Consider the following 72089-nt stretch of genomic DNA (forward strand, 5'->3'; position numbering starts at 1 on the left):
TCCAATCCAACCTGTGCTACATTGTTACGTCACATTTTACTGAATTCAGTGATTACTGATGAGATCAAATTTCCCTTTTTGCATTAGGATTTCTAGACCTTAGAGATCTGTTGAACTTTAACCCGAAGCTCTCATTTTCCATATGAATAAACTAAGTCCCAGAGAGGTTAAGTGATTTCTCTAAGATCACCCTGGTAAAATATAGTAGAATTCAGGGTGATGGTGTGGATGTCTTGTTGGATAAGACACACACATCATGGAGTTTAGTCTACATGGCAATGAGTGGTGTGTCACATAGGACTGAATCAATTATTCTATTAAGGTCTGTTATAGATTGTATCTGAATATCATTCTATTCTATTATGAAAGGATATTTGATTAATCTGATGGGATGTATTCTTTACAAATTCATTTTGGGGATTAATGAATAGCCTTTTTTCTTCTAAGGAGTGTCTTAAGAAAGTGATGAAGTGTAGGAAGACGAACATGATTCTGACCTTTTGAGTATAGAATATGAATCCTCATATACTATGTATATTACATAGTATATTACATATACTATGTAATATACAGAAGACACTTAAATGATGCTATACTTGAAATGGTAATTACTCTTTGATGATTTTATTCAGTAACAAATACTGTAGAGTGGGTAAAAAGAATATTAATTTCAGCATATCCAATTTGTATTTTCCATGAGCTTTGTTTAATAAGAGATTTTTATAACTATGAAATATCTCTATCTTCTCTGCTCTGGATAGAGTGTAATTTTTCTTGTTAATGAGATAATTAGTCAATTATTTTTTCAGCCATTTATATTATTACTGTCTGAGAATAAAAACCATAATCTAGCAAACTGAGATTATGAATGGGATCTAAATTTTCTGGCTCCATTTAAATTTAGAAGAAATAAATTTTGACTGAACTAATGTCCAATATTCTTCAGTAAGAATGTGCTAAATGGCACCTCCCACCAGTGTAAAAAGTCAATATGCTTTTTACTTTTTAAAAATGATATTCTAAGGCTATTTTTGTTATGATATCATCTTCATTTCTTCATGTATCAATCTCTTTTCTCCACTCTCAAAGAACTATCCTTCATAGCAAAGAATTAAAAAAAGAGAAAATGAAAGTTCAACAAAACTAGCATATCCAAAAAAATCAACATTATACACAGTGTTCTTCTCCCATAGCCCCCAGCCTGTGTAAAGAAAGTAGAGGAGGTGCCTCTTTATTTCTTTTCTTTTAGGTCAAACTTAGTCAATATAATTTTATAGCATTCAGTTTCTATAGTTTAGTGTTGCTGTCCTTTTCATGTGCATTGTTGTAGGTATTATATACAGGATATTGTTTTTCTGGTTCTGTTTACTTAACTTGTAATCAGTTTATATAAATTATGCCTTTTCATAAGTATATGGAAGTCGATGAAGGGGAAGGCCTTCTAAATCTGCCCCTTTGTCAATGAAAAGCTGTTTTCTAAAAGGTCTTTTTAGGTGTTTTGTATAGGCTATTAAAATACTCAGCCATGCACACAAAATAAATGTTGTTTATATTTTAAAGCCCTATATAAACATTAGCTATTATTATTTTAGAAGACATTACAACACTTTTCATATTATTTCTCCCCCCGCCAAGAACAGCTTTATGGGGCAAATATTGACATCATTTTACAGATGAGAAAACAGAGTTAGAAAGGTTAAGTGACTTGCTGAGATACTACAGCTAGGAATCACAGGTTTTCAGACTCTCAAGCCTAATACTTACAGCGTTACACCAGGATGTCTCAATAATGTAATAAGGAAAATCATTAACATTTCGATAGTGCTATAGGTTTGCAAAGTTCTTTCAGTTAAATGTGGAAAGGCATTTATTAGGCTAAGTGCCCACTTTGTACAATGCAGAATGATGTAGTGCATAGAGAGAGCTGGCCTTGGAGTCAGGAACAAAGATTTGGATTCAAGCCCCATCTCTGACATATACTAGCTATGAGATCCTAGGCAAGTCATTAAACCTCTCCTTCTTCCAGGCAAGTCTTTAAGACTATAATTTCATTGGTAGAGAGAAGATCCTTTTTAGTGTGAACTACTTATGTAGATGAAATTACAGATCTGGCCCCCCATCAAAAAAAAAAGTGTAATACAGTAAGTGAGCATCCCCTCCCTTCTTCTCCTTCCTGTCCTCCCCCAAAATGTGTAAGGCACTATGTGAAGTGCTGAGGTTGCAAAATTAGAAAGAAGACAAAGTTCTTTCTCTCAAGAAGCTCAGATTTTATAGGGGGAACATTTGTAATACTTGCACAGATAAATACAAAGTAATTTGAAGAAGAAGCAGGCATTGGCAAATGGATCAGGAAAGGCTTCTCATTGGAGGTGACATGTAAGGTGAACCTTGAATGTGACCAGAGGTTTTAAGGATGGGAGATGAGAAGAAAATGTATATCAGGAATGGTGGTCTGTGAAAAGAAGTGGAGGTGGAACATGGAATATCATGCAAAGAAACAGCAAGGAGGCTAGTTTGACTGGGGACCATGGAGTCCTTAAATGGAAATAATGTGAAATGAGCCTGTAAAGGGAGACTACAGAGCCTGACTTTCTTCCCATCAAACTCTTTGCAGTAAGTAATGCAAGTAAATTATCCCTATTTTTTGTACCAATGAAAAAGTTGAGACTCAGAGAGGTGAATGATTTGCTTATGGCTATAAGTGTTAGAGTCAGGATCTGGGTCCATTTTCTCCAGACTACAAGTTCATTTCACTTGCTACTGTCCCAGTTCCCTAGAGCAGGTGTTCTTAAGCTGTGTTTGTGTGCATGTGTGTGTGTGTGTGTGTGTGTGATGGGAACTTTTGGAAATCTGATAAATCCTATGGACTCCACAGAAAAAATGTCATTAAAAAAAATTCATCATCGAAAGAAATGCCAAACTTCAGTTAGAGGTTAGTGAAAATAAAGACATTATTTTTTTCTTATAGACTCTCTAAATTCTATCCATAGACCACCAGTATGTCTTGGGATCCCATGTTAGGAACCCTTGCCCAGAGAGATTTTCTATGTGTTCCCAGAGCTTGCTACCAAGAAGTTGCTACTATTAACTTAGTATTCTTCCCCCCATTCTCTTCATTATTTGTTGTATCTCATGAGCGAGGCTATCATTTCCCTCTTTCCCACCAGCTTTGACATTTGTAGGTAGTGATTTCTCATTTTAAAACCCTTTGTTGTTTTACTGAGATCTCTTCTCTTTTTGTGATCTTTTTTGGTAATCTGCTCACTTCCCTTCTACCAGACTAGTCAGTTTCCTCCAGATTTCCACCATTTGATGTTTTCCATTTTGTTAATGCCTTCCTAAGCTTACCTCTTTGGAATTTTAGCTGCTGATTGCCAATAGACCCATGTAGCTATACAGTTGATATCTCCTTGTTTAATGGAGGAAGGTGCTCAAAATTTAGCCTGCTCTGTACCTTTGTGACAAATAATATTTAAGGAAACTGACAGAGTGACAGCTGATCTAACAAAACTACCCATGGTCTTTCTCATGAATTGGAGCTTGGAGGAACATAAATTCTGTCACTGACTTTAATAGAATATTTGCCAACAGAGGGAAACAATAAATGATCTAACATTTGAAGAATGGACATGTGTACAAGTTTTTATAAATATTTCTTTCTACCTATTTGTCTTAGCTTTTGCAAGAGTAGCAGTTTCATTGTGTCATGATCACAGAGGGCTGTATAATGTGAAACTCAGACCCCATCTGCCTCTTCTTTTGAGTCATGAATGTTGTCTTTTTTTTTTTAAGGAAATTGGGGTTAAGTGACTTGCCCAGCGTCACACAGCTAGTAAGTGTCAAGTGTTTGGTCTGAGGCCGGATTTGAACTCAGGTCCTCCTGACTTCAGGGCCGGTGCTCTATCCACTGTGCCACCCAACTGCCCCGAATGTTGTCTTTGATACCCTACATGGATTCTATTTCTCTCTAAAAACCTGACAAGAGGATTATTTGCCTTCTGACCTATTGCTGTATACTTTCCTGTGATTATTTTTTTTTCTCTGTATTTTCCTCTATGTAAAATTTACAACATTCTATTTGAGTTCAATAGCCAAATTGCAGAGGGTAACAGATGGAGAAATGATTGAGCTCAGAAAGGTTCATTTCTGAACATGCCAGATTCTCTGTACTTGTCTTGTCTTAGGGCACTGAGCATTTATCTAAAAATGTACCTTGTGAGTTATACACTTGAAATAATATGAGAATTCAGGAGCTATGACATAGGGCCCAACTACTATGGTATGGTTGTTGCCAGATGACTTACATGATTCATTTGTCTGAACATAATAGGTAACAACTAAAGTTCAACCAGGCAGCAAAAGATAATTAGCATTAGATGAATTAGATTTCTACTTAGACGACTATTTCAAGGCTCAATTCTTTTAAAAAATATATTCCACTGATACTTTTTTTTAACCCCACCATCACTTCCCAATAACATCTTCCCCAATGAAATCCTGTCAAAACAATAGCAGTAGCTAAAATGTATGTAGCACTTTAAAGTTTGCAAAACTCTTTTCATAGATTATCTTATTTAATCCTTAATAATAGCCTTGGGAGTTAAGTACTATTATTATCCCTATTTTACAGTTGAGGAAACTGAGGCTGGAGAGGTGAAATGACTTGCCCAGAGTCACCTAGCTGATGTCTGAGGCAGTACTCAATTGAGGTACTCCTGATTCCAAGTCCAGTACTTTACTACCTACCATACTGCCTTACTGCCTAAAACCCAGACACACATTAACACTTAAAAAAATAATTTAAAATTATTATTTTTTAACTTGACATCCATTAGTGGCCAATAGTAAATTGAAACGTCACATGTATTCAAAGATACATAAAGCTTGTAGGTTTTGAAGACTTAAAAGTCTTTCCTATTATTTGCTAATTTAAGCCCCCATCTGTTTTCCAGCAATCACCAGTGATTAAAACTCTTAGAAAAATCTAAAGGATTGTGTGTTCCTTTGAGAGACAGAAGGGAAGGGGCAGAATGGAAAGCTGTTCCTCCTTTCTACGGAGTGCCTAGATGAACTGGAATCCAGGTGGAAGGAAGAGTGCTAACCAAGAAGCATGTGGACCAAGCCCTGTGGCTTGTGGAAGGGAGAAGAGAGACATCAGCATCTCGCTCAAGACCAAGGATGATTCTTGAAGGTTTAACACCGCAGGGGAGATGGGGGTGGTGGCAGATGAAGCACCCTCCTACTCTTCTCACTAAACTTGCCTGTTTTCCTTTGGAGATGACTTCTTCAAGAATTCTAGCTGTAGCACTACTTTAAGTATTTAGTTTCTATTAGCTATTCTCACCTAATCTTGGGGAGGAAAAAACAGTTTACTTCTATTCTCTGAGGTACCTTGGTAGCTAAAAAATAAATTTTAGAACATAGTTGACTTCTCTTTTTCTTTTCTAAAAACATGACATTTAGTAGGTGCTTAAAAGTACTTCCTCTCTCCCTTCTCCTCCAAATTAATAATACATTGGGTTCATAAACCAGATACCTCCTTAGCTCAGAAAATTGCTGCTGTTTAAGGTAAGTTTGGTCTTTCTCTGAACTTGCTGGTCATGCCTCAGTTACTCTTTGGTTCTGCTTTGAACACAAAAGAATCTTTTAATGTCAGCAGCAGTGGTGCTGACATATAGACTAATTGGAAGCTTAGTAATTTCTTATAGCTGTAACAACTAAAATAAATTAAATTGAATAGATACTACTATTATTCCACAATGGAGTGTGATAAAATTTCACGGTTTGGTATTACCGTAAGTACCTAGGCTTGGCCAATGCTTTCATGTTTCTAACATCTATAATCAGGACATTAGGGTTTTTGTTTTGGTTAAGAAATGAATATGTGTCATAGTGCCACATTAAACGGGATTTAGTGAACTTGCTTATTTGTCTTCTCTGCTAAGCCTTTATTGATTGGTTCTCTCTTTCTCTCTCTTTTTTTAGGCAACTGGGGTTAAGTGACTTGCCCAGGGTCTTACAGCTAGTGTCAAGTGTTTGGTCTGAGGCCAGATTTGAACTCAGGTCCTCCTGATTTCAGGGTTGGTGCTCTATCCACTGTGCCATGTAGCTGCCCCTTGATTGGTTCTCGTAACCAATATTGGTACATACACAAGGAATTCTTTTAGATTTCTTTCTCCCTATCATTCTTTGTGGAAGTATAGGTGTCCCATGAGAATTCTTTGGGTCCACCAAGACTCAAATGTATTGGAAATATTATGTAGTTAGTCAATGTTTATCAAATGATTGAAGGAACACATGAAAGTTCATATCTGATCTCTTAGTTTGTTGGTATTTAGTTTTTTTGCCTATCTTCCTGTTTATAAGACAACAAATGAGCTAATCAATTAATCATTCAGGAAGCATTTATTAAGGCTTACTAAGTAGCAGTCAGGCAGCTAGGTGGTGATAGAGCACTGGGCTTGGAATTAGGAAGACTCATCTTCCTGAGTTCAGACACTTACTAGATGTGTGACCCTGGACAAGTCCTTTAACCCTGTTTACCTCAGTTTCCTCATCTGTAAAATGAGCTGGAGAGAGAAATGGCAAACCACTCTATTATCTTTGCCAAGAAAACTCCAAATAGATTCACAAAGAATTGGACACAACTCAAATGACCAAACAACAGTGGTAGACACAGTACTAACCACTGGGGATACAAATAAAAACAACAACAGTTTCCTCCTTTAAGAGTTTACATTCCAGTGCACCAATAGCGAAAACATTCTGGTGCCCAGTGAAACAAAGAACCTTAAAAAAGATTTGTTATTCAGTCAATTAATGAACACACATCACAACCCTACTGTGTGTTCCACATGGTGCTGCTAGGTTTTGTATTTTGATGAAGAATGATAATTAAAAACCAAACCAAAACAAAACACCCACCATCATCAGCAGAATCATGAGGAATAACTTTTCCTGTTCTATTTAGTAGAACTGGATTCATTTGACTGTGACTGTAGTGCTCAGTCAGCTAGAAAATTTCAATTAATTAGTTAGCTTTGCATGAAAAGCAGTGTCTGTGAGTGTGCCATGCCTGACAAAATATTATTTTCACTCCATCATTTTCATGATTATGGCATTTATATAAGGTGAGAAGGATATGGTTGAAGTAGAAAATTTTCCACACTCCTCTGCCTCTTCCCCATATGGTTGCCTTCGGCAGGGCGTGGAAACTGTCACTTGTGAGAGCCACCAAGTTGGGAAAATCCATGTGATTTTTTTCATGTGTGGAAGAACAGGGAGGGTTTCATTTCCCTAAGAAACAAACATGACATCCTATCTCAGCAACCAATAGAATGTGGCATAGAGGAGCCAATGGAGATATTTTCAGGGGCCAGTGGCAATGTGCCTCCTTCCCCATTGTGTCTTGATATGAGTCCTCACCTGGTGCTACCATGCTGCTTTTGAATCTGCTGAATCATTACCCATGACCTTCACCCATCAATCCCTCTAGCATACTGGAAGTTCAGGGACTGACAAACTCAAGGCTTTCAATTCCTAGTCCATTTGTTCTTCTTCTTCCTTACTAGCTAGTTAAAAAGGAAGGAAGACTCTGGAGATGTGTTGTGGTTGCTAACATCAGCATCAGCACCAGCAGCATCAGCAGCATTGTTGAACATTACTCAAGTACCAAAAAGCACAAGCATGTGTGCTGGAAATTGCATAATGAGAACTAGAGAGACCTTACATTAACCTCTAGGACATGGAGTTCTTAACCTGGGTTCCATGGACCTATGGATAGATTTCAAGGGAATCTGTGAGATTGAATGTGAAAAAGAATAACTGAAATTTAGTATTTCTTTCAATTATTTCAAAACATCATTCTTAGAAGAGTCCATCGATTTTGCCAGATAGCCAAAGGGGTCCATGACACAAAAAGTTAAGAATACTTGTTCTAATTTATAGTCTACTATTGGAGACATCATAGGATGATAGAATGGTGAGTGGGAAGGGACTCTGGAAATCACTTGACCTGACCTCATTTGACATTTGTTCTTTGGGATTCTAACATGGTGCAGTAGAAAAAAAGCAACGAATGGGGAGTCAGGAGATCTGGGTTCTGGTCTTGGCTCTGTCACTAGCTACTCATAGGATATCATGTAAGCTGTCATCTCTCTGGGTCTGAGTTTCTGTATCTGTAAAATGATGAGTTTGAACCAGACCATCTTGATGATTTCTTCTAGTTCTAATATTTTTGGAAAACCCAGGATTATCTTTTCATCTGTGGACCTTTTAATCAGTTTCTAAGTCAAACATTGACATTTTCACAGTGTGAGTGACCATGTCTGATGAGCTGCAGCAAGCTCTCTTGCCTTTCAGGAAGTTCCTGAGTATTAATATCCAAATGTCTTCAAGTGACATTTTGCAAGCATTTTGATTAATGTTGCTGAAAATAAACTAATTCCTCAAATCAACCCAAGACCAGCAAAATGCCTTTGCTTGGGGTTATGGAAGGGCAAAATATCTAATTTATCAGACACCCCCGAGAAGTGAATTTTTCTTCAGAGTCTTCACCTGAATCTCCATTAATCTATTTATAATTTCTAAATAGAAATTTTTAGAAATGAAAAGCATCCATGATATACACAAGGGAAAAGCAGTCTGGAATTTAGAAAAGCCAAGTGGGGAGCTTTTGGCTGAAATTAAGGATGAAATGACAAGTAGGGAGACAAAATCAAGTTGAAGGGGCAAAATAAATTAGACAATTATGTGCTAATGCTACTTACATTTTAGGGGTGATACTGAATGACAGAATGTTGGAACTGTAAGAGACCTAGTAATTAGAGCTGTCCAAGAATGGAATAGGCTGCCTTTAGAGACAGTGGCTTTTCTCTCATTATGGAGGACAATACTGATCATGTACACTCCATGCTGTAGGCTATCTAGCATAGGATAGGGCAAAAAAAAGTAGATTTGAGTTTGAGGACCCAGATTCTGGGCTACCCTCAGTAGCGCTGCCGCTTATGTAAGTGGCACTTATATAAGCTGTTCTTTGGTATTTGCAGATAGTGCATATGCAAGATACATCAGCACGCACAATTACACACAATTCCAATGTTAAGGGTGTTAACAGTGGCCTCTACTGGCACAGTGGCTAGAGCTCTGGACCTGGAAGAAAGAAGACCTGCCTCAGATACTAGCTGTGTAACCCTGGGCAAATCTCGTAACCTTTGCCCATTTCAGTTTTCTCGTCTGTAAAATGGGGATGACAATGGCACCTCCCTCCCAGGGTTGTTGTGAGGATAAAATGAAATGATATTTGTAAAGCACTTTGCAAATTTTAAAGCACTATGTAAATACTGACTATTTTATGTCTATGTAAAGATGTTGTCTTAAGTAAATCACTTTATTTCTCTGAGTCTCATTTTCCTCATCTGCAAAATGCAAAAGTTGGAGGAAAAGATATCTAAGGTTCCTTCCATTTTCAAATCTGGGACCCTCATCTTAAGATTCAGTTCTTCCTCAGAGCCTAGTCTAGGCATTCCCTTTTCAAGACAGCCAAGTGAGATGTTAGGGGTAGGCCTGACACTGGTACCCAGTTAATTCAGGTTTAATTTTGGGGCAAAATATGGTTACTCATAAGTTACTGAAAGGTTAACAAAAAGTGGGTTACTTAGCCCAAACATAGCAAGGATATAGAACAAAGATACAGTGGTCTTAGCTTCTATAGATGAGGAGATGAGACTTCATCTCCATGTGGAAGAGGGTCTGTTCAGCAAGGCAGGGTACCTGAACTCCAGTAGTCTTTGGATATCCACCAAGTTAGAGTGGCCCTGACTCTATGTAGATGAAGCTATTTTTGCCTTTAGGTAACCAGGAAGCCACCTCAGGGGAGACATGGAGATTAGGCATTAAAAAACAACAACAAAAACTCAAAAACTTGTGTTATAGGAACAACACCCTACCACTGCCTATTTTCCCCCAATAGGAATTAGTTTTCTTTAAAAGGCAAAAAAGCTTGTCCCCCCCAACCTGAGGTCCCCATTGAGGTGAAAATGGGAAGTGAATGGGAGGGAGCTGACTTTTATTTAAATGCCTAATTCAGATAAATGGTATGAAATAAAGGCAAAGACTGGCTGACCACTTGTTGAGATTATAGTAGAGGGGATTCTTGCTTAGACACCGGGTGGACTACATAGTTGCTGAGCTCCCTACCAACTCTGATATTCTGTGATTCCATGACTTTAGAAATTATTTAATTCCTCAGTTTATTTTCTGAACCAAGTCCAGAGGGGTTAAATGACCTTCAAAGTCACAGCTGTGGTAAGGAGTGGAGGTGAGACCTGAACCCTGGTCACCTGATTCCTAGTTCAGCAATTTATACGACACTATCCCATCATGGGGAAAACATTCTAATGTTAATGTATGTCATGGATACAGACTCTCATGAGTTCCACTTTTGTTCTCTCCATCCTTTTGTCTTTTACTGTGCATAAGTACCACCCCCCCCATTAATTTTTTTACTAGAGGCCAGAAATAATACTAGGACTATTTCTTAGTTAAGTCTGGAAAATAATAGTACCTAGAATTTGCTGTCCTGGAAAGGAAAGGAAATCATTTGTCCAACTCCCTTATTTCTTGTAGATGGGGAAATTGAGTTCTATAAGAATCAAATGTTTTCCTCAGTGACATTGTCCTGCATATGCCATTCACAATTCTATACTAACATTGTTTAAGTTACCCTGTGAGTGGGCACTAGCTTCCAAAACCGCCTAGAAACCCTTCAAAATACTAAATTGAGTTAGGTGGTATGAATGAAAAACTATTCCTTAATTGTTTACAATAGGCCAAGGAACATGGTAAGTGCTGGGGATACAAATAGAAAATTGAGACAGTCTTTGCTTTCAAGGAACTGACACACTTATGTTAATCACCAGATAGGAGAGTTTAGCTGCAGGGTGGCTAGAAAGTCCTGGAAGTACTTAGGGTGTTGAAGTTGGGAAGAAAGCAAGGACTAGGGAGTCCTTAGGGCAGTGGTAAGGCCTGGGAGGCCTATTAGGAGGACAAATAGTAAGGCCCAGAGGACCTCAGGATGCAGTATTATATAAGATATTAAGCCATGATGGCTTTCTATCTTATTGGAAAGATTGTAGCTAGTGCCTCTCAGCTCATTCAAAAAGTGCAAGCGACCATATCTTCTTTGCAGGATGGGTAGCTTGGAGGGGCCCAGTAAGCAGAGAAGGGGCTTAAGGGTTGGAATAGAGCAAAGATTCTGGAATTACCTCCCACAGTGGTGGGGATGTGAAGGGAGAGGATTGGTACCCAACTAGGAGGGATGCAGTTGGAAGTGGATATTGGCAGGAAGGTTGGGGAGAAGGGCACCTGTTGGTGGCTCCTCCCATCAAGCACCGTAATAGGGTCCGAACAGTCAAGGTGGAACAGGTTGGAGCGGAAAGGCCTCCATTTCCCTATACCCCAAATGGGGTCTACATAGACTGGAAGAGGGGAAAGAAGAAGAGAAAAAGGTCCCTTGCTCACAGTTGTTCTCAGAGTGCATTCCATGGGCTCTGGGTAACCTGGGGTAGGTATGACAACAAATCTGATTATCATCCCCTCACCACTGCTTTTTCATGATTGTAGATATACTTTGTTTACATGGTGGGACAGTGGGGTTGGATTCAGACTCCCACCCACAGTCCCTCTAGGATAAAGATTCAAACGCATCCCTTCTGTGTGTTCTCTGAACTTGCATATCACTCACAGCTTCTCTTACTGAGTCCTCTCCTCATTAACACACTACTTGCTCTTTTAAAGTTTCCATATTTATTCCCCTCTCCACAATATGTTCATGGAGTCCTCTCATTATGAACTCATTGCTCACATCCTTATTCCTTTAAGCTCCTTATTGCGCCATACTCAGGTCACTCTCCAACTTCTGTAACCATCACCAACCACGTCATTATATCCTGATGTCCTTAAGTAGATCCCAGGGATGAGCTGGAAATTCTGTGCCCATGTAGCATTTGACACAAATGATCTTGAACTTCTAATAGTATCAGATTTAGTGGAACAGCCAAGATTAGAACCCAATTTTCCAGAATGACTCCCGGTCCTATGCTTTCTACTACATAAAGTGGCATCAAAGCAAGAAGGCTGCTGATGTCTTGGGATGAGATCAGGGAATACTCCCATGCATAACTCTATTTTTCACAGGAGAATATCAACACTAAGCATGAATAATGTTATTTACTTAAAATTAAGCTTACTTTTCCTGTATTTTCTTATTTTGAATGTTCTAAGCATGCATTTTATATTATACCAATTTAATTCAGTTCAGGACAGCAAACAGTTAAGTGCCTAAGATTTACTAGGCCAGCAGTGTCAAGCTCAAAATAGAAATGTGGGGCTACTAAACATAGATAAAGATCCCTGTAGACCATGTATTGACCTAGAAAAACGTGTATTAACATTATCTTGTTTTATTGCAATTTTATTTTATTTATTCATTTAATTTATTTTGTTAAATATTTCCCAATTGCATTTACAAATATTTTTGTTGATGTCTTCTATTTCTTATAACGTAGTTATCCCCAGTATCTTTCCCTTTTTGTCTCCCCTCATTCTGTATAACAAATAGTATATTTTTAAAGAGGAAAAAAAAATCAGCACAACTGATTGACACATTGAAAAAGTCCAAAAGCATGTTTAATGGGTAACACCTATGGATCTCCCACCTCCATAAAAGGGTGTTTTTTATATCTCTTCATTTAATTATGCTTGATCTTTATAATTTTGTTACATTCACTTTTGATTTTTTGGAATATGGCAATACTCAGTGTTGGAGGGATTGATCTTGAACTTCTGACAGTACCAAATTTAGCGGAAGAACCAGGTTCAGAATCTAATTTTCCAGAATGACTTCCAGTCCTGTGCTTTCCACTACATAAAATCACATCAAAGCAAGAAGGTTGTTAATGTCTTGGAATGAGGTAAGGGATTACTCACATGAATTACTCTATTTTTTCATAAGAGAATATCACACTCATAACATACTTGGTGTAGCTGTGAAGTGGTACAACCATTTTGGAGAGCAATTTGTTACATTGCTTTCATCACTTTGCATCAGTTCATGTAAATCTTCCCATGTTTTTCTGTATTCATCATATTTGCCATTTCTTATGGTACCATAATATTTCATTACATTTCAAGTCTTTGATATCACAAAAGTGCTATTATAAATATTTTGGTGTATTTGAGAACTTTCTTCTTGTTGAGGGTTTTCTTGGAGTCTAATCCCCATGAAGAAGTCTCTGGTTCAAATGGTATGGACATTTTAGTCAATCTATTTGCATTGTAACAAATGCATTAATACTGTCTGTGCAGAAACTTTTCAGTTTCAAGTAGTCAAAGTTACCTATTTTACCTTTTTAAATTACCTCTATCTTTTCTTGAGTTAAGAATATACCTGCTACTCATAGCTGTGAGAGATATCTGATCTGTTTCTTTTCTAATCTTTTATAATATTACGATCGTGGATCCATTTAGAAAGTATCATGGAATATGGTTTGGTCTAGACTTAATTACTGCCAGACTGTTTTTCAGTTTTCTCAGCAGTTTTTTAAATCAAATAAGGAACATCACTATGTACTATGAACAATGAGCATATTTTCTTTTGATCTTACTGTTTTTTGCTTCTCTTTTTCTGGATTATCCTTCATTTATGCATATTTGCATTCCCGATTTATTGTTCTTCCTTTTGGTTCTTCGTAATCTGCCTTTGTAGATTACAGTTTTTCTATTCTGCCCACTATTTTTGCTGTGTTGATCATAAATTCTGCTCTCATAATCCTCATTTCTATTTTAATCCACTCAGAAATGGCAGTTGTGATTCCATGTTCTCTTCAAGTTCCACATAGTCTTCTGTCTTATTTTGGATTATTTCCAGTTTTGGATTATTTCCCTTTGTTTTGTAGTATTCATCGATGCCACAGGACAGTTAACTGGTTACAGAAATTTTTCAGTAAGGGGAGATAGTAACAAAAAAGCAATCAGTCATCTATCTCTTAAAAAGTTTTTCAGTACTTTGGTGGGTGAAATCTGAAATAATTGAAGAAACAAAGGTCTGAGTTTCCAAGTATAATACTAGAAAAAGCTTTACCCAATTAAAACCATGGTGGGTAGCTTCATACGATAGTCCACAAAACTTTATTTAACCTACAAAGTGGAAAACTAGTTAAATGGAAAAGATCAAATAGTCCATGTAACATAATTTTTTTTTACTGCTTCATTTAAAAATTACTCAGGTGTGATTGATTGATGGAGGATTTCTCTTTCCTTGTAGATTTCTGGGCTTTGTGGACTGCCCTGAAACCCTGACTACCACTTACGTTGTTTCTACAGGAAAATGCATTCTTTTTTTGTGAGGGCTATACAAAATGACTACACAAGAAACTTCTTCCCCTTTCTTCTCTGTGTCTCTGTCTCTTTCTGTCTCTTTGCAAATGTGTCTGCCTCTCTAACTCTTCTATACTCTATCCCTGTCACAGATATTGTAACTCTAGCCTCGGGCTCACCGTGTAAGCCTAGCCAATCACTTAACCCCTCTGGGCCTCAGTTTCCTCATCTGTAAAATAAGAATGTTGGACTCAATGACCTTTAAGGTCCTTTTCTGATCTAGATCTATGATTGTATGGTTTCAGGAATGTGGAGCCTGGAAAATATTCCTTGCTGGTTAGCCATTTATATGTATGGTTTGTAAACTGGAGAATGCCAGGATTTTCAGTTTATTTAATAGTTTTAGCTTTTCAAAGTCTTTTCACTTCAATGCCTTCATTTTATTTCAACAAGGACTCATTTTACTACCATAGGCTGCCATGGTGACATGAAGGTTGGGAGATATTAGTTGGCTATTTGCATGGTTGGGTAAATGAGAATTTTCTGACATGTCTCAAGGCAGGGAACCTGGTACAGTAGACTGACAGTTTGTTGGAACACACTTAGCTTCGGACATCTGCAATGCTATTCTTTCTGGCCCTAAAAAAGGGAATTACTGGTTGTTCAAAGAAGTGTCCTTTTGATAAAAGATGACATTTGATAGAGCTGCTTTAAGGTTCCAGTGTGCTTTGTAATAATAACAATAGTAGCAGCTAACATTTATATAGCTACTACTTTAAGATTTGCAAAGTACTTCACAAACATTTCATCCATGAAATAGGTGCTATCACCCTCTAGTTTTGCAGATCGTGAAACTGAGGTACAGAGACAGTAAGTGATTTGCCCAGGGTCACACAGCTAGTTAATGTCTGAAGATGGATTTGAACCCAGTATTTCCTGACTTTAGGTTCTGCCCTATTTACTACATCACACTGATTTAAGCTGAAAACCCTTTGGTGATTAATTTATTTGTGTTCTATGGAATTTGAAGCACAGATGGTCAATGTGTATGGCCATTCCTCTCTGAGTACATTCCTCTGCTCTTCATGTCTAACTTTGGAACCCAGAAAGCTTTCTCCCTTAGAAAACACATATCAGAGGCTGCTGCTGGAACTAATGGGACTTTTCAGAGGAATTAAAATTAGTCAATATTAATAGCAATTGGCCCTTTTATTTGCTGTGTTGAAGGGAAGGTCCCAAAGTTCTATGGGCATCAAAGGGAAAGCTGGAACAACAAAGGAATGATACTGGGGCACCTCAATGACCCCCTCACACCAGGGTGAGAAATGAGTTCCCCAAAGTGCGGCTGGGACAGGGTAGGGAAGAGATATATTCAAGGAGCTCTGAGCACAAAGACCCTTGGGCCTTGGTAGGAGGAGAGAGGGCAGGATGGCTGTGGAAACCTGGAAGGCAGGTGGGGAAGGTCTGAATGAGAGTATCATGCCTTTATTCTTCTCAGCAGCTCAGGGTCATGCCATGACAGCTGTTGCATCAGAACCATACAGGTGTTTAATAGGAGAGCAAGAATCTAGCTCAGTCAGGTCTGATTGCCTTACCATGCCTGAGGTTACAGGAACAGAGACACCAATCTATTCTAGCCTTGAAGAAGCTTCCAGGTACAGAAGATCCAGCTATGGGAGGGTTCTAGAAAAGGAGCAGGGCAGGAGTATGGGGGTATGGGGAGGGAGGAGGTTGGGCTAGGAAACGACAGACTGTTGGACACAATAAAACTGGGTCAGAAAACTTTAGTTTTTATTTTAGGCTAAAACATCATTTCATACCTGTTAAGTTCCCAGACCAGCTCACAAAAACTTGCTTGACCTATCATGTAGTTTCAGGTAACCACTATTGTGAATGAGTAAGCCTCCCCTATGGTTCTCTTATGGTTCCACCCCATGAAAACTTGCTATTTGTAAGTGAAGCTGTCTGTGAAGTTCTTTCAGGGGGCTGATGTCTATCATAGTTGTTTCCGGGGGTGGTGAGTGAGAAAGGACACCATTTATAAAATATTGCTTAGGACATAGATTTGAAGTTACTATTACTGGGATTTATTCTCCAACAAAATCAACCAAATCCCTGGGGCCATTAGACTTCTCAAAAGCTATTACCCAGCTGGGGCTGAGGTAGAATCATTCCAATAGGGTCATTTAACACAAGAAGCTGGGCCTGTTCAGATCATTACTTTCCCCAATATCATTCAGTGATATATTTGGTTACCAAAGCTCACAATGACATCGTACCAACAACTGCAGAAAGACTGGCTTCATTATCCAAAACATTAAAGCCCCAACCAGTGTATATTCTTGGCCAAGCACTTTACCAAGTGAATTAGGCAGGGGCTATTAATGACTTCTAGAGAAGTGTTGCCCAGCCTGTTTGTTGCTGGGACAGCCTTGGTTTGACTTTCAGCAGCCCTCCCTATTTTCCTGAAAGTTCTCTGTGGACTGCTTTTATTTTGAAAATTAACATGAATTACATACATTGTGTGTTGAGAATTCTGAGACACTACCTGAGCTAATTGAAGACACATTGGGGTGTTACATGACCAAGCAAACCATTGTTCTAGTTACAGGATAGTAATTTATAAGGAGATAGGGGGTAAAGCTATTAAGGATTCATAATAAACAAATGTTTCCCTTCAAGCAAATCCAGAATTATATTAAGGATTTACATTAAGTATAAACAGAGTATTTCAACATAACACTGTGGTCTTTAAATAATACATGATTATTGATTCATTGATCTTGTCTTGGTCAAAGGACATAGCTAATTCACCAGAATATCTCATTTATGAAGATAACTGCACATACTCTTATTTTCCTGAATCAAATTTTGAGTTCATGTTGGGTATGCTTTTCTTATTTTATCAGAATAAAAACTGTGCTCTGCTTTAGTCTGGGACATGGAATCAAAGCCATGATTGAGGACATAGATAGCATGCTTATGAAGATGAAGTTGGTAGAGACAACAAATATGGCGGATGTCAGAGATGGGATCCAAAAGGATCTAGAACTATGGGTTGAATTTTATAGGGTTAAATTTAAAAGGGTTAAGTGTAGATTTCTATGTTTGGATTTAAAAAATCAATGATATAAACTAAATGCTATAAATAATATAAAAATCAATGATATACATAAATCAATGAAATAAATAAATCTGTAAATGATATTTATATCAATGATATAAATATCATTGATAAATAAATTTATACGAATGATATAAGTAAATATAAATAATGGGGAATTGTAGGTAGTTAATAGTTTCTTTGAAATAGGAGGTCTTAGTGTACTGCAAACTTAATTTGAGTCAATGGTGTGATATGACACCCAATAAAAGTGAATGCAACATTAAGGTGTTTTAAGAGCTGCATGGTGTTATTGAGGGAGGTAATAGTACTCCTGTACTTAGCCCTGCTAAGTACATGAACAGAACTGTGTTCTATTCATGATGCCACCATTTAGGAGGACACTGACAAACTGAAGAATGTGAAGAGGAGAGTGGCCATGCCAAAGAAGGGTTGATTGAAGGAGCCAGGAATTTTAAATGAAGAGGAGAAAAGACTTAAAAGAAATATAGCTATCTTCAAGCATTTGAAGACTTCCATGTGGAAAAGGGATACTTTTTTTTTTAATGCTTGGCATCACTGGGAAGAACTATAAGCAATGATCAGAAGCTGCAGAGGTAGAGTTAAGCTCAGTACAAGAAAAGCAAATTTCCAGATAATTAGAACAGTCCGAAAGGGGAATGGGCTGCTTCAGGAGGTACTGGGTGCGGTATTGTGGTTACAGGACTCAGGTCCCTCTGAGTGTACTTCTTCCATGTTTTGCCTCTGGGTCATGGGTAGACTTTATGTACTAAGCTGGGCTGTTGTGCTGTTCTAGGTCTTGGGCATGGAGTAAACAAAATACTTGAAGGCTGATTTTTTCACTCTCCCTCAACCTTCATATATCTAATCAGTTGCCAAGTTTTGACAATTCTGTCTCCATGACATATATTGCACCTGTCCCCTTCTCCTCACTCCATTTTGGTTCAGGCTCTCATCATTTCTTGCCTGGATTACTTCAATAGCAATCCAATTGGTCTTCCTTTTTGCAGTCTCTCTCCTTTCCAATCCATCCTCTATACAGCTGCCAAAATGGTCTTCTTAAAGCAGAGTTTTGGTGATGTCACCCCTACTCAAGAATCATAGACTCATACATGTAGAATTGGAAGGAACCTTAAAGGTCATCTAATCTAATCCTCTCATTTTACTGATGAGGTAACTGGGACCAAGAGAGACTAGATAACTTGCTCAAGATGACTTACTCCACAAGTAGTAAGTGGCAGAGGCAGGATTTTAATCCAGGTTCTTTGACTCCAAATCCATTGCTAAGGCAGCTAGATGGTACCATGGATAGAGTACTGACAGTAGAGTCAGAAAGACTTGAATTCAAATCTGGATTCATATACTTACTATCTATATGATCCTGGGGAAGTTACTGACTGCCTCAGTTTCCTCATCTGTAAAATGAGTATAATAATAGCATCTTCTTCCTAGGGCTGTTATGAGGATAAAATGAAATAGTATCTATAAAGTGCTTTGCAAACCTTAAAGCACTACATAATTGCTAATTGTTATATAAACTTAACCCCCATTTCGGGGGTTATTTCACCAGCATTAGCAACCTGGGATGCCAGAGGGCAATGACAACTTGAAGAGGGGAAGAGTTCTAATCGTGTCACTAATGAACACTCATTCTGTGTACTCCCCACTGATTATCAATTAGCCATCCAGAGTTAATTAATTTTTAGAAAGAAGCATTTATTAAGCAGGGGTGACATGGACAGTTGTTGCTGGCAATTAGCTGCATAGAAATGATAATTGAACCTATTGGAGCTGATGAGATTGCCAAATAAAATCATATGGAGGTAAAGAACAGAGAATCTAGGATAGAACCTTTGGGGACAGTCACAGCTAGAGAGCATGACATGGGTAAAGAAATAAAAAAGGAGACTAAGGAAGAGTCACAAAAAGGGGAGAACCAGGAAAGATCACTGTAAAGAAAATGTATAGAGGAGAAGGTAGTAGGCAGTGTTAAGTCCTACAGAGAGATCAAAATAATGAGGACTGAGAAAAGGCCAGTGGTTTTTGGCATTTAAGAGAGTATTGGTGACCCTGAAGAGAGCCATTCCAGCTGAATGATGAGGTCAGAAGCCAGTTTCCCTTGATAGAATGTAAGCAGGGACTATTTCATTTCTTTGACTTCATATCACCATGCCTAGTACAGTGCTTGGCACATAAGAAGTGCTTGAAAAATGCTTGTTGGATGGAACTGGAAGCCTTATCTTTCAGTAAACCTTTTGAGCTGATCTTGCTTCCCAAGTCCACATCAGTGTCCATGCTCACAAGATTCTGAAAAATAGATTTAAAAAGATGTGAATAGGCTGCTTAACTTGCACAAGCAAACAGTGATCCAGAAAGCATGAAATCATTTAAAGTTAGTGGGACAATGGGTCAGCCTTTGCCATGTATCAAATAATATGTGTCCTTTGTGCCTTATTAATTCTTATTGCATAAATAGGATTTGTAAATATCTATGAATATGTTCAAAATCATAGACACCCTGTAAAAATCCTGAAAAAGTTTGGAGAAAGGGCTCTGTTGCCAAGCTCAGCTAACTGTTTGTCCATTGTTCCAGTTAAACTCTGTGGAATATGTCTCCTGAGGCTGGCTTGGAGAAAGCTTCTGAACTCCCTGCCAATCATGCTTCAGGCTTGGATAGAGAAGCAAGCAATGGAAACTAATCATTCCTAGAATGCAACTGAGAAAATGGCCCCTTGTTTTATTTATCCCACCAAAGTGAGTTCCTGACAAGCCAAAACCCTCTGGGAGCTTTTAGGCTTAGGTTAGCTAGGTTAGATGTATCCCTTATTCCCAATAGAAGGGACCTCTGCACTTAGTCCAACTGCATTTGAACAAAAATTCCTTCTGCTTCATGAGCAGGAAATGTTCATGCAAGTCTATTACTTAAGGTCTCTAGTGAACAGGAACTCACAACCTTTTAGGTAGCCCACTCCATTTCTGAATAACATCATGAGATTTCTCCTTACTTCAAGCTTTAATTTGCCTCTGAGACTTCCATCTATTGTTGCTAGTTCTGCCTTCTGGGCCCAAGTAGAAACATATAGGGTAAACCAAGAGTGTTACTGCAGTTTTAATCTATTAAACCTGAGATACCTGCACTATGACTTTTGGGATACCCTATATAACACTTCTTCCATATTATAGTCTTTTTTTTTTAAGGTAATTGGGGTTAAGTGACATGCCCAGAGTCACACAGCTATTAAGTGTCAAGTGTTGGTCTGAGGCTGGATTTGAACTCAGGTCCTCCTGACTTCAGGGCCAGTACTCTATCCACTGCGCCACCTAGCTGCCCGTATAGTCTTTCAAAATACTTGAGGATGTCATGTTTTATACCTTCCCTAGTCCAAGCTTTGTTTCTTCCAGGCTAAATGCCTTCAGTTCCTTTAATTTTGGATTCCTCTGAGACCTTATTTAAAGGTATTTCACCATTTTGGTCTTTCTCCATTGGATGTTTTCCTAATAATCATTGTCCTTCCTAAAATGTTTTGCCCCAAACTGAACACAATATTACAGATGTGGCCTCACCAAGGCAGAATGTATTATGACAATCATCTTCTTGATCCTGAACACTATGTCTCTAAATGCCATCTGAAGTTTTTATGCCTCTTGTCTGCCATATCACATTGTTGTCTCATGTTGAGCTTGCAGTCCACTAAGATGCTTAGATCTTTTCCAGCTGAATTTATTTTTAGCTATGTCTCCTCTATCTTGTATTTGTGAAATTGATTTTGCACCCCATGTAAGACTTTCACATTGTTGTCTCATATTAAGCTTGCAGTCCACTAAAATCCCTAGATCTCTTTCAGATGAATTTATTTCTAGGTATTTCTTCCCTATCTTGTATTTGTGAAATTGATTTTTGTACCTTGTGTAATACTTTACATTTATCCTTATTAATTTTATCTTATTAGATTGGAAGTAATATTTCAATGTAACGATCTTTTTGGGATCTCAGCTCTGTTATTCAACATATTATTTTCAGACTACCTCATTTGCTAGCATGGCGAGGTCTTTGGGTGCCATATCCTAGGGGTTGTGGGTTAGGATAAAGTCAGCTTCCTCACACTACTACCAACACTGTTTTCTAAGTTCTAATGATTTCAAGTGAGACTGTGTCAGTTCCGTGGCTAGGGATAGTAGCAAACATAGGTGCAAGGAGTAGAAGAAACATTAAGATATTGTTAGATGAATTGTATTATGACATGTTGTGGGTTTGCTGTTGTGGAGAGATTTAAGAAGGAAGCCCACTGCTGGCAATTAGTAGCTTGATTCTATTGTAATTTGTAGCAGATTTGACTGCAGAGTCACTTAGTTCCTGGTAGAGTTAGGAGCTTGACAAGGTTTGACTGCACTGGGATTCTCCAGAGCACCTGGAGAACACCTGGCATAGGTGTTTCTCTGTGTGTCTCTCTGAGGGTGCCACTTCTTGGCATGGTGACCAAGGGAGCAATGTTTTGTGCCTCTGTTCTGCCTTCTTCTAAACGTCTGTGCGCTGTGGCTGTACTTGCTACCTTCCTGTTGCTTGGAGATCAGCTTTTAGGGACAAGGAAGTCTGTGATGATAAGGCCTTCTGCAAGTAGTCAAAGCTGCATCTCTCATATAGAAACCACCTGAGACTCTGTCTGTCGGCCTCAGGATATATTTTACAGGCTCAAATATGATAATTGGAACCCCAATAGAAACTTAGACTGTCCCACTCCCACCAAGAGCTTCTAAGCCAGGAACTATTACCTAGATCAAGAGTCAATTTATCTGTGTACAGTTGTGAACCCATTGGACTTATCACTTTCTCTTATTGTCTGTAGGATAGTCTGAGAAGAGACTTCTGAGCTATTCTTGGAGTCAAAGGTATGGAATATGAGGACAGAATATAAGTTGCTTGATGGCATGATCTGTTCCTTTTTTGCCTTGCATCCCCAATACCTTGCATGGTGCCTTAATATGATGCTTAATGAATGCTTGTTGATTGATTGATTGATCCTAGTCTTTTTATTGAATTTTAGCTCAACATACAAGTTGGCTAAATTCTTAATATTCTGGAAGTCATGTATCCAAACATTAACTAGTCAGCTTAATGTCAATACCTGGGAAGACATCAGAACAGCCTATCAACCATTCAGTTTTGCATCAAAAGAACCCATATAGGGGATTAATCAGAGCTTTCAAATTAAAGTGTTACGTAGTTTGTGTCTCCACATTTCATAAAATGACACAGAATGGGTTCAGAGGAGAGCAATTGTGGTATTTGTTATCACATTCATGCCTTTATTTCTATTTCAGCTTCTAAAAGGGAGTAAGCATATTCTTAAGAAACAAAAAAGTGAAACCATACCTTGCACTTTGAGTTGACTGCTATCAGAACTGAGTCTCAACCCCACAGGCCAAGCAGTAAGACAAAAGACATAAATGTCCTTAGGGAAGATAAGAAATTGGAAAACCTTCCTCCACATGTTTTGACTATAAAAAACATAACCCACCAAAAGACTGACCCCAAATAACTTTAACTAGTAAAGAAGACAATTATTTTAGTAGGAATTTTATTTTAAAAATATCTAGATATTTAAAAATATCTGTGATTTTATCACTTTCTTTTCTATCTTGAACTGTTTCTTTGTCAACTTTCTGAGTCTTTGCTTAGAGTCAAAGCCCTTCCCAGTGGTTTGTCCTTAATTATCATGCCAGCTCAGTTTCAAAGTGCGCCTTGGGCTGTTTATTTATTAGTGACTGGCCATTTTCTCTCAAAGTTCACCATAAGCCTCTTTTTCACCAGGGCCCCGCTCTTACAGCTAATTGCAAGGAAGGTCTTAGCTTGCCTTCTTTAATCTCCTTCCTCTTTCTCTGAGTTAGTGCTTCCTTTACCTTTATGCTGCATAACAGAAAGAAAAGCAGTTAGTTTGGATGTCTTGCTGCTCAATGAGAACTCTCTTTCCACACTTTCCCTCCTACTCGTGACTTTTCCCCAATTTTTTATACCCCCCCCCCCACCCCCCCCCCCCTTTATTCTCCCTTCGCCAATCACTTTCTACTTATAGGAGCTTAATTTATGCACAACAGGCAGAACCAATCCCAGGTAAGTAACTTGTTTAATAATCTCATCAATGGCTTTTCAGCCTCCAAGCAAATTCAGATACAGAGTTTTTCAGAAATTGTTTTCCAGAGGGCCCTTATCCCTTGAATCCAACTGAACATTTAGATTAGGTTTTTGCTTAATATTCTATTTCATTATGAACTCAATAAATATGAACATTTTAGTATTTAATATACAAATAAGAACACATTAGATAATTGTATATAAAACTATGAATTTCTGCTAGGTATTTTTTTTAAAAAAAAGAAATGATTTTTTTTTTTGATGAGGCAATCAGAGTTAAGTGACTTGCCCAGGGTTACACAGCTAGTAAGTGTCATTTCTGAGGTCGGATTTGAACTTAGGTCCTCCTGACTTGAAAACCAGAGCTCTATCCACTGCATGACCCAGCTATCTCAAAAGAAATGAATATTAAATTTAATATGAGAACAAACTTCCTGTTTGTCTTCATTCATTTCTGAAGTTTGTCTCTTTTCTTCTATGTATTTTTATTGTTCTATTGATACTTTTTTATTTTTTGCATCTCTATCACATTTTTTTTGTTTGTTTTTGACAACACTCTCACTACCAATTAAAGCCTCTCACTCTTCTGCCCCCTTCTCCCAAGGAACCTTCCTTTGTAAGGAGTTAAGTATAGCAAGCAAAGTAAATCATCACATTTGCTATGTTTGACAATGTTGATCTTATTCAGCACCTTGTCAGTCATTCCTCTGCCAAAACACGGCATGCATATTTCATCATCAGTCTTCTGAAGACATGTTTAATCATAGATAAGAGTTCTGAAGTCTTTCAAAGTTTTTTTTAACACTATTTTCATTGTATGCATTTTCCCCCAGGTTCTGCTCATTTCATTCTCTATCAATTAATAAAAGTCTTTCCAGTTTTCTGTAAATCCATCTTCTCCATAATTCCTTATGACACAATAATATTACATTGAATTCAGATATTTTTCAGTATTTCCTAATTTATGGTTGTCCATTTTGTGACTACTTCTTTCATAAAACAAAAGTACTGCTAAAATATTTTTGTACTTATTGGCACTTTCTCTCTCTTTGATTTCTTTGGGGTTAAAAGCCTCGTAGTAGCATCATTGGGGCATAGTTTAGTGATAATTTGGGTACAGTTCCAAATTTCTTTCCAGAATGGTAGACCTAATTTGCAGTTCCACAAAAATATATCATTGTTCATGTTTTCTTACTGGCCTTCCAGAAATGGACATTTTCCATTTTTTTCCTACTTTGTCAATATGATCTTTGTGAGTAAAACCAAAGAGATCTTTTAATTTTAATGTGTCTTATTATTAGTGATTGGAGTATTTTTCCATATAATTGTTGATAACTTGCCTTTCTTCATTTAAGAATTGCTTATTCATAAATGAAAAAAAAAATTGCAGGGCAGCTAGGTGACACAGTGGATAGAGCACCAGCCCTAAAGTCAGGAGGACTTGAGTTCAAATACTGCCTCAGACCAAACACTTGATACTTACTAGCTGTGTGACCCTGGGCAAGTCACTTAACCCCAATTGCCTAAAAACAAATAAATGTAAAAAAGAATTGCTTATTCACCATTTATCTATTGGAGAATGGCTCTTGTTCTGAAGTATTTGAACTAATTCCCTACATATTTTGGATGTCAGATCTTTATTGAAGAAAAATTTGCTGCAAAGATTTTTTCCCCAGGTAACTGATTTCTTTTTAATTCTAACTACATTTATTTTACTTACAAAAATTTCATTTTCTTTCTTTTCTTTTTTAGTGAGGCAATTGGGGTTAAGTGACTTGCCTAGAGTCACACAGCTAGTGTGTGTTATGTGTCTGATGCCAGATTTGAACTCAGGTACTCCTGACTCCAGGGCTGGTGCTCTATCCACAAAATTTTTAAATTTTATTTATGATAATTTCTATTCCTTCTTTGGTCAAGTTTTGTGATAGATGTAAAATAGCATATCCTTTCCTTCTCTAATTTGCTTATGCTATGACCTTTCATATTTTGGTCATGTATCTATTTGGAGCCTATTGTGGTATATGGTGAAAGGTATTGAACTAATTTTAATTTCTTCCAGATTGCTTTCAAGTTCCCCTCTTTCCATTTTTAAAAATAGAAAATCTATACCCCAGTAATCAAGGTCTTTGTGTATATTTAACCTCATCTTACTATGTTGAAAACAAAGGACAAATAATAACAACAACATCCAATTGCTTCAGGGTCTTGTTTTGCCTAATCTTTTCAATTGATGTTTTTCTGTTTCTTAACGAGTTCCAAATGATTGTTCCTGTATAATCTAATTTGAGATTTGTTCTTCCAGGCTCCTGCCATTCCTATTTTTTCCATTATTTTCTTTGACATTCTTGACCTTTTTATTCCTCAGGACAATTAAAAAATTTTGTCCAGTTCTATGAAGTAACCCCTTAGTAGTTGATATTTCACTAAATCTATTATGTTAGGAAAATTATAATTTTTAATATATTGGCATGACCTGAACGTGTTGAATTAATATCTTTCTAATTATTTGTTTTTCTATATTCCTGGAAAGAGTGTTTTCTCATTATAGTCATATTAATTCCCAAATGTATCTTGCTTGGAATGTGGACTCCCAGATATTTTACATATTGTTAGTTATTTATAATGAAATTTATCACTCCATCTGTTCTTGTTTTGTGAGAAATACATAAAAAGAGTAATGCTATTAATGAGTTTATTTTATATTGTGTGACTTTATGGAAGCAATGAATTGTTTCAATCAAGTTTTTAATTGAATCTCTAGCATTCCCAAGTAAAATACCATATCAGCAAATAACAATAATTTTTTTTCTTTATATATACTTTTCCCCTGAGTTTCTTTTTCTTATATTATTGCAATAGTTAACATCTTTAGAATTACATCAAATAATAGTGGTGACAATAAATACCCTTGCTTAATCCCTGCTCCTTATTAGGAAGGTTGCTAGCATTTTTCTAAGACAGATAATATTAGCTTTTTGTTTAGATGGTGTTTACCAAATTAAGAAAAGGTGTATTTATTTCTTTGCTTCAATTAAAAAAAACATAAATAAGTATTCTATCATCTTAGAAGTGTTTTCTCATATATTGATAACATAAAATGATATTTATTGTTTTTGTTATTTATATGATCTGTCATATGTGTGGTTTCACTAATGTTAAACCAAGCTTGAATTACTGGTATAAATTCCCTTGGTCATAGTATATAATCTTTTAAATATGCTTCTATACCCTTTTAATTAACATTTTGTTTAATATTTTCACATTGATATTCATGATATATTCATCTATAATTTTTCTTCTCTGCTTTTAATTTTATCAAAGTATTTTAGATATTTTTTTAAGTATTCAAACATTTCATTTAAATGATCAGTTGTGTAGGCATAAAATTGGGTACAATACTTTTTAAGACTTTTCTTTATTTTTTCTTCATGTGTTGTGAATTTTATTTTTTGATTTTGATTACTTTGGCTTTCTTCTTTTTTTAAAAGTCAAAATAGCTAATGCTAACTTATTTTTTAAAACTACTTTTGTAAATAGCTCCTAGTTTTATTTATCAATTTATTTCTTTTTGTATTCTCAATTTTGCTTCCTTCTTCTTTGATGACCATAATTTTTATTTTTTTATATTTCTTTTGACTTTATATTTTTCTAGTTTTTAAACTGCTCAATTCATGGTTCTATTCTTCATCTATTTTGTGGATTAAAGTGTATAAAGATATGCAGTTTCTCATAGGGACTGCTTAGCTATACCTTCAAAGTTTTGAAATGTTGAATTATTGTCTTTTTCTTTAATAAAATTTTTAAAGGTTTGTTCTTTGACCCTATTATTTAGTTTCCTTCAAATTTGAATCCTTCCTTCAAATGCTTATTATTAGCTATACTTTTGTTTCATTGTAGTCAGTAAATTTTGTGCTTAATAGTTTCATTTTCTGCATTTGTTTATTATTTTTATACCTTACCAATGGCCAGTTTTTGTACCATTTGCTTTTCTGAGATCTTAATTGCTATATTTGTCTTTTTTTGGGGGGGGAAGGGGAAGAAATTCACTTGAAACATAATAAAATTTGCTCCAGCCCCTCATTTTAACTCTGGGTAAATTTTTACATTTCAAGTATATTTCTTGTAAACAACATATTGATAGATTATGGGTTATTTCTTCTGGTACCTTCATCCATTTTATGGGTGACTTCATCCTCTTACATTCAATTAATTGCATCTTTCCTTACATAATGTCTTATTATAATTTTTCTCTCTTTTCCCACACTCCCTCTTTACAAGGAAAAAAGAATATGAGGAAAGAAAGATAACGAGAATGAAAATTAATAACATGTAATTGTAGCAATTTGGGCCTATTTTTGTTTCCCTTCACTCACTACCTAGACCATATTAGATCGCTTGTTCTTATATTTGCTGTCTCTCCTTTTAGCCCCCTTTCCCTTTATGTTTAGCCTTCTCTAGTTAAAATTTGCTTTGCCCGTGACTCTTTTCTCTCAAAGTTTACCCTTTTTCATAATTCTTCCACTTCAACTCTCCCTATTTTTGTATCGAATTTAATGTATTTCTATACTTAACACTTTGTGTGTGTGTGTGTGTGTGTGTGTGTGTGTGTGTGAATATATGCTGAGGTTTTCTTTGCCAGGTTTGTGAGTTGCCCACTCACTGTGCTTTCATTTCCATGTTTACATATTGTTCTGTTATGAAAAATAGTAATTTCCTCTATCTTCTTCCTTATTTTTTCCCTAACATTCTCCGTTTTCCTTCCTTGTTATTTTCCTCTTTAAAAACAGTAAAAGAGAAATAAGTCACAACCATTTACTGTCTTTCTTTACTTCTCCTCTGACTCTTGAAGATAGTGAGATGCCAAAGAAACAACTGTTTATTTTCCTATTAGAACATAAGCACTTGATTATAATTTAGTCTCTTCAACTAAATCATATGTATTTATCTTTCTAGATTTCACTTGTCTCCTATGTTTCTATTAAAAAAAATTATATCCAACTTTGGTTGGGAATATTTGGAAGTATCATATCCTACTAAAGATCCATTGTTTTTTCCCACCTTGTAGGACTATGCTTAATTTTGCACCATTGCCATTGTTGGTTGTAAGCATTTTTTTTTGTGTGTTCTGTGGTCAGTAAAAACAGTACCAATTCCTCTTTCACATAACTTCTTTTTAAATATTTAAAGAATCACATTCCCCCTGTCTACTTATCATCTGCTCTATGCAATCCATTTTCTATTCCTTCAACCAATCCTCATACAGAATGTTCTCCAGTCCTGTCACTTTTGTGATCCAGTAATTCAGCCAGTTCTGAATATACCTAATGTACTGCGACATAGGTCAGAGTGGTTCTTTCTATATTATTTATAAGAATTCAAGGAAGATTGTACCAAATACTTTTTAAAAAATAGATTCTTGCTTTCTTTTCTAACTGTTCACAAAAAATCTCATTATAACAAATGCTAGAATTTTTTTCAGGGAGCAAAATTATGATCATGGTCTATAAATGGCATATTTTACCCCATTCCTTTTCTTTCTTTTTGCTTTTTAAATGTTTTTATTTATATATTCTGTTTCTTACATGATCATAGTTATCCAAAATATGCCTTTTCACTCTCTCAGAGAACCATCCCATATAAGAAATAATATTTTTTAAGAGAGGAAAAACAATCAGTACAACTAACCAAAATGTGCAATGCGTAACGCTTGTGAACCTTTTACCTCCATGAATGCCTTAAACATTGAGGATTGCCATTTTTGCCAATTTGCAACCCATTCCTTTCGAAAAATGGAAAAGCATTTGCTCAAATCCTATGGCATCTCTCCTATGTTCCATGATCTTTCAAAGATCACCAAATGTGGCTCAATAGCCACATATGTCAGTTCTTTCAGTACTCTACAGTGTAGTTTGTCAGAATTTGAATTCTTTGAAAGAAAATATATACTGTCTTGCCTCATTTTCTTGTGTGACCTTCATCTTTTCATCTCCTTTTAGTGCTGTAAAGCGACCTATAATAGGCATATAGTGTCTCACCCATAAACAGTTCTCAACAGATCTCCTGATGCTTTGGACAGTTACGTTAGAGAAGAGTGGAATGATCCTTGGGTGCTTGCTCTTTCACCTTTCTATGAATTAATTCTTCAAACTGATCTGCATTGGATACGTTTTTGACCCCCCTCCCTAACACACACACACACACACACACACACACACACACACACACACGCACACACATATATTTCTATAATTCAAAGCAAGACTAGGAAAAGCCCTTCTTTAGAGTTTAAGTACACTTAATTCAATATCACAGCATCACTGGTGCCCTGAAAATGCTGAGAAATCTTATCCTGAAGCCCCTTGCTACTTTCCCCTACTTCAGTGTAGGCTGCTTTTGCCAATCAATTTTGTAAATATGGTCTGAGTCATCAGTTCAGTATTCTATTTATAGATTCCAATAGAAAAATCATTTAATTATGTTTTGTTACATAAATTACAAGAGGGAATCAGGCAGTAGAATCATTCTTTACATGTTAAGTAGTAGGGTCAATGTCTGCATAAACAAATGGGTAAAATCTTTTACATATTCCGTAGTGGTGGATGAGGACAGAATCCTCCTATGGAGAACTTACTGAGAGATGGGAAACTAATCCTCAGTGCATAGGCAGATGAGGTGAGGAAACTGTCAAACACTCTCTTCTAACTTGTTAGCATGTTCTCAGTGGGCAATATGGCGATATATTGAAACCCCTTAAAGCTGGATTTGTCCTGGCCTTGGCTCTGGGTTGTCAGTTAATTCACCATGGAGTCAATGTCCTTCAATGGTAGTTACAACACTAACACCTCCTGTTTAATAGATTATAGCCCACAACTTTAGACTGCTTCAGTTTGCATTCTTTACTCATACCTGTTGAGGCACTCCAGGACTCCTCTTTTTCATGCAACGCCTTCCTTTCCTTCCTTCCATCATTTTCCCAAGAATTTTTCCCTCTCTTTTCTTCTTTTTCCTGTTTGCTCTTCTTGCTACAATCTTTTGTCCAAGTTCAAGCCCCCTAGGTATTCCGATGTTCTGAAGCTTTGTCCAAAGGACAGTACTTCCTTTGACTTACTGTACCACTGGAGAGTTTCCATTAAAGGCAAAGACTATTCTAGTCCACATTACAATAGGATTTTCTTGATTTTATTTGTTTAGCATTTTATTTTATTTTTCCCCAGTTACATGTAAAAACAATTTTAACATTCATTTTTAGAACTTCGAGTTCAAAATTCTCCCCCTTCCTCCCTCCCACCCTCCTAATTGAGAAGGCAAGCAATTTGAATGTGTAGTCATGCAAAACAAATTCATAAAAATCATGTTGCAAAAAAAAATAGACAAAAAACTCAAGAAAAATAAAGTAAAAAAAAGTATGCTTCAACATGTATCCAGACACCATCAATTCTTTCTCTGGAGATGGATAGCATTTTTCATCATAAGTCCTTCAGAGTTGTATTGTATGATTGTATTGCTGAGAATAGCTAAATCATTCCCAGTTGATCATTTTATAATATTGCTGTTAGTTTCTACACAGTATATTTCACTTGGCATCAGCCCATGAAAGTCTTTCCAGGTTTTTCTGAGAGTAATTTGTTCATCATTTCTTTTTAAAAAATTTTTTTAAATCAATCATTTCTTATAGTGCAATAGTATTCCATCATAATCATATACCATAACTTGTTCAGCCATTTTCTAATTGAAGTGAATCCCCTCAATTTCTAATTCTTTGCTCCCAGAAAAAGGCTGTTACAAATATTTTTGTACATATAGGTCCTTTTCCTTTTTGTTTTTTATCTCTGTTGGGATACAGACCTAGCAGTGGTATTGCTAGGTCGAAGGATATGCATGGTCTTACAGCCCTTTGGACATAGTTCCAAATTGCTCTGCAGAATGGCTGAATCAGTTCACAACTCCACCAACACTGCACTAATGTTTCATTTTCTCTACATCCCCTTTAACATTTGTCATTCACCTTTTCTGTCCTATTAGCCAATTTAATAGGTATGAGGTAATACCTCAGAATTGTTTTAATTTGCATTTCTCCAATCAATAGTGAGTTAGAGTATTTTTTCATATGGCTATAGATAGGTTTGATTACTTCATCTGAAAACCAATCATATCTTTTGATCATTTATCAATCAGGGAATGGTTCCTATTTTTATAAATTTGACTCAGTTCTCTATATGTTTAATAAATAAGGCCTTTATCAGAGAAACTTGCTTCAATTTTTTTCACATTTACTATTGCTAACTGTATTTCCCTCCATCCTATTCCCCACTGTTTATTCTATTCTCTCTCCTTTCACCCTGTCCCTTCTCAAAAATGTTTTGCTCCTGACTACCCCCTCCCCCAATCTGCCCTCCCTTCTATCACCCTCCCCTTCTCTTATCCCCTTCCCCTTCTACTTTCCTGTAGGGTAAGATAGATTTCTATAATCAATTGTGTGCTTATGTTATTCCCTCTTTGAGCCAATTCTGATGAAAGTAAAGTTCATTTACTCTCCCTCACCTCCCCTCTCCTCTTCCCCTCTACTATAAAAGCTTTTTCTTGCCTCTTTTATGTGAGATAATTTACCCCATTCTACCTCTCCCTTTCTCTTTCTTTTGGTACATTCCTCTCACTCCTTAGTTTTATTTTTTAGATATCATCCCTTCATATGAAACCCACACCTGTGCCCTCTGTCCATATATACTCCTAACTATTCTAATAATGAGAAAAGTTTTATGAGTTAAAAATATCATCTTCACGTGTAGGAATGTAAACAGTTTAACCTTATTGAATACCTTATGATTTCCCTTTTCTGTTTACCTTTTTATGCTTCTCTTTGAGTCTTATATTTGAAAGTCAAATTTTCTATTCAGCTCTGATCTTTTCATCAAGGTTACTTGAAAGTCCTCTATATCTCATTGAATGTCCATTTTCCTCCCTGAAGGATTATACTCAGCTTTGTTGGGTAGGTGATTTTTGGTTATAATTCTAGTTCTTTTGCCCTCCAGAATATCATAGTCCAAGTCCTCCAATCCATTAGTGTAGAAACTGCTAAATCTTGTGTTATCCTGACTGTGACTCCACTATGCTTGAATTGTTTCTTTCTGGTTGCTTGCAATATTTTCTCCTTGACTTGAGAACTATGGAATTGGGCTATAATATCCCTGGCAACTTTCATTTTGGGATCCCTTTCAGGAGGTAATCGATGGATTTTTAAAATTTTTATTTTACCCTCTGGTTTTAGAATATCAGGACAGTTTTCCTTGATAATTTCTTGAAAGGCTCTTTTTTTGATCATGGCTTTCAGGAAGTCCAATAATTTTTAAATTATCTCTCCTGGATCTGTTTTCTAGGTCAGTTGTTTTTCAAATTAGATATTTCATATTGTCTTCTATTTTTTCCATTTTTTGGTTTTGTTTTATTGTTTCGTGATTTCTCTTAAAGTCATTAGCTTCCATTTGCTCCATTCTAATTTTTAAAGAATTATTTTCTTCAAAGAGCTTTTGGACCTCTTTTTCCATTTACCTAATTCTGCTTTTTAAGCCATTCTCTTCATTGGCTTTTTGGACTTCTTTTACCATTAAGCCTAGTCTGTTTAAGAAGTTATTTTCTTTAGTATTTTTTGTGCCTCCTTCACCAACCTGTTGATTCATTATTAAAGATTTTCTTGCATCACTCTCATTTATCTTCCTAATTTTTCTTCTACCTCTCATGCTGCCACTGATTCAGTGTGACTACCCTGAAGCCCGCTCTGGGTTTGCTAAGGCCCAGTCTGTGCTGGTGGCCTGTGCTGGACTGCACTCCTCTCTTAGCCTGGTGCAGCAGACCTTTTCTGCTGATCTTCTAAGTTGTCTTGGGCTGGAAATTTGTTTCACTAGGTCTTTTTTGTGGGTTCTGTCACTCTAGAATTTGTTTAGAGTCATTTTTAAAGGTATTTGGAGGGGTTTGGGGGAGAACTCAAGCAAGTCACTGCTTTCCCTCTGCCATCTTGGCTCTGCCTCTACAATAGGATTTTCAATGGGAAAGGACTTAAGAAATAATTTAGTCCAGTTCCATTATTTTACAGATGGGAAAACTGAGGTTCAGAGATTAAATAGGTCAAAAATCCAGAGTTTGAACCCAGATCGTTTCACACCAAATTCAGTGTTCTTTGGTTCAACAACTATTTGTTAAGGATATATGTGTAGAGTATACTGCAGATCACTTTGCACAATGGCTAAGGTAAGGTCAGACCAAGTCCTTAGCTCCTTTTTAATCTCTTCTGTTTCTTTAATTCAGGTAAGTCCTTTGTATGTGCCATACACTGGGCTCCTAATTAGAGAGAGAGAGAGAGAGAGAGAGAGAGAGAGAGAGAGATTACATTTCCTGGAATTATCTATCTCTCATGCTTTACATCGTACAAAAGCAGCATTTTCTTTTCTTTTCTTTTTTTTTTTAACCTCTCCTCCACTTTTGTTTTCCCCCTATTCATTTTGCTGCAACTCCCCCACAAACAGTCTCCTGGGGGAAATAGGAATGGCAATGATGACAGGCTGAAAGTAGCAGAAGAATGAGGAGTTGTGAATAGGGATATCTCAAGCTTCAGAGAGTTCTGTAAGAGTTAGGTTTGAATAGGGCAAAGGAAAGAAACTCTATCTTCTTGAGTTCAAATATGGCCTCAGACACTTACAAGCTGGGTGACCCTGGGCAAGTCACTTAACCCTTTTTGCCTCAGTTTCCTCATCTGTAAAATGAAGTGGAGAAGGAAATAGAAAATCATTCCAGTATCTTTGTCAAGAAAACTCCAAATGGGGTCACAAAGAGTTGGACACAGTTGAAATGACTGAACAATTGTCAGATATATAGTCCCATATCTATGCTTTCTCTGATTTCTACTTGCTGTTTATTTGGATAAATAGTTATTTGCTATTGACTTGGATAAATGAATTTATTTGTTATGTGTCTCCATTGTGAAACTGGCATTTGGTGGGAAGAAAGCTTCAGATGTATAGCCTGAGGTTCTCCTTTCCTATTAATGAATTAGCTTGAACCTAAAAATTACATTCCCTAGATTAACAATATTTAAGGGAGCAGATAGATTTAATTCTATCCCTGTAAACCAGTAGTAAAAAGTAGAGTAGTTAGCTTCTATCTCCAAACTCTTGCTTCCCCTCCTGGCAGGAATCGAAGTCTTTTTTTGGAGAGGGGATGGGGAAGGAGATACTAGAGATATCTATTCTTGCCTCCCTGTGAGTTGCAGCTAGAGAGACCTACATGGGCATATATAACCTACACAGGCAAAAACAACATAATCCCACATACACCAACCCCCTACCCCTTACACAAGGAATAGAATGTGAATAAGAAGATACAATAATTTGCCCACAAATAGGCAAAAATAGGTTAGAAGACAATGACATCTTTCTATTATTTGTTGCATTTATCAAAGAGAATTTTATATTCCCTGGTCTTAAAAAGTAGGTGAAAGGAATGTTTTATAGTTTTAAAAATTAAATTAATGGGGGCAGCTAGGTGGCGCAGTGGATAGAGTATCAGCCCTGGAGTCAGGAGGACCTGAGGTCAAATCTGACCTAAGACACATGATACTTCCTAGCTGTGTGACTCTGGGCAAGTCACTTAACCCAATTGCCTCACTTAAAGAAATTAAATTAACTTGCTCTGTATTTTCATGTCTTCAATTAATTTATTTTCTGTCAAAGCTTCTCATTTTTCCCCTTCAAAAGTATCCTGGGAGGACAAGAAAGCAAAAAAAATGCTCCAAAAATTAATACCAATAATCAATGTTGCTTTACATGCGGAAGGTGACCTTTACATTTTGGGAGTGAAATACTTTCACAATCAGTCTTTGCTAGCCAAGACTTTTTTTTTGCTAGATAAGAAGAGAACCAAACATTTCAACTGAAACAAAGCTGTATGGTATCAAACGCTGAGTGCATTTGCTTGAGGGGTAATTTGGGTGGACTCACAGGTTTAATGCTAGAAGTTCATTAATGAGTTTCCCCACCCTCTAAGCCCACAGTGTAGATAAAAGCAATACTTCACCACTGAGCAATACCTCACTTTCACTGAGCCATATAGTGCAAAGGTGTCCAAAGAAATTTTCCTCAGTGACTTGGCCAGGAGGATGTTGGACTGTGGGAAGAGAAAGGGTGGAAGTATAGGATGAAGGGGATTGGAGTCAGGGACACACAAGTAGGGGGAAGGTAAACTTCATTGTCTTTAGACTTCATGGGAGGGGGTGGAATGGAAGGATCTGGTGATGCCAACACTTTCTGCTCCTTTCCTCCCTCTTCCAGCTGAAGCTTCAGTTTGCCACCCATGGAGAAGACCAAATGTTTTATCAACCTTGGTGCAGTTATTTTTTTCCCCAACTGTTTGCTAAGCAGTGAGAAAATTAGTCTGTTTCTTTTCTGACTAGATCCATTCTTAACATGTTATTCCTCAGTTAACTTCAGATGTTCTTGATCTTGGATTCCAGCCTCCAACCCCTACCCACCATTCCATTTCTGACCCTGGGACCCTGGTCTTTTTTATGGATTACCATTCTTTATATCTATCCTCAACTCAGACCCATTACAATACTCCCTGACCATTTCCATGCCAAGCCATTGCATGTATAAACTTTCCTTGTCCCCTTCCCAATCTAGCTCTGAGAACAAAAATCAAACCAACATAACTGTGCCTGAAAAGGACATGTCAAGCAATTGACCATTGACTCCAATAAACATCTCTGTGACTTTTCTGACCAACCCCTCTCTCTGATTCCCCCATCCATCATTCCCTTATATGTGTGTCTTCCCCATTAGGGTTGTAAGCTTCTCAAAAGCATGAACTATTTTGTTTGCTTATGTCTGTATCTTCGATGCTTAGCAAAGGGTCTGACACTTCGTAAGCACTTACTAAATAAATGAACTTTTTAGTTCATTAATTAATTCGCTCATTAATTCACCTATCATTTTGAATATATGAGAGAAGAAATTCAAACTTATAGCTTATTGGCATTCAGGGAAGAATGCATGTATAACTGGGTTATAAGGAATATCTGTCCTGGTTTCAAGGTTAAATAGATCACAAACCATAAAACTTATTTCTGGAAGGCATAACTATTTCCCAAATAATACTGAACTTCAATATTAAGGTAAATCATTTCCTTCTGCATTGCTTACCTGACCAATTTAAATTGTTCTCAGGCATTATGATACAAATGATAGATGCACTAATGATTCCCTTTGAGTATTCAGCATGCTCTAAATAAGGTTTCAAGACTCTATAAATATTAGTCTTCAGAGATAATATACAATAATAGGGATATCCTCCAGGAATTTTACTCTTTCAATCTGAGGGAAAATGCCAATTAAAACAACCTCAAAAGGACCAGAACTATTTTTTAGAAGTAAAACATTCCTATGGGAGTGGAATAATTAATTGTTCATTCACCAATTAGCCTTATCTGCTACCAAATAACCCCATATTATGGATACTCAAAGCATCATTTTGGATTTTTTCATTCTTTTTTCATTTCTTATAAAAACCTATTGTTTTTCAAGGCTTGACAGTAATTGAAATATATTTCTGGGAATGGTGAGGGACCTATTGTTATTTAAAATGAGCTTGCAAAAAAAGAGGTAATATGCTCCAAATAAAAGGTAAAATGCTCCACGTCTACTGCCCTTCACCCTAGTCCAGCTGTGCAAAGTCCCAGTTTTAGGTGGGATTTAAATAAAAAGATTCTCTAGATACCTGGTGCCCCTTTAAATTGGGTAGGATTTAGAGTCTGAGAAGTCTCCCAAAGTTGTGTTATTTAGGTGATGCTTAATACTACTGAGATGGGTAGGCTTCTGGTTATGATTTTGTCATTTATAACATGGAATATGATTTGGGTCTATCATTTCTGTTTCAGGGGATATAATTTGACTTTCAGTATACCTAAACTTATGTGATAACGAGCCATAAAATTGTGGGATCCCCTTTTAATAATGTTGCAATCCACAATCAAGTATAAATAATTTATGCTACAGAAGACACAGTGTGCAGGAGAATTTCTTAGTCACTATGGTACCCACAGAGAGTCTTATCTTCATTTGCTCAGACCACTGATGAATTAGACCTCAACATCTATTATTTAGGACACAACTAAAATTTGAAGCATCCTTGGTCTTACACGATAATTTTTTAAGCTTGGATTCTGTCTCAGGGGAGCTGGTACCTGTGACTGGGAAAGCTATTCCGGAAAAATAAGAAAAGTTGATAAAATACAACAACGTTAAATATGGCTTGTAACAGCTATTACAAAATGGCTTGTAAGGCACTGATTTTCCCATTGATAACTATGACATTTGAGTTTGCTTCCATAAAACAAAGAAACTTCACTTGAAGAGAGAAAGAGATGTGAAGGGCTTGAAGGAATTGTAACGGATAATATTACCTGGAGGAAGAATATGGGTAGATTTAACACTTAAGCTAAGAGGTTGGCATTAGTCCATGAAAATGTGTTTGTCGTGGCTAATTAGCTCAGCGTGTTAAGAGCACGGTGCTCAAAAGGGAAAGGCTCCATTGCCAGTGGCCTTGTTAGCTTTACTTCATTATTTGACCATTAGTGTTCCAACCCTATTTGCCTCAGTCTCCTCATCTACAAAATGAGCCAGAGAAGGAAATAACAAATTACTCCAGTATCTTTGTCAAGAAAGAGTTGAATATGCCTGAAAAATGACTGAACAAATAACAATTAACCTAATATTTGGGCAGCTAGGTGGCTTATTGGATAGAACGCCAGGCTTAGAGGCAAGAAGACTCAACATTCTGAGTTTAAATCTGAACCTCAGATGCTTATTAGCTGTGTCACCCTGGACAAATCACTTACCCCTGTTGCCTCAGTTTCCTCAACAATAAAATGAGCTGGAGAAGGAAATGGCAAACCACTAGCATCTTTGCCAAGAAAACCCAAATGGGAGTAACAAAGAGCTGAACACGACTGAAATGACTGTATAACAACAATGACAACAACAAAAGCCTTTGGAAAATCCATATCATCAGTCATAGAAAGAATTGGGTGAGGGAGTGTTTGGGCCAGTCAGTGCAGAGCTTGCATTTTGAATGGTAGGTAAGGCAATGTGGCATAATACCTAGACAGCTAGTTTGAAAGTTAATAAAAACTAGGTTCAGGTCTTATTGGTCTCATCTGACACCTATAGTCATTGTGAACCTGCATAAGTTACTTAACCTCTCAAGGCCCTGAGGCAATTGTCTAAGACTGTGAAATAGTGGAGAAGGTGGCCATCTCCATTAATAGAGGGTCTGAGTTCCTTACACCAATCAAATCACAGGTCCAGTCCTTATCCCAACTCTAAAGGAGGAATTGTGAGGTTAATCACTTTTCTCAAGTTCAGGAGGCACCTCAGTAGCAGAGCGAGGAATGAACCATCTCATATACAATCCAAAAAATACCTTAGGGGCTTGCTCAAAAGAAAGGTTAACGAGAACAGCTGCCATAGAAGCTGACCTAGCAGGAGGTGAACATATTCATGTAGTTACTGGGGGAATCACAGGTCCTGAAGACTAGACAAAGATTTTAATGACTGAGTGAAGTCAGTTTCTGTGTCTTTTTCCTGACCTCTTCTGTTTGAAATGTGTCTCTTACAATGTGGAAAAATCAGGCTGTCTTATAAAAATCTAAGGGCAGTTCGAAGTTAATTAATGTACACCTCATTCTCCATCTAACTTGAAGAAAGTAGAAGAGATAGGGGATCTAGTAATTCATTTTCATTTTGCTCCTTGGGTTGACTTGTAGCAGGAAAGATGGCTGTTAAATATTCAGGGAGTTGCAAATGAGTTTATATTAGTAATAATAATAGCGGTCAACATCTCTATAATAAAGTTGGCAAGTATTTTACATATATTATCTCATTTGATCTCCACAACAACCTTGTGAGGTAAGCATTATTATTATCCTTATTTTACAGATGAGGAAACTAAGGCTGACAAATGAGGAAACATACTGAGGGGCATGTAGCTAGCAAAGTTTGATATGGAATTAAAATTCAAGACTTATTGATGCCAAGTCCAGTATTCTATCCCCTGTGCCACCTAGCTGTCAATCAAGAAAAAAATCCCAGGTTCATTGAAGTTTACTGTAGATCTTTGGCAATATGAAGTGCCAGAGCATCAGCCTTGAGATTTAGTGGAGCCTTTGCTCCATCAGTTCCAGTACTTTCATTTTCATTTTTAGCACCCATCTTTGGCACGGTATGGAATGCTGGAATTGGTGTTAGCAGAACTGTGTTCAAATTCTGTCTCTGGCACTTATTAGCTATGTTCTCTGGTCAATACACTTAACATCTCCGTTTCTTTTTTCTCATATGCAAAATGGGGATAATAATATAAGAACCGCCTGTCCGAAAGGGTGATTTTGAGACTCAAAGGAGAAACTTTGCAAATTGGAAAATGATATTATTGTAGCAGGGGAAAGAATGCTAGAATTAGGGTCAAAAGATCAGAATTTGAGCTCTGTCTTTGAACCTACTGACTGTGTAACTGATAAAAAGCTAGCTTCCTTTTCTAAACCCAAGTTTTCTCATTTTAAAATGGGAGTTAATAATCCTTGAATTATCTAATGCATGTTTATGAAGAAAGAACTTTGTTAATCTTAGGGTGCTATATAAACAAAAAAATAGTTGCAGTTTGGCACTCTTGGTATACAAGTGTTCAGGTAGGGTCAAAGTTGTCCTGACTGTGTTTCTACCTACAAATCACATTATTCTTCCTTCCTCTTTTTCTAGGATGATATTTCAATCCTCTGACAGCCATGTTTGGATTACTAGGTACAGGAAAGTAATCATTCATTCATTCAAAAAGCATTTATTAAGCACCTATTACAAACAAGATACTGTATTAAGTAGTTGAGAGCTCTACCCACAAAAAACCTAATTCTATTAATGAAAATTGCTAGGCCTTCATATAATAGGTTTTTTTATATTTATTTGTAACAGAAGACTCACCTGTGGGAGCCCACACCTCAGAGCATGCTTACGATTGTGCACCATCTCTTTCCCTGGAAATTTTTGAGTGAGGAGATTTAAGTATTGTAAGCCTCCAGGTGGGGTAGCCCATCCCTTCCCTAGTCACTATGTAGCCAAAAATACATGTCTCTTTTGTTTCTTCTCTTTCTGCTACATTTATTCTTCCCTGGATCCTATGAAGTGAATGAGTACAGGACATACTCATTTTATTGCACTTCACTTTATTATGCTTTGCAGATATTGCATTTTTTACAAATTGAAGGATTGTGGCAATTCTGTGTTGAACAAGTCTATCAGCACTATTTTTTCAATAGCAAGTGTTCATGTTGTGTCTCTGTGTCACATTTTGTTAATTCTTGCAATATTTCCCAAACTTTTTCATTATTATTATATGTTAAAGTGATCTGTGATCAGTGATCTTTGATGTTGCTATTGTAATTGTTTTGCCAAGACTTCAAATTTAATCAATAAATCTTGCATGTGTTCTGACTGCTTCACCAACTAGTCTCTTTCCCTCTCCTCAGGCTTCCCTCTTCCTTGAGTTACAACAATATTGAAATTACACCAGTGAAGAACCCTACAATGGCCTCTAAGTGTTCAAGTGAAAGGAAAAGTCTATCAAAGAAGCAAATGTCATTGTTGTCTCATTTTAAGAAATTGCCACAGTCACCGCAACCTTCAGCAACCACCACTCTGACCTGTCAGCAGCCATCAATATCAAGGCAAGACCCTCTACCAGAAAAAAGATTATGACTTGCCAAAGGCTAAGATGAAAGCATTTTTTTTAGCAATAAAGTATTTGTAAATTGAGGTATGTATGTTTTTAAAGACATAATACTATTGTATACTTAATAGACTACACTGTAGTATAAATGTAACTTTGATATGCACTGGGAAACCGGAAAATTTACGTAACTTCTTTTATTGTGATATTCACTTTGTTATGATGGTCTGTAACTGAACCAATGATGTATCTGAGGTATACTTGTATTGGTGAGTTTTAAAGGGTGGAAGAGCCATCAGAGGCCCAAGAACTAGAGTCTACAGCAGTTCGTTGGCAGCCAATTCTGGTGAGGAGCCAGCCCTGAGGAGCAACCTGTTTGAACCAACAGAGCAGACAATTGACCCCCACCTTCACAAATTCAGCCAGCAAATATTCATTGAGTGTCTACAATGCCCCAAACCTGAGAGGTTAAATAAAATATAGTCCTTGTCCTCAAATGGTTTGTAATTTAGCAAGAGTAAGATCTTTTTCTCAATCACAGACAGAATGGTGAAATTTGGACTCTTACATTCCAAAATTTCCTTGGAAATGGTTCTCCTTCTATTTTACATCTTAACTGAGTAGCAAAGCAGCACATTCAACTTAATGTTAAAAGACACTATGATACATGTAATAGACAGGGCACTTTATTTGAAAGAAGTGGAGAAGGGGATGCAAGTAGGGGAATTTTGTTGCTACCTTTTGTTTATATGTACATTTGAATATATGTGTTAACACATGCAAATAAAATACATATTATAAACTGTAATAAAAGGTCCCCTTTTTCTTCTCTTTGTATATTGACACATTGTTTGTTGATCAATAAAATTCACAAGGAAAAATGAAATTTAAAAAAAAGAATTTATATGAGTGGAAAGCAAGTTTTTCTTTCAAGGATCACTACAGAAACCATTGAATACCTTTCTGGATCTGAGCAGTATCCTGCCAATAGCTGATGGGAAGACAGAATGTCTCTTTCCTTAATCATTATTGTTCTTATTTTTTTTTCTGGAAAGAAGAGTAATCTTTTGACTGGATAGAACAGAACAGAAAAAGGTAGTGGAGAATAGAGTCTGAAAACTGTAGGTCAATTCAATTTATTTCCTGCCAAAATTATAGAATGCGTTATTATGGGGATAGTTAGTAAACATCTAGAAAAGGAAGCAATAATCACAGTCAGGATAGTTTATTAAAAAACTGGTAACATGAGACTAGTCTCATTTTAATTTTTTTCCATAGAATGACTAGGCAAATCCATCAGGGGAATGTTGTTATTATAGATTATGTAGATCTCAGCAACAAATTCTCCTGGTGTACTTAGTGGAGAGATGTTGGCTAGAATATCATAGTATAGTTAGGTGGATTTAGAACATGAATTGTTCTAATTATGAAATGTAAGGAAATCTCCAATTGAGTACCTTAGTGCTGTTTAATATAATCAAAAACCTAGATGAAAGAATCTGTGCCTTGCTCATCAGATTTACTGATACAAAGCTGGAGAGCATAGTTAACATGTAAGATAGTCAGGATACTAAAAAATCTTGATGGACCAAATCTAATGACCTGAAAATTAAAAATGATTTCCAAAAATGATTTCACCAGTACAAAATTAAGAAGGTTTGGCAAGATAACAGTTCATCTGGAAAAAATATCTGAGGATTTTAGTGGACTGAAACTCTGAGATCACAGTGTGACAGGGCTACCAAAAAATTAACGTGATGTTAAGTTGAATTTAGAGAGATCTAGTGCCTAGAATAGTAGTGTCAAACTAAAATAAAAACAGATGTTGGCAGGCTGCACATTGACTTAGGAAACCATAATTATCTATGTTGTATTATATTTTTATTTATTTTGTTAAACATTTCCCAATTGCATTTTAACCTGGTTTGGGCTTCACTTAGAAGCTTTGTGGAGAGCATGCTGCACAGGCTGTGTTTTGACATCTTTGGTCCAGAACAAGTTAGGAGATAGTCATACTGTACTCTGCCCTTGTCAGACTAAGTTTGGAACATTATGTTCATTTCTGGGTGATACATTTTTGGAAGGACACTGATAAACCAGAAAACGTCCAGAAGAGGATGATCAGGACGGAAAAAGGACTTGAGATCATGCTCTGTAAGGAAGAAATAGAGGTATTTACCTTGGAAGAAGGGAAGACTTAAAAAGTGGAGAGATGGTAAGAAGATAAGCTACCTTTAAGGATATGAAGGAAAGAAGGATTAGGTTTCTGCTTGGCCTCAGAGAAAAGAAGTATGAGCAATAGATTTAAAGTTATCAAGAAGCAAATTCAGATTCATTGTAAAGAAATATATCCTAACAATGAGATGTATTCAAAGTGGCAAGTGCTATTCCAGGATGTAGTAGTTTTCTCTGCCATCGAGATCTTCAAGCAAAGGCTTGATGATCATTTATTGGGTATATTGTAGAGAGCATTTGGGATCAGATACAGGCTAGATTTCGTTAACACAAAAGAACAGAAACTAGTAGTGGTCAAGACCACTTAATTTTTTTAGAGCAGCTTTAGGGAGTGTGGAATTCCCTAAGGTATATAGGCAAGGTAAATTCTTATAATCAACCTGGGATACATTTCTGTTCTGTTCTGGTGATATGGCTATATTACATTTTTAATAAATATTCATTAATTTAATTTGTTTTCATGGCTTTTGGTCACATAATTGGCTATAAAATCTCAATTCCTTTTATCTCCTCTATGAATTCTCCCCATTTATTTTTAATTTTGATAATTTGGCTTTCTTTTCTCTCATTTTTTTAGTCAGATTAGCTAATAATTTGTCTATTTCATGTGTCTTTTTCAAAAACAAATCAAACAAGCTATTTGTTCTGTTTATTTTTTTCCAACTCCATTATTCTAATTTTTGAAATCTTTCATTTTCAGGATTTCTATTTTTGTCACTGGATATTATTAATTTGTTGGCTTTTTAGTTTTTTTTTTTTAAAGTTAAGTGTTTAATTCACTGACCTTTTCCTTCTTTCTTTTTAATGTGTTTAGAGATACAACTTTCTCCCTCAACCTGAAGACTATCTTAGTTGCATCTGACAATTTTTGGTATAGTGCTTAATTGTTATAATTTTCTTTTGTATAATTATTTATTGTTTCTATGATTTGCCCTTGCATTCATCAAATCTTTAGGATTAAATTGTTTAATCTCCATTTAACTCAGTTCTTTTTTTCATGTTTCTTTTATTGATAATTTTTTTTATCATGTAATGGTTTACAAAGGATATGTTTATTTTTGTCTTTCTACATCTGTTGATGAATTATTTTTGTTCTAATGCAGTTATTTTTTGCAAAGGTATCATGTGATGCAAAAAAGTGTATTCTTTAATATTTTCATGATAATTGTGAAAGTTCTACCCTAATTTTCTAATACTCTGTTCAGATCCTTAATTTCTTTCTTGTTTATCTTTATGTTAGATCTGTCTGAACCTGAAAGAGAAAGTGAAAACCCTCATGATTATAGTTTTAATGTCTAAATTTTTCTTCTATTCAGTAAGTTTTTCAAGATGCTATTCTATTAATAATCACACAGACACATACACACTTAATATTAATATTGTTTCATTCTCGCTGATGCCTTTAAGCACAGTTTAGTTTCCTTGTTTCTCTTTTAATCATTTCTATTTTTGTGTTTCCTTATCTGTTGCTGCTTTTGATTTTTAGTATTCAGTTGAGACACCATAAATTATGTTAAAATCTTCATTTTCACTGCATATGACTATGTTTTAAACAAGTGTAAGAATAAAGACCATCCCATCCTATTTTAGCCTTAATATCTTAACTGGGTTAGAACATGTCTTAAATGAATCCATCAATCCTAGGCTTTATGTTAAGTGCAAAAAATGAATTGGTGTGACTTTGCACAAGATCATATTTGAATAGATCAAAGAAGTTTGACTCTGCCCCAAGGGTCATCTATTAATTATCAAGTTTGTTGAGAAGAGATTCATTCCAGAAATTGGAGCAAGTATGGCATTCTAGATAAAACTTCCTGAGAAGGAACCAACTGGGGTGGTATTGAGGGAAGGAGTGGTTTTAGCTTTAGCATCAGTTCTCCTCACCTCCTCTTTGGTCAGAGGAAGACTTGCAATCTTTGAAGGATTGGACTTACCATCCCTCCATCAGGACTTTACTAGCGTCCTCTGATTAGCCAAGGATAGACTGGATGAAGATTCACTCCTCCATAAGTAGTTCAGCAAAGAAACTACACCAAAGAAAACTTCTTGAGTCTCCCACAAATGGGAGAAAAGAACTTCTAGCAACCAGGAACTATTATTCCCTCACCACATTTGTTCTTAGAGCTTGCATTCTTTTCCCCCTGGGGTCTATATGTACTCGCAGGAGAAAATTACAGAGATTTGGGGAGATGTTTCGTGTTTTGTTACTACTATAACCTCTATAGTAAATATCCCTTTCTAAGTGATTCTCTACTGATGTTCCAGGGGTAGGGTTTGGGGGTGGGGTGTGTTGGGACAGGGAACACACTGGTAAGAGATTGAGTTGGTGGCATTAGAGAATTACTCATTACTACTCAGGGCTATCCATTGAACTCTGAGTGGGAAATGTAGCCTGGCTCAGGGGAAGGAAGAGGAAAAGAATAAAATTTTATATAATACCTATTATGTGCCAAGTACTGTGCTCTACGATATGTCTGTTATAGTAGGAGTAGAAATAAAGATCCTTAGGACATACATGGGCTACATGTTTCTTTGTTTATAGCAAATTTTGGGGGCTTGCTTTCTAATCTATTCTACCCTCTTTCTTCTTATGAATTGTTTTATCCTGATTGCATTCATGGTTACAATAAAAAATTTCTCCCATAGCCATGCTGTCAAAATATTTCTTATTTGGAAAGTAATATATATGTATTATTTTCCAAACTGTCATGTTTTTCTGTGCTTCCTTCTTAACTTCCTTTTGTTCTCTCCCATTCATTATTTTAAAATATTCCAATGGCCATCTTTTTTGGATATCACTATTGTTATTGCTCCCCTCCCATTAAAAATCAAGAGAAAGAAAGGAACCTTGTAACATGTAAACACAGTCAAGCAAAGTGAATCCGCATAAAAAACACTATGTCCAAAAATGTCTCTTTCCTCACGTTGCATCCTTCACCTCTGTCAGGAGATGGGTAACATGCTTCATTATAGTTTCTCTGGAGATATGGTTGATTATTACATTAGCCAGAGTTAAGTCTTTTAAAGTTATTTTTCTTTACAATGTTGCTGTCCTTTAATAAATTGTTTTCCTGGTTTTACTCACTTCACTCTGCATCATTGCCTCTTTTGTGGTTTCTTACTGTACAAAAATATTCCTTTACATTCATATCCCACAGTTTGTTCATCCATTCCTCAATTGCCTAAGAGGTTATCTGTGACACTCTCTTAGATTCTAATTCTTTTCTTTTCTCCCTGCCTTTTACTCCTGCCTTCAGAATAAGGAATTTTGTTTTCCTTGTGGCTACTCATTCCTGGGTATTATCCTTCCTCTTAATATGTCCTTCCCCCCACAATCTCTGCCTTACTTTCTTCTTAAGTCTGATGAATTTCTGAATGAAACTCTTTATATGTGCATGTGTGTGTTTTCAATGATCATTTACCCCTTTCAGATAAGAGTGACATTTATCTGATACCCAATCTCTCCAGTCATGTTGGATATTCTTCTTATCACAAACCTCAATTATGAGAAATAGCAAATCCCAGCCCCTTTTTCTTCCTTTTTACACAGTGTATTGCTTTTTTATGTTCCCTTATTTCCCCTCTTAAAAACCCTAGAACAGAAATAATCTATTCCCATGACGTCTGTTTTTCTTATTTGACTCCTTAATTATCTTCTGGAGACATCAAGATTTTGAAGGAACATTTGTTTCCCACTATTTGAATGTTAGCACTACATCATAATACAGCTTTGTAGTTGTTAGAGCTATTGCTTCACAGTTCCCTCAGGAGCCCAGGATGGGAGTAGCACCTGATAGCCATGAAGTGCCTTTATTCCTTGGTCTGAATTAGAGCAACTGATGATCTAGGGGCCAATATCTGTGTGGAAACCTTCAACCTTCAACCTTCAGCATGAGTTTTGGTATAAGACAATTCAAAGAAGAGAACTACTATTAGCATTCAACATCCTCTCCTCTCCCCACTCATGAGTTTGCATTAAAGTAATGTCAGAGAAAGGATAGCAGTGTCCTCCACATTATCTTGAGTCTAGAGTAAGAACAGTTGGGGACTAGGAGGCCAAGAGCAGAGTTTGACCTTATCCTTAATTCAAACTCTGGAGTCAGACATTTGCCTCTATTCTCAGTTCCAGCTTCCAAACTTTTGCTATTCTCTCTCTCTCTCTCTCTCTCTCTCTCTCTCTCTCTCTCTCTCTCTCTGTTTCTTTGTCGCTGTCTCTCTTTCTCTGCTTTGTTTTTTTCTTTCCTCAGTTTTTTATCTTTTTGCCTCATTTGGCAAATTTCTCACTGGTATTAAGATTGTGTAGTTGAAGCTTGGTTTAGCTAGAATCTTTCTTTCAGCCAGTTATACCCAGAAGAACTTGGGTTACATTTATATGCAGCAGTTTATATACTTTGTGTCTTTGTAACAATTTACCAAATGGAAGACGAAGAGTAATGAAAAGGAAATGGCTTCCTAGTTGTTTTCTTTCTATCTCTTCCTTTCATGTAGAGAACCAGAATGTTTTGAAAAGTAACTTCAGATTTTTAAAGTTTTTATTAATAGTGGCCTGGGACTCAGATTTCAGGGATTCAGTTTATACATCTATGAAATGAGGAAGTTTAACAATATGATCAATAAAGTCCCTTCCAGATTTCAAGCTATTTACCATTAGGAATAGGGAAAATGTTGATATTAAGTATTCATTTTTAAAATAAATCAAAAAACCAACAAGTAATTAATAAAGTCTTACTAGGTGCCAGTTATCTGAGAAGCATTGGAAATACAAAGAGGAGCAAATATAGTCCCTGTTTTCAAGGAACTTACATTTTAGTGGATGGGGCTATAGTTCTTCCTTCTTGCCTATGAACCTCAGCAGTTAAAAATAGAATTCATTTAGATTAAAAAAAATCTTTTAATTTATTAGCACAGTTACAACTGAACTTTCCATTTATATTATTTGTTTCTATAATAATCATAATCACACCTTTTGAGCTCCATGGGGGTAATGTTATGCAGTTATTGGATATAAATTTAATATGAGAATAAACATACTGTAATCTTCTCAAAATCATTGTCTCTATATTGAGACAAAAACATTAGGGGAATTTGAAAACGTGTTTTGTGCTTTTCTCCTTACCTTGAATATTTTATCAAGTTTGGGGTGCCAAATTTTAGAAGTGATATGTACAAGCTAGAGGGCATCCAAAAAAGGGAGCATGTGTGTGTGTGTGTGTGTGTGTGTGTGTTTGTGTGTGTGTATGTATAGACACATGGACAATGCTATTTATCGATCTATCTATCTGCATGTTACACATATAATTGGTTAAAGCAATAGAGGAGATTTTTTTGGAGGGGGGAGAGAAGTTGAATGTAATAGGCATTTTCAGGTTTTTGAAAGGTTGTTATAGGGTAAAGGATCAGAATTCTTGAATTCTAGAAATTGGAGCAAATGTGGGTTTCCTGTGCACACTTGAAGAGTAGCTGAATGAGGGGAAGGAGAGGTCATAGCTTTAGTCTTGGGCAGATCTCCTCTCCCTTTTGTCTATATGAGAACTTTTATGTTTGGAAGGGTTTGGAGGATAGTGAACTACTTATTATTCCATAAATGTCCTAAATGGCATCATTGGATCAGGTAGCAGAAGTGACTGCACTGGAAACCAAAGGCAAATAGGGTACAGATTCACCATGTTTTTGACAGTCTTCATGAGTACCCCACAAACGGGAGAAAAGGACAGCAACAAAGAACTATGAGATCTCCCTTTGTTTCATGCTCTCCCTAGGCTTGAGCCAAAATTTCCCTGGACTCTGTGTGTATTTATGGGAGAGTATTTCATAGACTTTGGGGGTGGATGTTTTGTGTCAATCATTCTTAGTAAGTACTGTTTTCTAAAAATTACTTGAAATTGTCTAGCTAAATTGATTCCTAACTGATAATCTTGAGGGGCAAGCATACCAATGGGGAATTGAACTGATAGCATTAGAGAATCAGTTTTGATCCCTCAGTTACTCCTACGACCCAGATAAGGAGATGTAGCTAGCCAAACTTTGAAACTCTAAGTGGGATTGAAAGTTGAAATAAGGATTCTGAGAGTTTATAATCATAGATGAGGAAACTGTAGTCCAGAGTGGTTAAATGATTTGTCCAAGATCATGCCAACAGGTCCAGGATTTGAATTCAGGTCCTCTCACTCCAAATCCAATATTCATTTCATGTCACTATGGTGCTCTGTGGTTCATTCCAGCAAACCAACTCTATCTCATGATTTTACATTTTGATAGAATGTTTCTTTGGTACCCGTAGTTATGAACAGATATAGAATGGACATATCTAGAGTTGCATGTCCCCTTAAGTGAACATGTTTCATTGCACCACAAATGGTTATTGATTTTCTAATTTTAAAGTCATCAGAGGCTAATAGAGCTTTTAGTTAGCTAATTAGTGGCTAGATTATTTTGTGTGGAAATAGTATTTTCAAAAAAAAAACCCAATATGTCCTTTCAAAGTCTAGCCTTTAACATAAGCTCTTGAATCAAAATATTGGTAAAAAAGATTCATATGATGGATAGTTAACAAATATTCTGAGATGATGATGGTGAAAATAATGGTGATGATGGTGATAATAATACTAATAGCAGTAGCTTTGCTTCAAAAGGTGGCAATGAATTCTTCCATCAAAAGGTGGAGGAAGCACAAACAAATATTTTGTATCTGATTTTGACCAATAAGGAGGAGCTGGTTGCTGAAATTGAATTAATAGGAACCTTGGGCTGATGGGACCAATCTATTTTAGAATGCAGAACTGAGATGGTGAGGGAAAAAAAACCCATAGACATGCCCACTAGATTTGGGGGAATTAGATTTCAAAGAATAAAAAGAAAGAATATGAAGTACCCCATGGCTCAATATTCTTTTTTAAAAATAAGATTTTATTGATATATGTTTTTTTATATCATCATAATTTCCCTTAAGAATCCTTTTTATTTCCCTGTCCTAGAGAACCATCCCATATGATAGTATGATAGTATTTTTCTTAAAACAAAAGACAAAGAAAAGAAAAAAAAAGCCCAGCATAATTGATCAATATGTTAAAAAATCTGAAAATATATGGAATATGCAACACTTGTGGACCTTCCATTTCTGGAAAGTGGTGGGGTAGGAGTGTCTTCTCACAACTCTTCAAGCCATACTTATTCTGTATAATTTTGAAAAATTTGCTTTTGATTTTTTTGTGGTTATTCTTCTCATTTACATTGTTGTAATAATGTATATATTGTTTTCTTAACTTGGTTTGCTTAACTCTGTATCAGTTCATATATAGATAATTCCATGCTTCTCTGTCTTCATGATATTTATCATTTATTTCTAGCACCATAATATTCCACTACATTTAGCTACCACAAGTTGTTTAGCCCACTCCCCAAATGATGGACATCTATTTTGTTTCCAATTCTTTGCCATCACAAAAAATGCTCCTACAAATACTTTGGTGTATATAAGAACTGTCTTCTATCAATGGCCTCTTTGGGGTACAAGCTTAGTAATGGAATATCTGGGTCAATGGGTATAAACATGTTAGTCACTTTATTTGCATAAATCCAAACTTGCTCTCTAAATGGCTGTACTGGTTTACAGTTTCATCAATAAAATACCTGTGTGCTTATCTTCCCATAATCTCTCTGACAATATTACCACTTTTATCATTGTTGCCAATTTGTGTGGTGTGAGGTAAAATCTCAGGGATGTTTTGATCTGCATTTTTATTAGTAGTAGTAATTTAGAGCATTCTTTCATGTATTTATGAATTGTATTCTTTTGAGATTTGTTTATTTAAGTATTTTGACCACTTATTGAAGAATGGATTTTGGTCTGATATATATTTTGTAGTTATTTAGAAAGGGGTTTCCCCTTATATTATTGTCTCTTATTTTGTTATTATTATGTAGAAATTCTATGGACTTTAAGGGTTTATTTTATAGCCTGCAATTCTGCTGAAGCTATTGTCTCAATTTTGGGACAATCTTTGCTGATCACCGAGGATGTTCTAAGTAAACCAACGTATCAGCAAAGAGGATAGTCTTCTTTCTTCTTCAGCTGTCTCTGTGCCTTCAACTTCTTTCTCTTCTCTTACTGATATTGCTATCATTTCCATAACTATATTAAATAATAGTGGAGGGGGGAGTGGGCATCTTTGCTTTACTCCCCAATTTAATGAGAACAGTTCTACTCTACACCTGTTACAGATGATGCTTTTGAAAAAAAGTTAAATACTTTTTATTATATTTAAAAAAGGGTCCTTCTCTGCCTATACTTTGTAGTGTTGTTGTTTTTTTTTTTTTTTAGCATAAATGAATGTTGTACTTTATCAAAGGCTTTCCTTTGACCTATTGAGTTAATTGTGTGATTTTAAATGGTTTTATTTTCATTTCTAACATGATTAATTGTGTTGATTGTTTTCCTAATGTTGAACCATATTTGCATCCTTGGTTTAAATCCAACTAGGTCATATTGCTGTGGTGTGTTTGATAGGATTTTATTAAACTTTTAAAATCAATATTTATTAATGATATAGATTTAGATTTCTTATTATGCTTTATCTTCACCTCATTTAGCTATTAGTATTATATTTATCTATAAAAGGAATCTTCTAGGGTGCTTTCTTCCTTAATTTTTGAGAATAACTTGTATAGTATTGGTATTAATAGTTCTTGAAAAGTTTGGTAGATTTCTCCTGTGAATTCATCAGGATGAAAGATGTTTCTCTTTGGTAGTTCCTTTATGGCTAGATCTATTTCCTTTTTTGAGATTGGGTTATCTAAGATCTCTATTTTTCTATTACTTTGGATATTTCATATTTTTGATAGTATTCTTTTTGCATTCTTAGTTTTGTTAACATTTAGCATAGTAAGTACTGATTATGTTTTTTTTAATTTCTCCTACTTTTGTTGTGATTCCATGTTGTTCATTTACTATTTTATAAATTTGATCCCTCCCCCTTTTAAAAATCAAATTGGCTTAAGGACTATCAATTTTATTAGTATTTTCAAAGAACCAGCTTCCAATTTTATTTATCATTTCTATAGATTATTTTGGTTTCAAATTCACCTGTTTCTCCTCTAATTTTTAATATCTCCTCTTTTGTCCTAATTCTAGGTTAATTCATTTGTTGGTTTTCTAATTTTTAAAAATGTATATTCAGTTCATTAATGCTTATTTTTTTTCTATTTTGTTAATGTATGTTTGCAGAGATATGCAATTCCTTCCTAAGGACTGCTTTAGCTATGTGTTCCAGAAATTTTGGTATGTTGTTTCATCATTATAATTCTCTTTCACAATTACTATTTCTATGATTTGTTATTTGATCCACTTCTTATTAGAGATTTCATTATTAAATCTCCATTTGAGTTTGTGTCTTTTGTTTGTGTTCCCTGAACTGATTAATATTTTTATGCATTATGGGATATAAAGGAAATTGACCAGCAATTTGTTTAGTTGTTTGTTTTCCCTTTTGTATAAGTAACAATGACTACCATAGCACACAACATTCAAAAGCCAAAGTTTTAGGATGTCTGCACTCCAGTTCCATTTAACTATTTAACATTCTAATTAGCTTTTACAAAGTAATATTTACTTCAAATGTATAGCAAGAGCAAACATATAAGCATTTGCTCTACCACCTGGGGATATAATCTTTTTTATCTTATATATAGTATCTTGGGCACAACAAAATATTTAATAAAGGTTTGACACCGTGATGTAGTGCAGGGCTTCTTAAACTTTTTTCACTTGTGACCCCTTTCTGCCTGAGAAATTTTTACATGTACCTAGGTATATAGGTATGTAAGATAGATATAAAAATCAAACATTTACTGATAATAAATCATAAAGAAATTTATTTTAAAACAATTCTTTGGTATGCATATAATTTTATCCTCTATTAAAGATGAAAGCAAATTTGCATACTAATGGGATAGATATGTTTGTTTATTTCTACATAAAAAATTAAATCTTGGCAGAATATTTGATACTGCAGGACATAGAATATTTTCAACCTTTTTCAGAGTTGATTGATATTTTGATTTTATAATCACCAATTCTGAGAACACTGCCTCACATAAATACATAGTATGAAATGGCAGAAGTATGTTTAGGGCCATTTCAGAAATTATTGGAAATCTTGTCCTAATCCCAAGCCAAAATTCATTTAATGATTTTTAGGAAACTCAAGTTTTAAACCTGTGTTGCTTGAGAACTTGGCAAATTCTTCTTAAATTTTTAATGAAAGATGACTGACATTTTTTTTTATTTCAATTGAGTGTGGTTTATGAACCCAACTTAGTTTTTAGAATCAAAATTTGAAGGGAAGTATTTCTGAAACTGTGTCTCTAGGCACTTCAGATGATCAATTATAACTCTTACAATTAAATCTTTGGGAAGGTTATTTTCCATTATAAAATCATCTGTAGCTGTAAGCATTTCTTTTTTTTTTCAGCCAAAACCAAGATTTATTGAAGATTCGCCATATTAGCTAGACTCTTAAGGAATCTGAGCATCTAGGGGCTATTGGCTAGATTCTAAGAATCAGAGCCAACTGTAAACATTTCTAAAGAACTATTTTCCACCCTATTCTTCCATATGTCAACTTTTAAAATAAAACTTTTAATTTAATTTTTTAACATAAATATGTTACAATTTTTTCCCTTGAAATGACATGTTTAAATCATTGAGTTTTTCAAACATATCTGACAAATAACAGTTTTGAAAGCCATAAGTCATTATGAAGAAAAGGAACAAAATCAGATAACTGCTCAGTCAAAAATATTACAACTTCATCTTTTAATTTCAATAATCTGTTTAAACTTTGCCCGTTTGAGAGCCACCTTACCTTTGCATGTAGTAATAAGCTTTTATAATTAAAGTCCATGTCTTTCTAAAGGTTTGAAAACAAAGTACTGTTAAGGGCACAGCTTTTAATGTAATTAATGATTTTGATAGTATTGCGAAGCACAACATCTAACTCTGGTGATATTTTTTTGGCTACGAGTGCCTTCCGATGGATCATGCAGTGAATAAAAGTGATACGTTCATTGCAACCAGTTTTAACTTTTGCTACACAACCAACATTCTCTCCCATCATTGCTTCAGCACCATTTGTACAGGTACCAATGTAATTTTTCCACTCTAAACCTTCATTTGTGAAAAATTCATCATCTTGTGTGCCCTTCTAAAGAGTGATAAAACAATAGTTCCTCATGTATGCTTCCTTCATAAACATATCTTATATAAAATAACATCTGTACCATGTTAGAAATATCAGTTGTTTCATCTAACTGAATTGCAAACTTTAGGCTACCCTTAAGTTTGGTAATAAGCTGCTGAAATGGTCATTACTAATTGCAGAAATTCTTTTGGAAACAGTATCATTTGATAAAGGAATTTTATGAATTTCATCCCCATACTTTTTCCCATGAACTATTTCAGACATTTTAATAGCAGCTATCTTCTTCTGTCACGTAGGATTTTTGGTTTTTGCAATTAAATAAGAAGTTTTGTAGGATGCAAATTGTTGACAGTAACAACTTTCTCAAAATATTGTTTTTCCTTATTTGAAGATTTTAAAAGTCTTTCAAAATATTCCTTTGGTTTATTGCAGTATGCTGCATGGTGTATTAAGATGTCATTTTAGTTTGTCTGGTTTCATGCTCTCCACAGCCAAATCTTCATTACAAATTAAGCAAAGAGGTTTTTCCACACCATCATCATTATTAAAAGTAAATCTATATTGCAAAAATGATTTGACATATTTTCTTTTTCTTGTCAACTTAGGTATAGGACAACCTGGTAGCAAAGACTCTGTCACATTGTCATTAATATTTTTACCTCTTCTGTTTACATTTAGCCACTTATCCATAACAAAAATTTTTTTGTCCTAAAATATAAATAAATATTGCTAATAATTTCTCAAATAAATACAAGCTTTAGTTTATGAAATTACATTTGTGCTTAATTTTAAGAATTAGTGTTCATACTTACATCCACATACAGTGGTGATGGTGGAGAAATATTATTAAAGGGTTTTTGTCTTTCCTTGCTGCAGTTAAACATATGTTTCTGTAAAAGAAAGCGATAACAGCAATTTTAAAAATCAAACATTCTAACACAACACAATCCAAAGATATACTAATTTGATACATGCTGAAGAATGATGGTGGAAAAATATTAAAAGTCTTTATTTTCCATAAATAAACCATTAAGTTTATGTAGGAGAAGAAAGCTTTGTATGTATAGTAAAAACACTGCAATTTATAACATACAGTAACCTTGAATCTGAGACAAAGTGTTTCTGGTAGCATTCATTGGCATTGTGGTGGTGTGATGGCATGCACAGTATAAAGTGTGCATGTTGTATGTTCAGAACCAAGGGTTGTAATGAAGTCATGCAATACGACATGGACAAGTGCTGCCAGAAACACCTCAGATTCATTATGTATTTGATTTTGAATTAATTTTTGGTCATTGTTTATTCAGAAACCTTTTATTGTTGCCAAATTTTTCATGACCCCCACATTCAGTTATGCAACCCCATACAACCCACAGTTTAAGAAGCTTTGATGCAGTGAGCAGAATATTAGCCTAGGTCTTAGAAAGCCTTGGTTTCAAGCTCTGACTCATACCTACTGGGTACATGACCCTGGGCAACTAAGACTATAAATTATAGATCAGGTGTCTATATCCATTTGAAGAGAGAGTTAAAGCTTAAAAGTAGGCTCACATCCAGAGTTTCTTCCAAAAAGGAGTATAAAGGTACTCATTGTACAATATAAGTCAAATAAGGGACAGGTAGTTTATTCCCACACACAAAAGAAGAAAACTAAACATAAAAGACAAATAGGGAACATTAACAGAATGATTTAAACAAAATTCAGTAAATTAAATTATAACTACTATTGTAGCCTACTGGAAGGCTAATACTGAAAACTCTTCAAAACATGAATCAGTTTGAAGAACTGCTAATTAACATTTTATATTGCTCCTTATTTCAGTGTTGTCTAAATAAATAATGGTACATGCTTCCTCTAAAAATCACCAGGCATGAACCAATTATCTTTTCTGGAGTCGTCCTCTGACATAAAAAATTCCCTTGACCCTAACCAGCTCTAGTGGGCCTCAAGGTCTCTAAACCTCATAACTCATAATTATACCACCAAGCTTAGACATGGAATGATGTATAATGCTGCACTTAGGAAAGAAAATACAAAACAGAATAGGAAGCTAGTGGTTCAAGCACCAGCTTGTCTAGTTAAAGGCAAGTGTAGAAGTAGTAAGATGGTGGAGGAAACAGCACAGACCAATCCCTCATCTTCCACCAAGTGGAATCTAGGAACAGAGCACAGAGACTATTCAAAGTAATAGAGGCTGAAGTGAAAGCTTTTAACGCATGCAGACCTTACAACTCTATTTGGGTGGGGGGAAGATCAAGAAACCATTTAGGGCTTTCTACATCATAGCAAAATGCCAAGTCCTTCGGGCAGTATGTCATCACTTTGTTCTTAGCACATAGAAAGTGCTTAATAAATGCTTGTTGAGTGACTGACCAGGTGACTGGAAACAGTTCCCAAAACATTCATATAGAACCAGGAAGGACAACTTGAAGTGTAAAAGGGTACCACATTTGTCTCATTCCATGCAATTGCCATCCATTAATTGCTTTATTCTATATCTACTTTGTCTTCCTCCAGCTAAATCATGAGGAACTTACAGGCATGTTATCTTCTACTTTTAAACTCATTTCAAATGAAGTGTTTATTAAGCTCTTACTAAGTTCAAAGCATGGTACTAGGTGCTGGGCATGAAAAGGCAAAAATGAAAGAAAGGAAGAAAGAAAGATAGGAAGAAAGAAAGAAAGAAATAGTCCTTGCTCTCAAGTAATCCACTCCACAGAGCTTAGCTGGGTATGTACTGTAATAGTTACTTAATAAATATTAGTTGTTTATTTAACTTACTGAGAAGGTGATGAGGATAACACAAAACAATCCCCTTTGACCAAGTTGTCTCTTGATATGTAGTTTACATACTTAATGGCATTGAGTCTTCTGTCATTGCATAGATGCTACTGGGTGGTAAGACATAGCTCATCCTTATTATTTAAAATCATAGACTCTTAGAGATAATCTTGTCCAATCAGCTCAATTTAGAAATGAGAATACTGAGATATAGAGAAGTAACCTAATTTTTCCAAAGTCATGCAGTAAGAGAAATCATGGCAAAGTGTATAGTGCTGGACTTCAGAGCCAGAAGACCTGGGCTGAAATCCCATAGAGATTTACTAGCTATGTGATCATAGGGAAGTCGCTTGACCTATCTGAGCCTTGGTTTCTTCATCTATCAAATAAAGGGGTTGGATTAGTTTCCTTACAGCTTCAAACTCTACCATCTTTGTGGATTAGAATGGAGCGGAATTCAAGTCTCTTCATGTCCAGTCTAGTGGAGTGTTTTTCTAACATACGACAACATCACTTTGAGCACTGTTGTTGTTCCCTTTGATGACACAGGTGAAATTGATGTTACTCTTCCATGGTATCGTGGCATGTATATATCTTTACATACAACTTGTGTAAAGATTTGTTTATTTTTTAGCCTGCACAGCTTTGAATGTCTAACCAACATTGATTAGAATAACATAAGAAAAAGCCCAGAAAGGAGAGAAAAAGAGACTCCAACAATTTTGTCTATAAATTAGATGTCACTAAAAACAATGGCATAATAATAACAAATAATCTGAAAAAGTAAAAACAAAATCAACCCCTTTCACAATGTCATGTCTTGCCTCCTCCAACAAAATTTGGCAATATTGCTTGTATTTACAGTGCTCAGACCAGAAAGACAAGCCTGTGCAGTAATTCTTAATTTGAACTAATTCCAGGGTGTGAGTTCCATATTGTTTATTTCACTTCAGTGTTTTTATAGCAATGGATCGAACAGCATAAAAGAAGGCAAATAATGTGTAGTTTCTTTTGAAAACGTTTTGCATCAACCCTTACATTTCCAGGTTTAAAGTTCCATCACATGTACAGTGCCAGAGATGTAGCCATGAATCCCAGCACCTAGGGTAGATTTACTTGACCATGTTGGGATAGTTGGGAGAAAGGGTTTGTGTGGGGTAAGGAACGATTACTCCTGGGTATGGCTAACGTGAATTGAAGGCATGAGAATCAAGGATGTTGGGGAACTAGGAGACTAAATTCCTCAAAGGAACACAGGGTGGGATGGGGAAAAAACTGAGTCAGATCCCAAACTTGTTGGGGAGGAGGTAGAGTGACCTATTGGTCCATAAATGACAGTAACAAAAATATGTCCAGGATGGAGCAAACTCTAAAGGAAGAAACATGTTGCTGAGTGATAGAGGAAGAGGAAGAATTTGAAAGCTATAGTGCAGAACAGGAATTATTCCTCCTCCTGGTCCTGCATGTCAGAGGAATGTTAGAGAAGAAGCTGTCAATCTTGAGGAATAAGCCAAGAGAGGTGATGTCTTTTGGAGAAATCTGAGAAAACAGAATATTGCAGGAATAAGTTAGGAAGATATCTAGGATGAAGGGGGGTTTATTGACAATGAAACTGGACACAAGTGGAAAGGAAGGCAAAGAAGGACCAGGAAAGGGGAAGACTAGATGTGAATTTATCGTGAAGGGGAGAGGAAGGAAGCAGTGGTTGACCCATGTTGCCTTCACCAGTGAACACCATACTGATGCTAAGTGTTGCTGATGTTAGCACGATGGAGATAATCTGCCCTGAGTGGGAAGGCGGGCCTTAGGTTGGCAGCCCAGACGTGTGACCTGTGCTCTTCCAGAAACTCAGATTGTGAAGGACGAATTGCACCTTCTTAGATACTGGCACCCAGTTCAAAGCCTTATCCACCCTGTGCCAGCTCTGGTCTGCAAAGTGGCTTTGTAAGGGTAGAGAGTGAGGTGGATGCCTTAGCGCCTAAGCATACCCCAAATCACTACTCTAGCTTTTGGAAATGGTTCAATATTTTGAAGTCAAAATCTTAGTAGTTATTTTTTTTAATCTGCCTTAAAAAAACCCTCAGTATTCTAATAGTCTGAAATTCATAGGGAAGTTTTACTCATAAAATAATAGCTAACATTTATAATGTGTTTTCACAGATATTTCATTTTATACTTGCAACATCCCTGGGAGGGAGATGCTATTATTATCCTTATGTTACTGATGAGAAAACTCAGACAGACAGAGGTTAAGTGACTTGACATAGCTAGTAAGTATCTGAGGCCAGATTTGAACTCAGGTCTTCCTGCCTACTGATCCAGCACTCTATCTACTGTACTACCTAGCTGCTTCTAAAAAAAAATAAAAAGGATTCTGAAGCATTTTCGTGTAATACAGTGTTATACACAGAACTTGGAAATAGAAGATCTGGGTTTGAGTTCCATTGCCACCACTTGCTAGCTGTATCATCTTGGAAAAGTAATTTAAACTCTCAAAACCTTTGTTATTTTATCTGTAAAATGGACACATGCTACCTGCCTCAAAGAGCTAATCCCATCAGCTCTCAGCAGCTATTCAGTGAATGTATACACATTTAGATTTTGACTTCTATATGGTATATGATTTGACTCTGTTCTAAGGACAGCAAGATGCTTTCTGGTCAAAATATCCTTTAAAACCATTTGAGTGGTTCCTCCTCTTGGTTCTAATTCTTCTTTACAATATGAATAATGTGAAAATATGTTTAATATGAATGTATATATGGAGCCTATATCATATTGCATGCTGTCTTGGGGAGGGAGGAGGGGAGAGAAGGGGAGAGAATTAAAACTCAAAATCTTATGAGGGGCAGCTAAGTGGCACAGTTGGTAGAGCACCGACCCCGAAGTCAGGAGGACTTGAGTTCGAATCTGGCCTCAGACCAAACATGACACTTACTAGCTATATGACCCTGGGCAAGTCACTTAACCCCAATTGCCTAAAAAAAAGAGAAAGAGAGAGAAAGGACAAGATAAAAAAAAGAGAGAGAAGGATAAACAGAAGAAAATAAGATAAAGGGAAATATACAGTTAGTAATTAGAACTGTATATGTGAATGTGATGAGCTTACTCCTGAAACAGAAGCAGTCAGCAGAATGGATTAGAAATCAGAATCCAACAATACATTGTTGAGGCAGCTAAGAGGTGCAGTGGATAGAGTACCGGCCCTGGAGGAGGACCTGAGTTCAAATCCGGCCTCAGACACATAATACTTACTAGCTGTGTGACCCTGAGCAAGTCACCTAACCCTGTTGCCTAGCCCCCCCCAAAAAAATCTTATGGAAGTGAATGTTGAAAACTAAAAAAAAATATATTTTTTAAAAAAAGTAACATTGTAAGGTATGTATAATCTATATCAAATGGCTTGCCTTCTCAATGAAGGGGGTGGAGAGTGAGGGAGAAATTTGAAACTCAAAATTTTAAAAACAAATGTTAAAAATTGTTTTTTTCATGTAATTGGGGAAAAATAAAATAATAAGTAAATAATTTTTTAAAAAAGCATTTGCATGGGATGGTCTTATTCCATTAACAGTTATGCTATAAGATATAGGACACTGAAGTTATTGTCACATTCTCCCTATGCTTCTTAAATTCTCTTGGAAAAGTCAATGAAAGCTGTGTAGACTGAAGGGTACCAAGAAAGGGCAAAAGGAGGAATGATGTAAAAAAGAAGGTCAGCTTACAGAATTTCAGTTTTGTAAATGCAATGTAAATTTCTGAAGCATAATGGGATTTTACAGCTGCCTTCTATAGACTTCCTGGTCTTTTGAAAAGAAATGGATGAATTTGGATTTTGAGCTGTACTCTAAAATTTTGAGGGAGAAAACATCCCCTGAGCTCTCAGCATTAATATTCTCTCATAACACATAAATGCACTGCACATTTCATATTTCTGGAGTAAGAGAAAATGGGGCCATTTTCTTCAAATGTTTTATGGCATCATGCCTGAGAAGAGACAGCCAATTTTAATCATTAAGGGAAAATTAATGGAATTGTTAATGGAAAATGGAAGATTGCAGCTCTCAGCGACATGTTAGACAAGTGCATTTAAACATTTTAAAAGTGAATTTTCCCCATAGGATCCCTTATGTCTCATTTCCAACTTGTCAGTGCCTTTAATTTATTCCAGCTGCTCCTTATTAGTTGTCCATTTTTTTTCAAGCTATGCATTGGGGATACAGATTGATTTAGCAAAATATGCTTTGGACTGTGCATCCCGAAAACCTAGGCTGTAAACCCAGCTCTAATCCTAGATAGTTATTTGACATTGAGGAGGTCACAATCTCTGGGTCTCAGTTTCCTCATGTATAAAATGAATAAGATGGATGAAACAATCTCTAAGGGCCTTTTTAGCTCTGAAATGGACTCAAAGATTAAGAAAGCTAGAAATGTGACTAGGCAGGCAATAGATAATGAACTACACTTCCCTGTACCCTGGCCTTAGTTATTGTGTTTGTCTAAATTTATTTTCACTGTAGCTGAAAATCATTCTGAGTCTTCCCATCACCCCAATGCTGCAAGAGAGCATGCCCACATGGTTCTATGGCACAGCTCACCTGAAATGAGTTTGGGGGCATGCGATCCCAACTTGGGGAATTAAACAGGTTGCCACATAGACTTTCTAGCCCTAAGCTATACATAGAAAGAGGTCTCTGACAGGGATGCAGGTCTTGGAGATCAGGAAATAAGGTTCAAAAAATAAATTTAAGTTTGAAGGCACTAGTTATGGCTATATATTGTCTCGAGGATCAAATACAAACTCCTTTTGTTTTTTTAAATCTCTGAACCTTTGTAAAGGTTGTCTACCATGCTTGAAACACACTCTGTCCTCACTTCTGCCTCTTAGAATGCAGTTTCCTTCAAAACTCAGCTCGAAAACCATCTCTTTCATGAGCTTTTCCCTGAAAACACCACTTTCCCCAACCAGCAGTGCCTCTATGCCAAAGTTACCTTGTATTTATGTTGTGTACACTTTGTTTATATGTGTGTTGTTGTTGTTCAGTTGTTTCAATCATGTCCAACTCTTTGTGACCCCATTTTGGTTTTTCTCAGCAAAGATACTAGAATGTTTTGCCATTTCTTTCTTCAGTTTGTTTTATAGATGAGGGTACTGAGGCAAACAGGGTTAAGTGACCTGTCACAGAGCTAGTTATCTGAGGCCACATTTGAATTCAGGTTTTCCTGACTCCAGTTCCAGGGCTATCCATTGGCCACCTAGTTGCCTCTGTGTATGTGTGTGTGTGTATTATATGTGTATATATACAATATAGGTATATGTGTATACACACACACACACACACACAATTCAATGGAGATGTTTAGTCCTTGTTCACACCTAGTTCACATCTCTGCTTGATTGATCATTCATATCTAACATAGATATCAACATATAATATTGTTTTGTTATCTACTTTAAATGGAGTGGAATAGATAATTGATTAATTTTATTTAATTTGCTCCTGCCCTCATAAACATCAATTATTTTAAGTGCATCAGACTTTGTTCTAGTTACAGTTGTCCAACTTTTACTTTCTTCAGGCATGACATTAATTTCTCTATTAGCAATCAACATCTCTCATGACCTTACACCATTCTGCCTCCGTTAATGGACAACCCTCATCATTCATTTTCACTATAGTTACTAAAGTGTGGGGATCATTGCTAGAGAAAATTAGAAAATAGTCATTGAGTCCACCACAAATTCACAGGATCTAACATAAGCTAGGCTCCTACTGTTGCACCATAATAATTTTATTTCTTCAATTTTGATGCCTTCCTCTATTTCTTCAGTCTCAACCTTTGCTATCAGGTTTGCAATTGCACCACTCATTACCTTCTCTCTATCTTTTGACAATTATTTCTCCCATTTCTTATATGTAGATTTCTCCAAAGTGAAGTATTATCATGTTATAGAAAGAATACTGCTTCTGGAGTCAGGCTGGGATGTCATTTCAAATCCTTCCTCTGATGCTTAGTAACATAATATCTCTGGGTCTCAGTTTCCTTATCTATAAAATGAGGAAGTTGATCAAAATGGCCTCTGAGGTCTTTCAAACTCTGGATTAAAGTTTCCCAAACTTATTTGGCCTACCACCCCCTTTTGAAAAAAATTACTCAGTGCCCCGCCACCATGGAAATTTATTTTCTTTAACCCTTTGTGTTTTTGAAATTTGCATCATTTCAAAAAATATAATTTTTTTTAAAAAGACACATCTTAAATTTAATAATTTATTGTACATTTATGTTTTTTTCTTCCATCAAAATTTTGATGATGCACTGTTGCATCATGTAACCATATAGTATCATATTATAAACAAGGCATTACATGCCCATATCCTTGTTGATGCATGCTGGACTTCCCAACAATGCAAGACACTTTCATCTGCCAACACTTGTTTGTTAAGACATGTTGGTGGACTTGACCACTGATTGGTTATAACTTGCATTTTGTGTGTTTATTTGGAAAATAATGTAATCTCTAGCACTCTGTTACACAATAGATGAAACATGTATGAATGGTTTTTCAAATTTTTCTCATTTTTTCTTCTTTCCTTATGCTTCCACTGCCCCCTTATTTTTATTCAACATCCCCAATTGGACCAGAGGCTGCTACCAGCCCCCTGGATTGTTCCAGTGCCCCGAGGGGCCAGTATCACTCCTTGTGGGAATAGTCTAGAGATCTATGATTCTATTCAAATAAGTTCTGTTCTTGGTGCATTTTTCTTGTCTTTTCAGTATCATCCTTAATCACCTCACACATTTCTGTGACTTTAGCAATCGATGCTATTTAGCAATTACCAAGCCCATGGCTTTAGCCCTGACTTCTTCTCAGAGATTAGACCCATCACTTTCACTTAAGTGTCACATACATATATATGTAATTTGCATAGTGATAGTAGTTAAACCCATGTTGGTTGATGAAGTTACCAAGAGAAAATATATAGAGGGAGAAGAGAAGAAGGTTCAGGAAAAGATCTTGGAAAACACCCTTATGGTAGAGATGATGAATTAGCAAAGAATTATTAGAGGGAGCAGTCTGACATATAGACATACAGACAAACTAGGAGAACGTGTGAAACTTTCCTTAATCACTAAAACCGGAAATGAACTCTTTCTCTTATCTCTCCCACTATCTTTCCTTCTAACTATCCCATACACAAATAATCTATTTTGTGTCATAGTTATTTGTGTACTGTTAATCCCCCATGTAGATTATAAACTCCTCAAGAGCAAAGACTCTTCCTTTTTTATCCTCTAGATACCTTATCAAAGCACTCTGCATTCAGTAGGAATTTAATACATGCTTGTTGATTTGAAAGGTAGTAGAGTTTTGGAGCTACTATCCCAACCCCCACTTGCATTAAGTGGATTCCCCAGAGTATGGTTACTACATTTATTCAGGGCTCTCAGTCTTAGGGTTATTGGGGTCTGACCTAATGCTGTATCTCATAAAGCCCAACCAATGTACTTTTACCCATAATTATCAGTTGATAATAATTAGCCAGACTTTATCAGCTTTTTGTAAGGATTTCCCCCAATACAGTTTTCACAAAATATCTTCCAAAAAGTCTTTGACACATTTCTCCCGTCAAGTGGTCTCACATCTTGTCTATGTCAAGGAGGTAACTTACAGCTTCAAATGACTGCAAGTCCTTTTCTCCCCATCATGGAGTACCCAGAAAGTCTCTCTTGTGCAAGAAGCCTATAGGTCTTCTTGTGAAGCTTTGGATCTGCTCAATTTTCTCTTGGTTCCTAATTCAGACACTGCCACCACCAATTACTGTCCCAGGGATGCTAATGAAAAAGTCTAAATTCTCTGACTCTCCAAATTTTAATAATGTCCTTCTCCACCCAAGGGAGGAGAGGAGATGAGAACAAGGTCAAGGCTAAGGTGCTCTCCTTCCCTCTCACTTAAGTGATCCTTCTTAGCCTTTGGCCCAAACTACTTTCTCCTGGCTTGCCACTCAGCTCTTAGATTCTGAACTAGCTCTATTTTTTTTTTTCCAAACAAGCCTCCCAAGGCATGAGCAAGCCCTTCAACCAATATGAACAAACTTCATCTTAATATCACTTCCATTCATCCAATAGCTTTTAAAGGATTTTCACACTCAGCATAAAGTCTTTGATTAGAAAGACCTGTTAAAGTCTTATTGACACTTCTGATTAGATTGATTCAATCAGGATTTTTCACTTGGTAAAGGTACCTGAGCTATAGCATCTTATCACTTATTTTAGATGGGCTGGGTTGATTTGATTTATAAACTCATTGACTACCTACACTTACAAAGTAAAATTATTCTTGATATAGCTCCTTGATATATATCCCTGATATATGCTCTGCCTGGACATCAACAAACTTCAGTATGAGCATTTTGTTTTTAAGTACTTACTTCACATTCATTTCTTTTTGTTTTTAGCTGGGTTTTTAGTGCTTTTCGGTGTTCTAGATTATTTATTAGCATTAAATCTTTTATTATATACTTTTCAGTGTGTCAATGCTGCTTTTAGAACTTGATTTAGTCACTAAAAACTAAGGGATACCCTAAGACTCTCTTCTTTAAATCCTCCTGCTTATTTGTCCTCTAATCTGATTATCAGAGAAAGAGAAAAGAGCTAGTCAGACAAAACATTATCTTCCTAATCTCCAACAGACCCACATTGAGGTATTTTTTGATCCATCACTGTATGAAAGAACAAAGAAATTACCATACTCACACAAATAGATTAGGCTGCTGCTAAGTGGATAAATTCAATCCTTAGGATACAGGTAAAACATCTTGAGGTACCCTTAAGAGGCCAAATAGAGTTATATTTAGCTATGGAAGTTAGAAGTGCCTATGAAATAATCTTATTTTGTAGTTGTCATGACCACCCAGGCTACTACAATTTAAGATAAGAGTGAAAATAAGATAGACCTAAGGCACAATTCTGGAAACATGTTTTTATTAATACTGGGGGCATAGAAAGTACCTAGGGAGGTACAGTATCTACTTTAGCTAAAACAGCAGAGTAATTCTTGACTCCTAATGGCAATCTTATATAATAATTTATTGGTGCTGGGCCCAGGGAGTCTGTGGCGTTTACCCTCTCCTGTTGACTTCTCCCTAGCTCTAAGACAATATAATTGGAATTTGTTCATGCTTTAGGGAGATTGGCCTTTGAAGAATTGGCGTCTGGTTCTAAACATTAAACCATGGTACCTTTTTTTTTTTAAGCAATTGGGGTTAAGTGACTTGCCCAGGGTCACACAGCTAGTAAGTGTCAAGTGTTTGGTCTGAGGCCGAATTTGAACTCAGGTCCTCCTGACTTCAGGGCCGGTGCTCTACCCACTGTGCCACCTAGCTGCCTCTGTAGTACCTTTTTACTGTGATTGTTCAATAGGCATTTCATCATTACTTCAACTCTGAAAAATTCCCTCAAGGTTCAGGTGTTCTTGGAAAGTCAACTCAAGGCTTGGACCCATCCTTCTGTTGGTAGTGATCTCTGAGAAGTGCTGTGGTAGCTGCAAGGGACATTTTCTCCATGCACTGGGGGACTTAAGAGCTAACCTTTTATACTTACAAGGTTACCTCCCAATCTGGAAATGTCAATCTCAGTATCTTGGTTTGGCCATCTATGCTCAAGGAGAGAAACAACAAAGCAAAAGAGGCAGCTTGAAGCCCAAGCTCATCTAGGCAGTACATGTGTCTACTGAAATGTGAGAGCAATTTTTGCTGTGGAGGAGACAGAGGAGCAGAGAGAGAGAGGGAGGCAGAGAGAGAGACAGAGACAGAAAGAGAGAGAAAGAAGGGAGGGGGAATCAAGAAAAGAGGAAGAGAAGAGAAGAGAAGAGAGAGGAGAGGAGGAGAGGGGAAAGGATGAGATGAGACAGGAGAGGAAAGGAGAGGAGAAGAGAGGAGAAGAGAGGAGAGGAGAGGAGACGGAGTTCCACTCCATACATCTCAGAGATAAAAAGGAAAGAGAGAGTGAAAATTGTCCCTCCCTTTAAAGTACCCTGATGATAATGAAGATGACAACAACAGCAACAACAACTACTACTACTGCTACTACTACTACTACTACTACTACTATTAGCACTACCACTACTACTACTACTACTACTATTGCAATCCCCTTTTTGTATCTCTGCAATTATAGAGACCAAGGGATTGTTGTGTCATTCCAAAGTACAAACCGCCTGAGCACAGAGCCCCACATGTGGTTCACCAGAAATAGTGTCCTTCCAAACTAGAAAGATTTTAACATCAGGCATAGAAAGAGACTGTATGTCACTTATTCAAGGACCAGCCTAGCTAAGTTTGTAGAGGCTCTTGCTTATGCTGTCAGTAGGGTGATCAACTTATTAATTTATTTTTTATTGTGGCAACTCTCAAAGATAATTTACCAAATTATAGACAGGTTTCTGTCTGCATTAGTGGAGGCAGGACCCACACTAATGAAATCATAAATTCTTGAAATATCGAAGCATTAAGCAATAAACAATCAGGCTGACAGATTTTAACAAAAGAAAAGAATTCAAGATTAAGAAATTCCATTTAACTCAAGCTTTAATTAGCAGGGAAAGTCCCTCAATTAATTAAGAGGATAGAAGTTCAAGGAAGTTATTCAAAATTCCCTTGAAGAAAACTGGTTTGATTCCTTTGAGTTTCTCTTTCATAGAGCAATTGGCCTCCATGACCAGATTAAATACTCTAAGAAACAGGTTCTTAAATAAAAAGGTAATTCAAATATATCTGTCACCTTGAAATTTCTAAAACCAATCTCAGTTCAATGGCTAATCTATCGAGGACAATAAGTGGACAAATATGTAGTCTAACAGAGAATGTAAAGCCTAGTGGGGAACAAGCTATCTCCTTTTTTTTTCTTTGTATCCAGTACCTAGTAGAATGTGCAAGAAATTCCTCAACTTTTATAGATGGCACTCCTCCACATCTCATCCTGTGCAATTTTAACCCCTTTCTTTTCATAAAATCCATAAAAATTTCACCCAATGCATGGCAGGCCTTCCTTCTCTGATTCTTTTGGACTTGAGGTTACCTTTGAAATCCCTAGGTTGCCCATCTGTCTCTTTTTCTTGGGAGATAGCGTAACGTAGTGTAAAAAGTGGACTTGAATTCGTGAAAGCCATGGGTTGGGATACCACCTCCGACACTTACTAGTTGTGTGGTTCTTGGCAAATCACTGTATGCCTCAGATTCTTTATCTGTAACATGGAGATAATCATGTAGTTAATAGGTAGAATTTATATAGTCCTTTAGGGTTTGCAAAGTCTTTTACAAATATTTCATTCTATCCTAACAACAATCCTGGGCAGTAGGTGCTATTATTACCCCAATTTACAGTTGGGAATTCAATCCCAACTGAGGCAGTCAGTGTTTAAGTGACTTGCTGAGAGTCACATAGTGAATGTTTAAACTGGGATTTGAATGTGAATCTTCCCGACTTCTCATCTAGGTAGGACACCTAATTGTGTCTTAATAATAATAACAATATATACACATGTAAATGCTGTATATTACATATAATATCATGTGTGCAATGTTATAATAATATAGGATATTATAGATTACTATAAATAATGTATTATGGTATTATATAAACTATATTATCATATGATATGCATATATTATTTTTATAATTTATATAGAACATATTTCATAGAATTATTGTGAAGATAAATGAGATCACGTATATAAAATAATTTGCAAATGTTAAAGCATGATATAAATTCGTTGCCATTACTTCATAAGTGACCCATCTTCTGGTCATATAGACACACATACACATTTATATTTGGTCTGGATCTGTTGATATTATCAATCTAGAAGATTCTGAGCAAAGAAATTCTTTCTACTGAAGCAGATAAGCAACTTTTTTTGTGGCTTATATAATTAGAAGGTTGTCTGAGGGCACAAAGAGATTAGATGACTTGCCCACAGTCACATAGCTAAAAGCAGGAGAGCATTCAGAAGAGCATAGCCAGGATGGTGAAGAGTTCTGAGCTTCTCATTTGAGAATCATTTTAAGGAATTGGGAATATTTAACTTAAAGAAAAGAAATATCAGTGATAACATTTAAATTTTTAAAATTTTACTTTATTTTTGGTTTATCAGATAAAACAAGCATTTCCATAACATAATATAATAAAAAAGATTGTACATGAAACTGGAAATTTATTATGATCTGTGATAATATTTTGAGAAAAAAACATTATGTGCTTGTGTACAGAGTAGGTAAGAGGTGGAAGTTATAACAAGGCTAATTTAAGTTCGAAGTAAGAAAAACAATTCAAATAATCAAAGAATTCTAAAAATAAAATGGATTGCCTTAGATGGTATGGGAAGCCATCATTGGGGATCTTCAAGGAAATAATGGATGATTACTTTTTGGGCATGTTGGAGTGAGGATTCTTTCTCCAATGTGGTTTGGGGGAAGTGGCTACTGAGATCCTTTCCAAATCTGAGTCAGTGAATCTGTCAGATGCAAATCTAGGTAAAGTTTGGTAGTTGCTGTTGTCTTCTTGGCGACTTCCATTTTTTAGGGGAAGGTTAATAATACTATTTATGATATTTTTATTATTTTGTAATCACTTCCTCTTTAAAATCTGGGAAAATCAATCCTTGAGTGCTTTTAAAATTATATCACCTTGGGGCAGCTAGGTGACACAGTGGATAGAGCACCGACCCTGAAGTCAGGAGGACCTGAGTTCAAATCTGGCATCAGACCAAACACTTGACACTTACTAGCTGTGTGACCCTGGGCAAGTCACTAAACCCCAATTGCCTAAAAAAATAAAAATTGTACCGCCTTTAGCTTGTGTATTTGATCAGTTACAGCTATACAGTTACAGATACAGTTTATCTCCTAAAACACATGTCCAGTTTTTTATATAGCACTTAGAATCCAAATATGGTGATTCTAATGTCATGGATGATGAAAATAATCACTATGGAAACATTGACAAGTCTATTCCATTCCGTATCTATTTGTTATACTCTTTCTAGTTCCATGTATACATCTTCTTGAGATAATCTGACTTTATTGCATTTTATTTCAGGAGTTCTGCAGATTCATTTTCCCCTCTACTGATTGCTTACTTACATGATATAATTCATATTCTCCTTCATTTTGCAAAACATTTTACAAAACATTTTACAAACGAACTTTAAACGGGTATTATCCTTGACTATCATGTCTCTTTTCTTGGCAAGGAGATCAAGTACTTGCTTTCTGATGTGGTTTCCAGGCTCTTTTGGTCTCTTTTTTATGGTGACTTTTAAAATACTTTGAACTGAAGCAATAGTGATAGGTCAATATCTTTTATCAGTTTTTTTGTGAATTTATTATTTAAAATATATTGAGTTGGAAGTGTTGCAATTATGTATATTACTACTTCATCTTGTCCTCTCTTTTGATATATTTTTTTTTAACTTTTCTTCTAAATAGTGTTTTCACTAAAAGTGGAAAGCTGATTCAGAAATGACTCCTATATCACTAACATTTCATTTCCTATCTAAACTATTGTCAATTTTCTTCTTTTTTTAATGATTATGGCCAACAATTGTCATGTTTCTTGCTTTTTGACTCTCTTAAAGAAATATTCATGATACAGGTATACTTCAGAGATATTATATGTTTGGTTCCAGACCACCTCAATAAAGCACATACCACAATAAAGTGAGACACATGAATTTTTTTGGTTTCCCAGTGCATAAAATGTTATGTTTACACTAAACTATAGCCCATTAAATGTGCAATAGTATCACATCTAAAAATGTACTTACCTTAATTAAAAATACTTTATTGCTAAAAAAATGCTACCTTTCAACTGAGCCTTCAGTGAGTCATAATCTTTTTTTGCTGGTATAGGGTCTTGCCTCCATGTTGATGACTGCTTACTGATTAGGGTGGTGGTTGGTGAAGGTTGGGGGGGAGCTATCATAAACAATTACATCAAAGATCACTGATCACAGATGATCATAACAGATATAATAATAATGAAAAAGTTTGTAACATTGTGAGAATGACCAGAATGTGACACAGAGACATGATATTAGCACATGCTGTTGGATAGCTGCTCCCAACATACTTGCTTGATGCAGGATTGCCACAAACCTGACTCCGATGATTTTTATCAATTCTCAAATATTGATCTTTCTTTTCTCTCACCTGTTCACATTTATATTTAGTTATAGTTCCTTGGGAGCCTCATCTAAACACATCTGCAATTGTAAATTGTAAAAAATTGTAAAAAAATAATATTTATGAAGCAAGATAAAGCAAAGAGCAATAACATGAGGTATTCCTATATATAGACATGAATCTTCTGAGTATTCTACTAGCTCTATCTACTTAACTTTGATATAGATGTGTACATCCTTGGAGATGGGGCATGAGAGTAAGACGAGGATCATTTGAGATAAGTAAGGGGAAGTAATGTGAGTT

This window comes from Vombatus ursinus, unplaced genomic scaffold, assembly GCF_900497805.2.
Source record: "Vombatus ursinus unplaced genomic scaffold, bare-nosed wombat genome assembly UNPS02000582.1, whole genome shotgun sequence".
Classification (NCBI taxonomy): Eukaryota; Metazoa; Chordata; class Mammalia; order Diprotodontia; family Vombatidae; genus Vombatus; species Vombatus ursinus.